This window comes from Coptis chinensis, chromosome 2 (assembly GCF_015680905.1).
Source record: "Coptis chinensis isolate HL-2020 chromosome 2, ASM1568090v1, whole genome shotgun sequence".
Classification (NCBI taxonomy): Eukaryota; Viridiplantae; Streptophyta; class Magnoliopsida; order Ranunculales; family Ranunculaceae; genus Coptis; species Coptis chinensis.
In genome coordinates, this window is record NC_141457.1 from 83238989 (window position 1) to 83311077 (window position 72089).

The 72089-nt window shown below is 37.1% G+C and overlaps 4 protein-coding genes and 2 long non-coding RNA genes across 7 annotated transcripts; 3 read left to right on the forward strand and 3 right to left on the reverse strand.

The window, feature by feature from the left end:
* Positions 1 to 13716: 13716 nt before the first annotated feature.
* On the reverse strand, positions 13717 to 14574 carry LOC147518346 (uncharacterized). Its single transcript, XR_015214045.1, has 3 exons — positions 14528 to 14574; positions 14313 to 14449; positions 13717 to 14032 (listed from the first exon to the last, which is right to left on the reverse strand). It is a non-coding gene; the product is annotated as an uncharacterized LOC147518346 (long non-coding RNA).
* Positions 14575 to 15092: 518 nt separating this feature from the next.
* LOC147518347 (uncharacterized) lies at positions 15093 to 21821 on the reverse strand. The gene is made up of 13 exons (XM_086593892.1): positions 21754 to 21821; positions 20859 to 20967; positions 19680 to 19808; positions 19510 to 19590; positions 17688 to 17787; positions 17524 to 17594; positions 17351 to 17420; positions 17177 to 17229; positions 16819 to 16912; positions 16439 to 16530; positions 15688 to 15750; positions 15450 to 15560; positions 15093 to 15260 (listed from the first exon to the last, which is right to left on the reverse strand). Exons 2-13 carry the CDS (start codon positions 20913 to 20915, stop codon positions 15210 to 15212), a joined length of 972 nt encoding a protein of 323 aa, XP_086450018.1. The 5' UTR covers positions 20916 to 20967; positions 21754 to 21821; the 3' UTR covers positions 15093 to 15209.
* A 19627-nt stretch (positions 21822 to 41448) lies between these two features.
* On the reverse strand, positions 41449 to 42698 carry LOC147518348 (uncharacterized). Of its 2 annotated transcripts, none has more exons than XR_015214046.1 (3): positions 41833 to 42698; positions 41676 to 41738; positions 41449 to 41490 (listed from the first exon to the last, which is right to left on the reverse strand). It is a non-coding gene; the product is annotated as an uncharacterized LOC147518348 (long non-coding RNA). The 2 variants fall into 2 exon arrangements; XR_015214047.1 differs by having other exon boundaries at positions 41456 to 41490; positions 41680 to 41738.
* Positions 42699 to 48239: 5541 nt separating this feature from the next.
* LOC147518349 (chlorophyllase-1, chloroplastic-like) lies at positions 48240 to 51128 on the forward strand. Its single transcript, XM_086594765.1, has 2 exons — positions 48240 to 48508; positions 50248 to 51128. Exons 1-2 carry the CDS (start codon positions 48242 to 48244, stop codon positions 50950 to 50952), a joined length of 972 nt encoding a protein of 323 aa, XP_086450891.1. The 5' UTR covers positions 48240 to 48241; the 3' UTR covers positions 50953 to 51128.
* A 1137-nt stretch (positions 51129 to 52265) lies between these two features.
* LOC147518350 (chlorophyllase-2-like) lies at positions 52266 to 53501 on the forward strand. The gene is made up of 2 exons (XM_086590206.1): positions 52266 to 52574; positions 52665 to 53501. Exons 1-2 carry the CDS (start codon positions 52308 to 52310, stop codon positions 53352 to 53354), a joined length of 957 nt encoding a protein of 318 aa, XP_086446332.1. The 5' UTR covers positions 52266 to 52307; the 3' UTR covers positions 53355 to 53501.
* A 12142-nt stretch (positions 53502 to 65643) lies between these two features.
* On the forward strand, positions 65644 to 67270 carry LOC147518351 (chlorophyllase-1, chloroplastic-like). Its single transcript, XM_086594766.1, has 2 exons — positions 65644 to 66045; positions 66372 to 67270. Exons 1-2 carry the CDS (start codon positions 65779 to 65781, stop codon positions 67059 to 67061), a joined length of 957 nt encoding a protein of 318 aa, XP_086450892.1. The 5' UTR covers positions 65644 to 65778; the 3' UTR covers positions 67062 to 67270.
* The last annotated feature ends 4819 nt before the right edge of the window (positions 67271 to 72089 follow it).

Below are 72089 nucleotides of genomic sequence, written 5' to 3' on the forward strand. Positions count from 1 at the left end.
AGATGCTTTAAAAGATTCAAAATGGAAAAAAGCAATGAATGAATAATTGGAAGCCCTTCAAAAGAATGTAATATGGGAGGTAGTTGATATGCCTGTTGGAATGAAGATTGTTGGATGTCGTTAGGTGTTTACCGTGAAACTTAATGCAGATGGAACTATTAATAGATATAAGGCGAGATTGGTTGCCAATGGATACACACAGCGTTATGGAATTGATTATGAAGAGACTTTCGCACCTGTAACGAAAATCAATACAGTCCGGATTTTAATTTCACTTGCAGCAAATAGAGATTGGCCCTTGCACCAGCTTAATGTGAAGAATGCATTCCTAAATGGGACCTTGGAGGAGGAAGTATACATGGATATGCCTCCAGGTGTGAAGAACCATCCCAAAGATGTTGGGAAGGTGTGTAAATTGAAGAAGGCTTTGTATGGCCTGAAACAGTCTCCAAGAGCTTAGTTTGGAAGACTTACACAGTCAATGAAAGTTTTTGGGTACAAACAGAGCAATTCTGACCATACCTTGTTTATCAAACACAAGGATGGTAAGATTATAGCTCTAATTGTGTATATGGATGACATGGTCGTTACAGGAGATGATCCGAAGGAAATAAATGAATTGCAGAAGTATTTGTCGAAGGAATTTGAAATTAAGGATCTAAGACAACTGAAGTATTTTCTGGGTATTGAAGTTGCAAGGTCTAAAAAGGGGATTTCATTCTCACAAAGGAAGTATGTCCTTGATTTGCTTGCTGAAACCAGGATGTTAGATTGCAAACCGATGGAGACACCCATTGAGATGAATCACAGACTCGCCATTCATTCTAACCAAGTTCCTACTGATAAAAGCAGGTATCAACGTCTTGTAGGAAGGTTAATCTATCTCTCTCATACTAGACCTGATATTGCTTATGCTGTGAGTGTGGTTAGTCAATTTATGCATTGTCCTAGTGAAGAACATATGGATGCAGTCTTTCGTATCCTGAAGTATTTGAAAAAAGCACCTGACAAAGGTTTACTATTTGGAAAGTATGATGCATTGGATATTGTTGGATACACAGATGCAGATTGGGCTGGTGATAAAACTGATAGACGGTCTACATCAGGATATTTCACTTTTGTCGGTGGAAATCTTGTAACTTGGCGTAATAAGAAGCAGAAAGTTGTTGCCAGATCGAGTGCAGAAGCTGAATTTTGAGGTATGGCATAGGGAGTATGTGAATTGTTATGGATCTGTACTGTCTTGATGGAATTGGGCTTCAAGCTTCAAAAGCCTATGGATTTACATTGTGATAATAAAGCCGCCATTCAAATTGCACATAATCCAGTTCAGCATGATAGGACAAAGCATGTGGAGGTTGATCGTCATTTTATTAAAGAAAATCTTGACAGAAAGATTATTCGTTTTCCGTTTGTAACCTCAGAGGAGCAATTAGCTGATGTTCTTACCAAAGGTGCATCCCACAAGGTGTTTGACAACTCAGTTGACAAGTTGGGCATGATTGACATCTATGCACCAACTTGAGGGGGAGTGTAGAAAATTGTATAGGATTTCATGTATAGAGCGCGACCTACGCTCAGATAAGGTACAAATGGAGCGCGACCCGCGCTTGTCTCCAGTAACTTGAGCGCGACCCGCGCTCGTCTCTAGTGTAAACAGGGCGCGACCCGCGCCCCGTGTTTCTCAAACCATTGACTGTTTTGTTTCTATTTGTGGTAACCTCTATATAAACCAAATTGTAATCTCTTAGAATTCAATCAAGTAAATAATAAACTGAATTGAATCTCTGAATCTACATATCAGAAGAATTATAAAAGTTGAGGCATGTTTTGTAGTGCTCAGGAAGTGGTGAGAAACTGCTACTGCATGAAGGCAAGAAAAAGGAACCAACACACAACAGAGAAGGCATTCACACTTATGTCGAGGTATAACAAGGATGTATAAGAGGAAATGATTTAATTCACAGGTTTTTAAAATATCTAAAAGAGAAGTTAGCCACTAAACAAAAATAAGACACCATAAGTAAGTTGTTATTACTAGTTTAAAATAACCTTTATGATCGCATTATTTATGAAACATCATAACTTTATGTTAGTGAAAAACGTTTGTATAATACCGGCTTTTGGGAAAGGTAAAGAGAATTATGCTCCTAGAGCTCCCAAGCATGTTTCAGCCACACATTTTGCTCCTAGAGCATCAAAATGGGGAGGGACACAACTTTCCACCAATTACACCTAAGCTCTTAACCTATAAAAAAAGAAAATTTCAATAAAATAATGTCGCAGAATACAAATGACATATTCGCTATAAGCAAATGTTTTTGTAACTAACATATTTTCAAAAGCCACAATGTTTCTGAACTGCATTGAACATATTTAAAATTCGCAAAAATATAAAGGAATGTACAACTAAAAGAAAGTGTAACTCAAATGAAGCTTAACTCTTTTAAAACACATTGGAGGTCAAAATAAAGAATATAAGTTTCTCATTCATAGTACAATAATATTAAAAGATTTGTGATATGAAAATATAACACAACCACTATTCTTTTTTTTTCAGCAACCAAAATTTTTCTAGAAAAACATATTCTAGATTCATAGTATTGTGTGGCACTATCAATACCTTTTTCTTTAAGAAGAGTTTCCGAAATTGTTGCATCCAGTCGATTTAACCGACTCCCAACCTTGCCCAATCAGCAAGCACAAGTGACACAAAATGTGTTTCCCCATTTATGTGGCTAATGGTGATTTTCGGGATTTTCAACACATCTTCTAGGGTTGTCCTCAATGGAAAAGTATGAAACAAGTTCTCTTGGAGTTATGCTGACAAAACACAACCAAAAGTACTTGCAACTAAGCAACTCATTTTGGGAAAATCAATCTATTCTTCAGTATTCATAAATTGTTATGTACACTATAAATTCCTTTCGATATGTTCAAACACATCGATAAGTTCAACCCCGTCAAAACTGTACAACCCGATGTAGCATCCTCATATTGCAGCAACTCTTTTACCCCTCATTGTCCACCACACTAATTGATCACTAAACCCTATCAATGTAGCCATAGATTTATAGCCAGAATGCCCATTTGTGATAACTTCAACCCCTTCCACAATAAAGTCTTTAATCAAAGGAACTCACTCATGCAAACAATCCTCTCATCTTCTTCTCCAAATGAACGTGAGTTTAAAAGTTTTGGTTTAAAGCTTGAAGGGGGGAAAAAACAATAATACTAAAACAAATGAAAAGTTCAGTCTCTGCTTTCATGACTTTTGCATGAGTTAAATCATTTGATCTACAAATTTATTGACGAACTGAAGTTACCGCAGGTGGGCATTGTGGTTATAGATCTATAGATACATTGCCAGGATACATCGACCAATTTGCATGTAAGATAATGAAAATTTAAGTCGTATGTTGAAAGAGTTGCTCCAATATGAGGATGACTAAATAAGTTTGTACGGTTTTAACATGATTTAATATATCGAAAGGAATTTATAGTGTGCCAACTACCAAGCCTTTCACAATAAATTGGGAAGAATGACTTGATCCTTCCGACATGGATTACTTTTGGGCTTGTTTGTTTTTTTTACTATGTATAAGTGCTTGCAACTTATAAGTTTGTGCAAGTCAGAATTTGCGACTTACACTTTTGTCACTTATAAATACCAAAATAAGAGCCTATGTTAAAAAACAAACACCTAAAAGAAAGTGATCCACCACTTTATAAGTGGCAAACACTTATAAGTACTAAAAACAAACAACCCCATAATTGCAAGTATTTTAAATTCTGTTTTTGTTAGCATCTCCAAGAGAATGTATTTCATACTTTCCATTGAAGACACCTCCAGAAGATATGTCGAAAATACAGAGAATCACAATTCACCACATAAATAGAGGGACACATTTTGTGTCACTTGGGCATGCTGCAAGCTGAGAAACTCTTCTTAAAACAAAGACCGATTTGTTGGCTTTATTGGTGTCACACAATATTATGAACCTAGAATATGCTTATCTGGAATAGTTTTCGTTGTTAAAAAATAAAATAAAGAATAGAGCTTATTTTATATTTTTATTTTTGTAGGAACTCTTGTTTCGTTATCATATACTAGTCTTGAACACGTGCTACGCACGATTTTGTTAGATATGTTTGGCCCTTAAAGAAAAAAAAAACAAAAACGAAAAGAATGGCATTTGATTTGGGTGGGGCAAGAGTGAGAAAATTGAAAAAAAAACAAAAAAAAGTGCGAAGGGTTTTGTGGTTTTAGACAAGGCCCAAAATATCGCCGATATATATCGTTTTTTTTGTACACCGACATAGATATATTCGATATATCTCAACCGAATATTGAATTCTTTTTTTTCCAATATATATCGTAATTTCTGATATAACGATATATTTCGATCAATATATACGATATATCCAATATAAATTGTTGACTTTGACCGATATTGTTGACTTTGACCAAATATTGTTGATTTTGATCGATATATTGACGATATTTTTGATATAATCGGCGATATTTCTGATATAATTGACGATATTTCTGATATATCGATATACAAAACAAAATTTGGACTGATCAACAAAAAATAAAATATTTCCGATATATCGGTTTTTTAGTATATCGAAATATTCACCGAATTCGATATTTTGGGCCTTTGTTTTAAATGGGGTAGGCGAAAAAAGGAGAAAAAGTTGTGCAAACGGATACCAACACAGCTAAACGGCTGGCTCCCCACGCCTCAATATAATTTCGTTACCATATATGACAAAACTTATATTCTCTATTTTGACCTTCAATGTTCAATAAAAGAGTTTATCTTCCTGTTAGTTGATCATTTGTATTTCTTGTATTTAAAATATGTTCAATCCTTTTTGTAAGTTTCCCTCTTTTATTGGTTATGGGGAAAAACATAATGCTAAAACTGTTGGAAAATTGTGCGAGCCCTCATCCATATTTTGACGCAGAGGAGCAAAACGTATGTGGCTGATATATGGTATGGTAGTAAAAGTTTCTCATCTAAGGGAGACCTATGGTGAACTTGTGTCACGACCATAAGTATAGCCGTCACTATTCTAATTTATGTTTAATATCTACTAGTCACATCACATCTACCTATAAAAATTTTTCTTTTTTTTAGCTAGGTAAGTTTAAATATATTAATAAAAAGAAAAATACAAGAGAATGGTTTGAGTATGGAAAACCAAACTCAGCTTTTAACCAAGATGTTATGTGTACTCTAGCAAGTTGGGTACACAACACACAATACTAGTCTATTCTCACAAATTTGCTATAGGGATTTTCCCATCGGATAAGCTATGAAGGCTTTCCTTCAGTGATGATTGAAGCATTTTCTTACAAGCATGCACCTATTTTTGACAAGATATCAGCTGCAATATTGGCCTCTCTCCATGTGTGAGTAAAGGAGAGGGATTGAAGTTTCAACCGACATGCTCTCCATCTTGCTTGTAGTTCCCAAATGATTTCTCTGCTAGTGAAAGAATCCATTGCTGCAGTAGAATCAGACTCTACCCAAATTTTTAACCAACCTCGTGCAATCGCCATTTCCACGTCCAAAACAATAGCATGACACTCTGCTTTGTAACTGGTGCTGACACCTAAGTTCTTATGAAAAGTAATAAGAAAATCACCAGTAAAGTTTTTGAAGGTTACGCCTATACCTGAAGGACCTGGATTGCCAAAAGAGGCACCATTAGAATTCAACTTTACTATATCCGGCTCGAGAGGGATCCAGAAACAGGATTTCAGAGTAGGTGGTGGATTGATTATAAAATTAATGTTCCAAAACATACAAAAATGTCTATCTCTCACGGTGTCGTCCATGTGGGCTTTGGAGAGATGGTCAGTGCATAAGATGTGGGATCTAATTGTTTTTTTTTTACAAATATCCACATTAGGAGTAGAACCTTCAAAAACAATTTTGTTCCGATGCTTCCAAATCGCAACTATGCCTACCAATAATCCTGAGTTCCATGTTTGCTTCAGGTACGGACTCCAGAAAGAAAACAACGGGCATAGACGCTTCATGGAAATTAATAAGGGGTTGTGACATTTGGAAACAACTTGAAAACCAAGACCACAATTGGACAGCAAAAGGACATTGCCATACAATGTGGTGAAGAGATTCAATAGATTGAGAACAAAAACGACAACAAGAAGCTAGTGTGATTCCCATTTTTTGTACTCTCATCAGTAGCCACACATCCATTGATCAACTTCCAAGCAGTAGCAGCAACTCTAGGGTGAGTATGCGAGTTCCAGACAAGGTTTGACCAGGAAACAATGGGTTTTTTTTTCCTTGTATCATCGAATGCTGATTTGGCCGAGAATTTTTCTTTGATGTCTGGGCACCAAACCTTGTAATCGCCGTGTTGAGGATTACAAGAGACGTCTGGTATGATTCCAAAGGACGCAAGCAATTGCATAAAAGGTATGATTCCAACTTAGAGTTGTAACCTTTTAGCTCTTGATCAATGAGATCCAACACATGTTGAAGAGAGAAATTGCCTAGCCAATTACCCCTCCAAAAATCAATTGATTCTCCGTTGCCTATAATCCACTTGTACCTTGTACTGATTTCTTCCAAAGTTTTTTTAATTCCATACCAAATCGAGGAGGGTTTGTGATATTGTGTCAGAGAGCCCTCTCTACTCGTATACTTAAGCTTTATAAACTGTGCAAAATCATCTTCCCTATTGGTTATAAACCATGCCAGTTTCATAAGCATTGCCATGTACACCTCTCTGAGTTTACGAATGCCAAGGCCACCTTCATTTATAGGTTTACAAGTGTTTTCCCATCTCACAGTAGTGGACCATTTAGAAGAAGGATCCCCGGTCCAAAGAAAGTTACGCATAACTCTTTCAGCTTCTTTAATGATACAAGACGGCCATCTGTAGATTGACATATTATATATGGGCATACTACAAAGAGTAGATTTGATTAGAATTGCTCTACCTTGGAAGGAGAGCATATTTCCTTTTCAACTAGTCAGTTTCTTCCTAATTCTATCTAGGACTGGAGAAATAGTAGAACGCTTGACTTTTCCATATACCATAAGTACCCCAAGATACTTCTCTGGCAGAAAATCTTCGGAGAATTGTAGTTCATTAAGGACCCTGTTTTTCCTGAGCATGGTAAAACCTTCAAGGAAGATTCTAGATTTGGCTTTATTAATGTTCTGACCAGATGCCAATTTATATTTATCAAGGAGTTGATTAATACATCTGAGACTTCTGCTGTCACATTTAGAGAAGATAATCATGTCATCTGCGAAGATAAGATGACTTGGAACTGGAAAGCCTTTGACAATAGTAAGAGGTTTTATAAGATTATGATGTCTAAGAGAGTGCATGCCCCTACTAAAAATGTCTTCTGCTATAGTAAAAAGCAATGGAGATAAGGGATCTCCTTGCTTTAACCCCCTACTCTTAGGGAAAAAGCCAATAGGTCCACCATTGAATAGAATAGAAAGATGAGCATAACTCGTAATAACTTTGATCCAATTGATCCAAGTGAGAGAGAAACCCAGTCTACTCATAGCCTGAAAGAGGAAAAACCAACTCATAGAGTCATAAGCTTGTGTAATGTCGATCTTGATGGCAGCATTGCCTCCTCTTCTTTTAGTCTGCATCTCATTAAAGAGTTCAGAAGCTAGCCCAATATTAGATTGAGAAGACCTACCGGGAACAAAACCAGCTTGTTCCTTAGTAATAATTTTTTAACCTAAGCTGTAGTAGTTTGGAAATAATTTTCATGAGAAAATTGCCACAACAGATGGGTCTAAACTTACTAAGTTTCGTTGCATCTTTTTCTTTCGGGATCAGAGATATGAAGTTAGAGTATATGCCATTTGGTAATCTGGACTAGATGAAAAAAGATTGAACAACTTCACATATGTCTAGCTTGATGATGGGCCAACATTTGTGGTAAAAGTGACCTTGGAATCCGTCTGGACTAGGGGAACTGTCCACTTTCATGGAAAAAATCACTTCTTGTATCTCCACATAATCAGGAATAATAGTGAGAGAGTGATTATCTTCATCAGTAACTAACTTAGGAGTGAGTCCTAAGAGTTGATCATCTTGAATCACAGCAGTTTCTGTGAATTTGGCTTCATAAAAACGTACTATATAGTCTTGTATTTCCTTCGGGTCTGAAAAGAGTGTCCTCTTCAGTTACAAGCTCTAAAATTATAGATGCCCCTTGTCTTAACTTACACATGTTGTGAAAGAAAGCAGAGTTCCTGTCGAGTTCTTCATCAAAGTTTAATCTACTTTTTTGCCTCTATAGACTTGCTCTGTTATTTCTTGCTGTGGAAAGTTCATTTTCTTTAAGAACTGCTTCGTTGATGATAAGATTTTTATCATGATTATCTTGGTCTGCAAGAGTTTGAGCTTGAAGAAGTTGTGCCTCTGCCATTCAGATATTATTGTCTAAGTTACCAAAAACTTCATGGTTCCATTTCTTCAGGTCCAGCTTGAGTCTCTGAAGTTTTTTTATCACTCTCACCAAGGGTGGTGCAAATAAAGGCCGACTCTAACTACTTTGAATTAATTCCAAAAAGGATGGATGGGAAATCTAGATTTTATTGAATCGAAAAGGGATATTCTTTGGTTTAGGCACACAAGGTTGCGCACCAAGTAGAGGTGCATGATCAGAAGCATGTCTAGGACCCACTTTGTACCTCCACCCATTGCATTTCAAGCTCCAGGCAACATTAAAGAAGACCCTATCCAACTTAGCAATCACTCTAGAGCCCCCTCTTTGATTATTAGACCAAGTGAAGTTCATACCTTCATAAGGGGATTCAATAAGTTGAGTAGCATTAATAGCATCATGAAAATCTTGCATAGATGATCTGTTAGGAAGGTGAACACCCTTTTTTTCTTCATATCTTAAAAATGCATTGAAGTCACCTAACACTATCCAAGGAAGAGTAGTGCTAGTGAGTTTCAAATCTGACCATAGTCTCATTCTTTGAACAATGTGACAGTTCGCATGTACAAAAGAGAGAACTGCATTATCATATGAAATCAAAATGCACTGATCTGACGTATGAACAACATCCACATTGAGACCAACCTTGTATAAAATCCATAGATTACCCAATCTAGCAGGTAAGTCATTGTGGATAACATCAGAATTAAAGTAGTTTATGCCAATAGACTCAGTATAAAAAATATAAAAAGACGAAGGCTTGATCATAGGTTCTGCAAGGCATAAGATTTCTGGCTTATGTTGTGAAACAATTTCCTTTAATCTATCCACTGCAGATTCCTTTCTTATTCCCCTAACATTCCAGAAGACTATCTTCATTGAGAAGGGTTGGAAGTGGTGACCTTACTGCCATGGGACCTAGTGAAAGGTGGAGTAACCACCATGCCAGTTGCTAGAATGGAGGATGCACCTTTCTTTTTAATCCCTTTCTTATTTTGACCAAATTCAGTTTGCATAGAATTGCCAACTAGATTAGTCCAACTTTCAGTGAAGGCATCTGTGACATTTAAAGCACTATGTTGAACTATAAGAGCCAACTCCTCCTCAGACGAGATTGTAAGTCTGAATAGGAATTGGGGGAGTCGATTGACCCACATGAACTCCAATATTAGAGACAGTATGTTCCGTAGCTAAAAGTGTTGGAGAATCAGAGTCAACAATACGATCAAAATTGGTCGAGACATTTTGTTGCAGAACCACTGGATTGATAGGATGTGGGGTCGATTGACCCAACTGTACGCCAATAAAGGGAGCAACAAGTGCAGGAGGTGGTGGAATAATAAGAGAAACAGAGCCAACTATATGATCAAAGTTGGTTGAGACATTCCGTTCTATATTCATTAGGGGAATAGGAAGCTCCTCAACTCCCACAACAAGCAAAGCATGGCATGAGAGTCATTCTCCATCCTGTCATTGTTAGTAGTACATTGACCCTGAAGAATAGAAATGGATGGGACTAAAGTAGTTGTCACAGCCCGAATTTCTAAACCATTAAAAAAATGAATATTTGAAATATAAATATCTCAAACATCACTTGGTTCAATTGTCTAAAAACCCAGGCTATGACGGGGTGGATACAACACATGTCAAAACCTGAAACCCACATCATAAAGAATCTTAACAACAAAAATCATCTCCAAAATTCTCTTTATTACTTTATAAAAAGTCTATCTTCCGTCCCAATAAAACATCAAACCACTCTAAGAATAACAGGTCTTCAACATCGTATTTTTTGTGTCATATGAAAAGGAAACTACGTTATTACATACTTCCAAAAGATCAGACCTAATAAAATAACCTCCCGGACTGCTCCAGGCAAGAATCCAAATCACACGCCGCGGTTCCACTGCCTTCCACCTGTGTTCCCAAGAACACACCCACGTTACCAAAACAAAGCAAACATGGGTCAGCAAAATGGAATTTGCTGGTATGAGTAGATTAACCACATAAAACCTTTTCAAAACTTTTCTTATCCAACTAACACTTTAACTCTATCATAACCTAATCATTCTCAGCTTGGAAGACAGGTAGTTCCGTCATCTCAACCGGCATAGTTCTTCACAAGCAAAACTTCCATTATCTTAACTTATTTTAATAACTCGTTTTAATATCTAAATACTTGAATTAAAACTTACCGATATCCACTGCTGTATAAGGGTAGGACCGCGTCCCTGCACAAAAATGTTATTAAGTCTTACCCTCCTGCAAAAGAAAGTTAGAACTTCTATATAACATATGTAGATATTATATTAGGTGTTCAAAAGTAAACCCAAACACTCGCATAATCAAAGAATACAACTAATCAATTTCTTTTCTTATACACTCACCATTTAGTGCCTATATACCTTAGGTCATTCCCGTCACATTCAAGGAATACCCAACCCTACATTCCCGTACCCTCAAGGAACACAACTAACCCGCAAGGCGAATACCTTAGTTCCTCTCTAGGGTAGTCCAAACAATCTGGTCATTCATGGCACATTCAATGAATACCGGGTCATTCATGGCACATTCAATGAATACCCATATATAACGGCTAACGGGCCATTTATGGCACATTCAATAAATGCCCACCTAACATATGACATCAACAGTCATAAAACTCAATTCCAAAACTTGAGGCGTGGAGAGTTCTAAAAGAGTGCGGTAAATTTGTTTACGCATTATTGAACTTTATTGTATATATTATTTCAGAGAACGAAGGAATATCTTGTACTGTCACATAGAACTACAAATTGTTTCTGCTTTAGCCTAGTTCTTCGAAGAACCTCTTCATTCATAGCATCTCTTTGCAACACTCAGTGGCTGCAATATACTCAGCTTCTGTAGTGGAGAGAGCAACACACTTTTGCAACTTAGATTGTTAAGAAACTGCTCCCCCTATAAAAGTAACCAGATAACCAGAGATGGACTTCATCGAATCAACATCACCTACCATGTCTGCATCAATGTACTCTTCCAGTAAGAGCTTACTTCTACTAAAACACAAACACGATTTGGAAGTGCTCTTGAGATATCTCAATATCCACATAACACCTTCCCAATGCTTCTTCCCCGGATTTGACAGAAATCGACTTACAACATCCACGACGAAAGTAATATCTGGTCTTGTACACACCATTGCATACATCAAGCTGCCCACTGTGGATGCATAAGGAATCTTTTCCAACTGACTCTACCCATGCTCACTCTTTGGACACATATCTTTGGTCATGCGGAACTGGCCACCAAGCAGACAACTGACTGGCTTTACTTGATCCATGCTGAATCTCTTCAACACCTTCTCAATGTAGCTTTCTTGAGAAAGCCACAGCTTCCCACTCTTTCTGTCACGAGTGATCCACATCCCAAGTATCTGCTTTGATTGATCCAAATCCTTCATCTTAAATGACTTACTTAAGTCTTTCTTCAGCTCGGATATCTTGTTGATGTTCGGGCCAACTATCAACATGTAATCCACATACAACAAAAGCACTATGAAATCCCCATCTAGAAATTTCTGAACAAATACACAATGATCGGAAGCAGACTTCTTGTATCGTTGCTTCTCCATAAATGAATCAAACTTTATGTACCACTACCTCGGTGCTTGTTTCAACCCATACAAACTCTTTATCAGCTTACATACTAGGTGCTCCTTGCCTTTGACCTCAAACCCCTCTGGCTGGTCCATGTAGACATCTTCTTCAAGGTCTCCATGAAGAAAAGATGTCTTGACATCTAGTTGCTCAACCTCTAGGTTCATACTTGCGGTCATACCCAATACCATCCGGATAGAAGTCATCTTCACTACAGGAGAGAAAATCTCATCAAAGTCAATTCCTTTCCTTTGACCAAATCCCTTTACTACAAGGTGAGCTTTGTGCCTTGGGTGTGGATTGTTCTCCTCATGCTTGACTTTGTAAATCCACTTATTCTTTAGAACTTTTCTTCATGTCGGTTTCTCAACTAACTCATAAGTGTGATTCTTATGCAAAGAATCCATCTCGTCATGCATGGCCTTCAACCACTTCTCTTTGTTTGTACCTTCAAGAGCCTCTTGATAGTACATAGGTTCTCCACCATCAGATAGTAAAATATACGCATGTGGTGGATACCTAGTTAAAGCTAGTCTCTCTCTGTCTAACCTCCTTGCCCCATCTGCTGGTGCCTCAGAAGGATTCACTTCTGCTTGCTCTGGTGGTGGTTCATGCATTTTATCTGCATCTTCTATACCAGTAGGTTCTATCCCATCATGAGCAATAAGATTCTCATCATGAGCTTCAAACTCATGGTTCTCTGTATTCTCAATGCCTTCTGCACGTTCCACAGTAGGAACTTCTAGTTCTAAATCAACAAGATCATTAATGAATGTCTGTAGCTTCTCACCCTCCTCAAAGTCTGCTATGATTTGGTCTTCCAAAAACACAACATCTCAACTTCGGATTACCTTTTTGTTAATTGGATCATAGAGTTTGTAACCAAACTTTTCATCTCCATAACCCAGAAAAATGCACTGCTTGGCTTTGTCATCAAGCTTGGATCTCTCATCCTTCGGAATATGCACAAATGCCCTGCACCCAAATACCCTAAAGTATCCATAATCAACATCTCTGCCTGACCATACTCTCTTTGGATAGTCACTATTCAGAGGCTTCGATGGCGATAGGTTGATCACATGCACGGTTGTACGCATTTCTTCTACCCAGTAGGTCACTACCAAAAGAATGACTTTACCCGACTGACTATGGCTGTCGCGAAAGGTATTACCCGACAGACCAAAACTGCCGCAAGACCGTCGGAAAATGCTCGGTCGGCATAGGCTTCTGACAGTTTTTATTGGTCAAAACAGGCCGTCGGGGTTGAGGATCTTTGCCGATGGACATTCCTGCTGTTAAAAACCGTCGGATATGCCAGCTGTCAAAAACCGTCGAATAGTTGCTGCTGTAAAAAACCGTCGGATATTCCTGCTACTAAAATCCGTTGGATATTTCGGCTATTAAAAATCGTTGGATAGTTCTGCTATTATAAACCGTCGGTTAGACCAGCTGTCACCAGCCGTTAGATATGCCAACTGCTAGCCGTCGGGTAGTTTGCTACTAGACAGTTTTTATCCGTCGAGTATTAGTTCTTTATTTTTAAAAAAAATATTTTTTATAATAATTGTTTCAGGTATCCCAACATTACATTCTTGCAAGTTCCCACTCAAATGCTACGAACGCCAATGTATTCATAAAAAAAAAACAAGAATAAGACATGTCGTTCACTAAGTATACATATTACTTCCTTCAGAAACCAAAAATCAGCACCACGTACACCATCTATCTAGCAACCAGTCCTAGTAATCTCTAGTACCATTACTTACAACAAACATACTCAAAAAAACAAAATAGATGAAGTTTGCATATCCCACACAATAGATTACTCATACTACAACCTTGATTCAACCCTTCAACAAAATCACTAAGGTCCAAAGCGTCTCACCAAATTGGTAATCCATTTGCCAAGATCTTGAAGTGAGTTTTGCTGACCAAAAAAATGAAGAAGAAGAAGAAGATCATGAAGTACTCTCTTAGGAACTAGAAATAATTCTAGCTGTTTTATTCTAGCTATAAGTACCTAAAAATACCCAAATAAAAACTCCCAGCCCATGAAAATACCCAAACAAAAACACGTGCTAGAAGAATGTAAGAAACTTGCTAATCAAAATAGAATCAAAAGCCTTGAGTTTGAATGTAAGAAACTTGCTAATCAAAACAGAATAAAAAACACGTGCTGGAAGAATGTTTGAAGTTTGCACACTAACCAAAACAGAATCAAAAGCCTTAAGTTCTATTTGTAAGCCCCTCAAGGCGTCCTTGAACAACTGCATGCCTATCTTGAATTTTGAAGAGCCATCTGTGTTATAATAGCTTGTAGCTTTGTTCCCACTCCTAAGATTGCCTGCAAGCAGTTCAGGGGTGAGATTGAACTTTAGCACTAGTTAGGAAAGGTACTACCATAATACATAAAATTGCTCACAAGTAGAGGAAACACGGCTATCCCCAACAAAGCCTGCCATCCTGGAAATAACAATATGATCCAATGAAAAGACTGCATCTTAAATTGAATTTGAATTGAGAATATAAATAACCAGAAAAATGTTTGATTAAAGGCGTGAGCTCACCAAAGAACACATTCGGAAGCAAAAATACCACAACCGAAGGCCATAGCAAAGGATTTGTTGACATCATGGAGCGATTCTGAAATTAAAATGCATAATTAGAAATCCATTATAAAAAAACCAACACAACTAGAAAAGTTTCGATATAACCACAACCGGTAATGTCATACCTAATTCCAACAACTATCTTGAAATCGTCTTCTAATGACCTTTTGATATATTTTTGAAAGTTAAACTTACTTCGGGGATAAATGAACCTATAAGAATAAAAAGTTAGCACAATACAAAACAAAATGAAGGAATCGGCGATTTGTTGTAGGCAAAAACTCACACTAATGAATCCATGACGATAGCCGGTAGTCGGACTTGCGTCTGATGATCTGAAAAACAAAACTGCCAAAAGAAAGCACCCTAGAAAAAGTCACAGGAAAAAGTCAGCCAATTTCATAGCTAAAACTAGTAGTAGTCTAAAACTTGGTCAAAACATAAGTAATGAGAATCAAACTTAGCATTTCTTTGAAGCCACCAAAACAGTTCACTTTAGTTGATGCCAATTGCAAAACTCATCAAATCAAGTAAAACCAAAGGATTCTAATACACGAAAAGTTCAATTGGTTCAGTTTCAAGTTTTTAATTGGCTAAAAGTCTGCAAGAAATAAATGGCCAGTGGAAAAAAAAAAAAAAAAAAAAAAAAAAAAAATCGTCGTGTGAAAAAGAAAGCATGGAACTAAAAGGATGACAATATGGTCGTCGTTGTAAAATATAGGCAGTAAAGTTTACCGGTGGTATGCCAGCTTGAAGAGAAAGCTCAGCCACTGCTAAAGCTGTTAGGGGCGTAAGTTCAGAGGGTTTGATAATTACTGTACAACCACAAGCTAGAGCAGGAGTGACCTGAAACAACATAAATAGAGAGCTTATGATCTTCAAAAAGGCATAAAGGCATCAAGCAAAAACAAAAAAGGTATCCATATTCAAAATCTCAAACTATATGCAAAATGGGTTAAACTAGAGAGTATACCTTGCAAGTGAACATTGCTAAAGGGAAGTTCCATGGTGTAATCGCTCCAACGACACCAACAGGCTATAGAAGAAGAATGATGCAAGACCTTTAATAAAGTAATAATAGATCCATATAGATAAGCTTCGAATTCAGTTAGAAAGCTTAAAAAATCCAGTTTAAAGGATGCAGGTGTACTGCATTCTTGCCTCCCTCTCTAGAGAATTCAAACTATGAGTGAAAATTAAGATTGTCACCAACAGTTTTTTGCATCTTCAGATCCTTGATTGAATGTCAAATAAGAGAATATCTAGTAAAAGGTATTTGAATACTACTACCTTACTACTAAAATTTCCATAAGAGCTACATTCCATGGTAAAGAGAATTATAGCAACGCAATAGATAAATTATGAACAGTTTATGACTCAGAATATACTCTGTTACTGTATCAAAGCAATATTAATTGTGTACTATGACCAGCAAGCAACATGTCAAGGTGGCTTTCTAGTGTTGATTGATGCATTTAAAACAAATGCCTAGTGCAGGGAAAATGGGAAATACAAAAGAAATAGGATTTCGTAGTACAGAAAAAGGACCAAGACATTCTAAGTATACTTCCGGCTTGCAGTGAATGTTGGGACATTTAGTTCACATGTAGACATAGCTTCAATTTTTACAGATAAAGCAAGGGGTGCTACAGCCATAGAAGGAGCATGGACTTGGACACTAGGTTCTAGTCGTAAAACCTTTCAAAAGATAATATAAGGCAAACCTCAAAATTTTCTAAACAATTAGCTGCTTTGTAAGCCTCCTGAGCTTTTGAAATGGGTGTATTCAGACCTTCAAGAGGACAACGAGGATATTCTGCACATGTGCATTTCAAATATATATATATATATATATATATATATATATATATATATATATATATATAATAATAATAATAATAAGAATCTGAGGTTACGATGTTGCGGCTACAATCCATTGGGGCTAAAGTTCCCATGGTTATCAACCATCGAAATTTGATATGAGAGCGAGAATCATGTTTTTATGGTTAAAATTTGATATGAGGACAGATTAATTATATAGCTAAATGTATGTTGATGACTGGAGCTTGATACAAAAAGAAAAACAAACAAGAGAAAGTCATACCATTCAAAATTAGAAGAGGGTGTGGTGCAATGGCTGGGATTGTGTCAGGTGAATCGAACTTGGATGCTAGACCAGGAGCTATCCTATCCCAAACCTGCTCAAAAGTAGGGCTCGTCATTTTCATCACAGTTACATGGTGAAAAATGACAAAGCTGGAAAATTTTGAGATAGGTTGCACAAGGTACAAAATATAACTGCCCTTCAAGCCATGAAGCATATACCGCATCATAAACGAAATGCCCATCTCCAAAGAGAAATAAGAACTTCTAATGGATAGGAATACCTCAAATGAAGGAGGATGGAATAAAGAGAGGAATGTACTTCTAGATAGCAAATACAGATTTTTAATGCTACTAACCTTTTCCACCACTTCTTTATCCAGGTTGTTCTTCCTAATCTCGACCGCAGCTTCTGCAACCATGCATGCATTCCTGCGGCAAAAGAATTATCATATTCTCCCTTGGTGCAAATACAGAATTATCATGATTTGTTAATATTTTTCTTTCTCTGCTTGTGATACTGGTGAGTTCACCTGTAAAGACAGGCTTTATATTGTCCACTCGAGCGTGCCATTTGTCATTATCTATAGCCCATCTAAATCCCTACAATCATTTGACATATCCGTTAGCTTCTTTTGATACATAGTGCAATTTTTAGCAATCATTTCCTATTCACATGAGACGTCAAAACTATCGCTTGTGGCACCTGAACACCAATTATTGGGACAACCACTGCATACCGAGTATCCACAAAAGCAGCAAACCATGCATGCATTCCTACGGCAAAAGAATTATCATATTCTCCCTTGGTGCAAATTACTGAAACATTGCAAGTTAAATTTCCATTAGTACAAGTCTTATTTAACTGACCTCCAAGGGATTCACCAGTAATCCTGATCTTAGAATGGTCTATATCCTCTCTTTCTGTAAGGTAATCAACCAGTTTTATCAGATCCCATACCTGCCACAACTATTTCTTTAATAGAGAGCTCTTCATAAACCACAATAGCAGAACACTGGCCAATATGATCTGACAGTAATTTGCACCTCCAAAAATGACATAACTACAACAAGTACAGGTAAGGCATCACAAATTTAAACAGGACATGTTGATGGTATGGTCTGGTGGAATTCCTCCCAGTGGAAGTCTAGTTCACGAAAAATAATAAACTAAAAACAATTGATAATGCAACATTAGCTATTCCTTCTTTAGTGCTCAGTTTTTCTCTTCAATTAAGTCATGCAAGTGAACTCATTAAATAAGCTTCTGACTAGTGTCCAACTCTCCACTTCTATGGACTACAAAGTTATGGAAAGGCAGGATTCTCAATTGCTGTTGGAGATCAAGTTGTTCCAAGAGTAAACTCTTCAATATAAAACTAGAGAGCTATCAGTTCAATGAACGAACAAGCTATGAATGCTGGAAAGCATGAAGACATAGGCATATGACGAAAAAGAAGAGGGGAAAACCATGAAAGCCTGAATATCAAGTAGAAACATAAGGTATTGTCTCCCATTGATAAAAGAAAAATGATACTAATTATGTGGTCGCATTTAACAAGTTATCGGAAGAAATAATATGGTAGAAATCAAGAGTCAGTCTGTCAGAGTGTTGATGGAAAGATTATAACATTTTATTTTATGAAGGAGAATTACATCTAAATTCCTATTGGTTTGCACTTGCAAAGGGAAGATGGTATGGGGATAACCGTTTACCCCAGGAACTGGATGGAATCAACATTAGAAAGATCCTCAAAACTGAATGGGCCCTGCCAAACCTCTGCCCTCCTCTTGGGTGATAACTCTTGACCTTAGCATGATTTTCAAAACGGTAAGGTAAAGCTCTCCTTACACCACAAGGAAATATATTGTATTAATTACTAAGAATGAATGACTTGAATTGCTTCTTGGCATCTATTCTGGACACGAACAGTCATAGATTACTTCTCATGTAAGGGTTAGATACAAAAGTTTACACTACGACCAACATGATGGAACTTAAAATCACTATTTACATCTTACTCTATAGAGCATATGAGCTGTATCACTGTATGACTGTCTCTAAACACTCTCGTGAACAACATAATCTCAAAGCAAAGCCGGTCTAGGGATGTGTGATCAAAAGCAATAGGAAATATGGAAACTCAATTTACAACTTCTAAAACATGACGAGATTGGGTCAATCAAAATAACAATTCCACAGAAAGATATATAATTAGCATAAAAAAACAATAATTTACATCCAAAATGAGAAAAATTAAGGACGAATACTAAAAAGAGCCTGTAAAATGGGATTGGGGCGATCACAACATAAATATTCAACAGATAAAATAGAATCTCTAGCTCTAGTACCACATACATACATCACAAACCGTCTGCAAACATTAGAAGTAATTCCAAATATGTATATCCAAAAAAAGGAAGAGGAATTAGACTTGATCAAGTATAAAGTTAACAAAATGCAAAGTGGCCATTTCCATCTCAATAATGGACGTCATCTGAAATTCAGAAACATGTGTCTTTAGTTCAAAAATTAAGCAGACACTCCATTACTCCGTTGGAAAATGCCATTGTACATAAACATCAATAGAAAACATATAATCAGATACATCAGGAAAACATCCAGTACATATTATGCATATAAACAATTTTTTGTCAAAACAGGAAAATGAAAGGATATACGTACATCTCAGTATGTGGTTATATGTGCAGCTCGTTCACCATGATAGCGAGAATCAATTGCAATAGCAATATATCCCCTAGAAGCGTATGCCTTGAAACAATGAGAAAATATCACGATGTTGCACATATGTAGAACGTAAATGACTAGAAGATTTCTAAGGACAAATACAGTGTTACTACCTCGAGCAATGGCCGCAGCCATTCCTTGCATTTGTGTGTGCTATGCAAAAAAACTATAGCTGGCCTCTTTTGTTGCTTGCTTTCTTTCATGCTCAGAGTTAATACTGGGAGGTGTCCTTGCTCACTGGCCTATTTAAGAAAATGGACAATAAATGTTATGACACAGTCCAAAGAATTTGTTACTTGCATAGTTTTAAACAGGAAAAGTTGTTCCTAGTCCGAATATATCATGTACTCAGAGTGTGGGATACTCGACACTACCTGATACCCAAATAATTATTGCAGAAGGTGAAAAAATTTGTTTCTTTTTTCATCTAAATCTCTAAACACTTTCTCTTCCTTCTAATGAGTTATGCTCCACATTTTCCTCCAAATTTATTCAGAACTAAGGTATGCAAATGAATATTTATTTTTCTTTTTCTTTTATATCTTTCTTTACTCAACAAGGACTTGGTTGCCAACCAATTTCGATGAGTAGAGTGACTTAATTGTAGTTGTGAAGGAATCATAAGTAATACATTGGGCACTCCTGTCAAAATAACTCAGCTTAAGACGAACTGAAAACAAGTACATATTCTTTCCAATAGCTTAATGATCTCTACACTCATTAAGACCCTTTCTGAGGCAGGGCCACCCAAGACCTAGATACTCTAATAGAAGACCATCAGTTCCCCAATCAATCCTACCTATTTTATTTGTGAGTAATAACAAGCTAACGATAATCTTATTCTAATACCCTGAACAAGATTTTTACCCGATTAGCTAGTGCCTTATCAAAATAAAGAAAAGGAAAAAACAAAGGTGAAAGTTAGCTTGTGCGTGACTGCCAGAGGGTAGAAAACTTAAAAGCTAAAGTGATGTAAGGAACAATTGTCTTTTCTATTCATCTTCCTGGCAGAAATAGTTGAGAGTTTGATTGCTCAAAAAATAATTTCCAGAAATAAATCGAGCAAATGAGAATGCAATCTATTTTATTATCCCACCTAAAAAAAGAAAAGAAAAATCTGAACCAAGATTTTCCCATCAACTATAAAAAGTTAAAAACCATAAAGGTTACTGTTGGGAAAATGGTGCAGAGGTGTCTTGACGAGTTTTCTCTTTTTCTTAATTTATTTTATTTGTCCATGAGGAGTTAAACTGGGATAGATGGAAAAGGAAAACACATCGACGCAACCTGACCTTTTCATCCAAAAAGTAGAATGCATTATAAGCTGAGAATCTGGTGCAGCTTTTCATCTCAGAATCTCCACATGTGGCAAAAAAATGCAACTTGGCAAGTCCTGCTGCCCTGATGCAAATAATCCACACATAAAATTGAGAAACTACTATTAGTATGTGATTAAGTACAACTTTTATCATAAACAGTTGGAATTTCATCCTAAACTCGTTCAACTTTGAATGCCGCAGTTAACATGTTATCTATGGCATAAAAATAAGAATTCTAAGTTCAACAAAGAATCATATGAGTGTCCTCTCACTAAGTTTTCTTATGAGATAGAGGAAAATTATCTACAAATTATATGAAGAAGGCCCTGCTAGTACACTAGTGAATCCCACATGGGAAAACAACGAGGAAAAACAAAAAACCACAGAAGAAAAAAGAAAAAGGACCTAGGGAGTTAAATACTAACAAGTTCTCATTATTTACAAATTTCATAACCATCATGTTCGAAGGATAGAGACTACAGAATTAAGTTTCAGTTGTATTGTTGAGAGTGAGTCAAGGGTGAGCTCAAAGGTTTAGCATAGATGATTAGGAAAAATTGTAGATAAAGAATTCTTCCTCCTCAACAATTACTGGGTGCTACTATAGAACTCAAATGATCTCGAGGATGAGGGTATCCATTCTGTACATTCAATAGGACTTTGACACCCATTATGTGCATTCGATAGCACTTTGACATACACATTGCAGTCTAAACCTTATTTGTTCTTTTATATTGTCCCGTGCACTGTTTTGGTTCATACAGGTATACTCATTTTTTATTCATACTCTGAGGAAGTAAGACACATTCAAAGTTGGTAGGTCGTCAAGGCCAATTGAAAATGAGGTTGAGCGGTTAGGTCATCTTACCTCAGACTCACTTAGAAGCTTAATTTGGTGCCCTTTTCCAAATGCATTCACCACATTAGTTGATTCCTACAAAAATAATAATCAAAAGCCGAGGTGAGTCCAACTTCGTAATGAATATCACAAACTAAACCACATCTAAACAAAAGTAAAACTTTCAAGAAAAGTAAAACCTTAGAGTAAGTATGACTAAACAACCTAAAAGTAAAACCTTTCGTTGAAAATCCTGTCTAGACCTTACTATGACATTTGCTCAGTTAATTTGCACATAAATAAATATTAAATATTTTATTTTAGCTTCCTATCTACAGATTATAAGATAACAATATACAAGCTGAACGCACTAATACAATATTTTCTTATAACATTTTAATTTAGCAATATACAACCGGTTCTAGGTAGCTTAGAGTGAGCTAGCATGCATCTCATCCTCTCTACAATAGTACGGTTCATTCTCTCTGCTAATTCATTCTGTTGCGGTGTCTTAGGAACGGTATGCTCATGACAAATCCCATGACTCTGGCAATACTCTTCAAATGGCCCAATATACTCACCCCCATTATCTAAGCAAATGCACTTCAACAACTTCCCAGTCTCTCTTTCCACCATGCTGTGGAATTTCTCAAACATGCCAAGTACTTCATCCTTGGTCTTCAGACCATATGCCCATACCTTTCTTGATGCATCATCAATGAAGGTCACAAAGTATAAAGCTCCCCCGTGGGACTTCACTTTTATAGGACCACATAAGTCTATGTGCACTAGTTCAAGGACATTGTCCTTTCTGTGAGACGAAAATCTTTGGAAAGACACCCTGTATTGTTTTCCTACCAAACAGTGAGTACATGTATTTAAATATGTACCTTTGATGTTTGGCAAGACCTTTTGCTTAGCAAGAACTTTCATCCCTTTTACGCCCATATGACACAATCTCTTGTCCCACAGTTTGGAGGAAGCTTATTCTTCTGCCGCATTCACTTCTACTTTACACAAACTAGCCTGTGTTTTGTAAAGAGAGCAAGTTTTTTTCCCTCTGGCTGCTGCAATGGAACCTCTGCTCAGTTTCCATACCCCGTTATCAAATGAGTTTACAAAGCCACGTCATCTAACTTCCCTGCCGAAATTAGGCTTAGCCGAATGTCAGGGACATGTGTTACATCCTTAAGTGTCAAGGTGTAGCCGACATTGGTTTCTATATGAATATCACCAATGCCTATAATCTTTGAGACTCCACTGTTACCCATCTTCACTTCACCATATTCACCACAGCTGTAGGTAGTGAAGAATCCCCTGTGCGGTGTGACGTGATAGGATGCTCTTGTATTTATCACCCACTCTGTATCATGGCCTGATGTACTAAGACAACATACACCATAATCTGACACAATTCCCACTAGATCATCGACTAGTGCGGTAGTATCTCTGCCTGTGTTTCCGTTCCTCTACACCATGTCTTCATGTACACAGTTATTCTTCTCATCCCTCTTCAGTGTTCTGCACTCATACCTGAAGTGACCCTTGGTGGCACAATAGTAACATTGCCTCTATGCCTTAGGAGTTGTAGCTTCACCCCTAGATTTACTTCTGTCATCACCTCTAAAACGAGATGGTTTTCTGTTTCTACCTCTTCCCCGTTTCTCTGTGACAAAGATCTCTATAACACCCCGTGTTTTACTTTTACTTTTCATAGTACCATAATAGTAATAATAATAATAATATATAAAACAAAAATAGGATAGATATTAGTAAGGATAGAAAACCGAGTATGGTTAAGAGATAAACCTTCCTTCCTTGTTTTTAGGGGGGTTTGAAAAAAAACAAAAAAGAGTTAGCACGGAGTTTTTAAAAAAGGACAGAAAAGTGATACACAGAGAGAAAAAAAAAAAAAAAAGAGTTTTACTGAGAGAGGAAAAAAAGGGTTTTTTGATAGATAGTTAATAGTTGGAGCTAATCACGGGTGAGTAGTTATATATATTTCTTTTAAATCTAATTCACCGAAACAAAGAAAAAGACTTTACTCTCGGAGTTTTCTGCTCCATTTTTGTTCTGCTTATTCTTCTCGCGCTAGTTTTTCTTGTCCTGCCTATTGTTAAACTAGTTAAATGTTATATATGGTTTTCTTAAATAATGAAATTTATTGGACTGTTGAAACTCTGTTATGTGCATTAATGTCTGTGCAAGCCTAGAGAACAAAGAATTGTCGTGCATATGATTTGAACTTGTATAATAGGTATAATGTTATTGTTTTGAGTTGTTGGTTGATGTCGGAGAATTAAGGCGTTGTTATGTTGGTTGATTGGTTGATTGGGTGGGTGTTGTGATGGAAGGAGGCGTTAATGGCGTCGAACGCCATTGGTGAGCAGTGAGGGTTTTGGGGTTTTGAGTATACCCTATAGTTTTGGTTGTTGATGGGGATCAATACCCAACAGTTTGGTGGTGATTGTAGCTGGACAGTGGTGCGGAGGAAGCTTCGACAGGTGTTAATGGTGGCACGATTGAGTTTTGGAGCAGCGAGGGTTTTGAGTTTTGATGGTATCAAATTGTTGGTTTTTTCGTCATGATAAAAACCGCTGGGATGAATGGGGAGGAGGAGGAGAATTGGTGGTCGGAATTCGGGTTGGAACGTGGTGGAGGAGAGCTGGTGAGGAAGGAAGACGAACCTGGTTCAGTTTCTAATTTGGTTGGGCCTTGGGCTGAAGTTGGTTAGTTTAGTTGTTGGGCCGATTTTCTTTTATTTTGTGGGATTGGTCTTTTTAGTTATGTGGATCTGGTTAACATTATTTGAATATTTTGTTTGAGTCATGGGCTTGGCTAGTTAGGTCTGAACTATGACCTTAGTCATGAGCCCATGAGCCATACACATTTACCTTAGCCATGACATGAACTATGACCTTAGCCATGAACCCTGGCTAGGACCATAAACCTGTTGAACATGGAAATGACATGTTGACTTTGACCTTGACCTTGACCATTGACCGTTGATCATTGACGGTGGAATGTTAACTTTTTCCATATTTTCACATATTTAATTTTATGGACAAATGTAATAGTAAAATGTTGTTGAAAATTGTATAACCTTGTTTGTCATTATCTAATTAAGATTTGACGTGAGTAGTGTGTAAAACATATAAATATTGGCACGTAACAAGAGGAGAATTCTTATAAGACTTAGATATATACATTTTTTATGAGAATTAAACTACATATGGACTTAGATTCATGGACTTTAGTATTGGGCTTTTGATGGTTGATCAGTTTGACTTGACTTGTGATTTGGACTCGAATAATTATGCATGATATTTGGAAATGAGATTTTATGACTGATGATGTCATATGCTAGGTGGGCATTTATTGAATGTGCCATAAATGGCCTGTTAGCGTTATAAAGGGGTATTCATTGACTGTGCCATGAATGACCTGGGTATTCATTAAATGTGCATGAATGACCAGATTGTTTGGACTGCCCTAGAGAGGAACTAAGGTATTCGCCTTGCGGGTTAGTTGTATTCCTTGAGTGTACGAGAATGTAGGGTTGGGTATTCCTTGAATGTGACAGGAATGACCCAGGGCATTCATTGAATGTGCCATTAATGACCTGACTTTTATGCCATAAGAGGCTTGGTTTTATGAGCATTAAAAATCCATAGATGGCTGTGACTCACAAGTACGAGTTTACAAGAGGGATATATGATGTTTTATGCGAGACAAATAAGATTAAGAGCTACGTAAGGCTTGATTCCAATCTTGAAAGATTTGGATATGTAGGCAGCTTTGAGCAAAAGTGCAGCCACCATATTACATATTACATATTAGTTTAGTGATAACTATGTGGTATCAATTAGACTTCAATGTCTTAAATGAGGTTTTGATTATGAATGGAAATTTGACTAGTTGAGCTAAATCCTTTTATTGTGATGTCTAACTCTGTTTTGCAGAGGGGTAGGATCCGTTAATCTTGTATGCAGGGACGTAAATATCCTACCCTAAGACGACGTGATGGCTTAAAGGTAAAGTGTATAAAACTCATATTTAAATAAGTTATTATATGTGTATTTAATGAATGGAATGTAAGTGGTTTTTATACTGTGAGTTAATTTTGGAAAAATAGGTTATTAGGGTTTCGTTTCATCTTGAGTTTTCAGATGATTGAATAGGGTGACGATTGAGATATTTATATCCTGGAAAATTCCCTATTTTAGATTTTCTGGAAATTTGGGGTGTGGCAATCTCTGAGTGAGAGGAGCTACCTTTTGAACTCCTTCTAGTCTCCTCATTCAACAAAGATGCGGTAGCCATCTCCATGGAAACGATTCCATCCTTGGCTGCTCCGTGTAGAAAGACTACTAACGTCTCCCAACTTTCGGGTAGAGATCCTAATAGAAACAAAGCCTCAAATTCGTCTCCCAAATTAATCTTCATCAAATACATCTGATTGATGGTATTCTATACTTCGTTAAGATGCTCAGACATTGAAGAACCTTCTTGGTACTTCGTGTTGGCAAACTTCTTAACAACCAGCACTTTGTTTCTGCCCGACTTCCTCTCATAGAGGTCTTCGAGTTTCTTCTACAAGCCAAAAGTTGTAGTCTCTTGGGATACATGGTGAAAGACACGTCGTCAATCCACTGTCGAATGTATCCAATTGCTTTTCTATCAAGCTTGCTCCACTCAGCCACAGCGACCGATTCCGATCTTTCTCCTCCATTCTCAATGGGTTGTGCCAAGTCCTTGCAATAAAGGAAGTCTTCCATCTTGGCTTTCCAAATGGTGTAGTTCTTCCTATTTAGACTCATCATGCGAGTGTTTACGGAATTGTCCATGTCTACAAGTTATTTAAACTCAAATCTTCTCTCAGGAGTTTTGTCAAACACCTTACGACCAAGATTTGGATAACACCTTAGGCTAATCGAACCAAAGCTCTGATTTCACTTGTTGGGGTTTAACACCGATACCAATCGATTCCCCACTACACAGATAACTTGAATTTGAACAATAACAACTCCAATCAACAATATAAATATTCCCTACAACCAAACTAACATGCCCAACTCGCTAAACAATTATTAACAACAAATAATAATGTAAAGCAGTAAAAGCAAAACACAACACAAATATATACCGTGGTTCGGCCAATGGTGCCTAGTTCCACAAGAGTTAGTTCTTATATAAAGTGGTAAGGAATATTATAATCACTCCTTTGCAGTCTCTCACTTTACTAGATCACTCCTCTCTCTTTACAGGCTTGTCTCTTTGTAAAAGTTATCTGTCAATCTTGATTGCTTTCAAGATTGGGTTTCTCTCTTTGTTCTTTTGTATTTTCGTGTCTCTTCTGAGTGTTAGGTTTTGCCAAAAACCCCAACCTATATTGTAAACTTGCGGTTCACCAAAAAATAAAATCCTGCCGAAAATAGGCATGGGTGCGGGGCGCGCCTTGGGCAAGGCCAAGTCGAGCGCACGGCGCCCTCAACGAGCTGGAGGTCGACCAAGGTATGGGCGCGGGGTGGGCCTTGGGCAAGGCCAAGTCGAGCGCGTGGAGCCCTCAAAGAACTAGAGGTCGACCAAGGCATGAGCGCGGGTTGCACCTTGAGCAAGACTGATAGGAGAGCGCACGCGCTCAGGCTTCTCCATGCAGCCTGTACTCTTTTTTCTCCTCATATAAGGGATAACTCCAACAGTCAAAAGTAATGTCCAATGCAGTATAGGTTTTGCACTGCAATTTTTGTTGGGGTTAATACCGAGACCAATCGATCTCCACTCCACATATAACTTGTAATATGATCAATAACAACTCCAGACTACGATCTAAACTTTCACTACAACCTGCCTAACATGCCCAACTCTCTAAACAACTATCAACAACAAATAATAATGCAAGAGAGTAAAACGCATACTACAACACAAGATGTAACGTGGTTTGGCCAATGATGCCTACTTCCACAAGAGCTAATCTTTTTATAAAGTGGGAATGATGATTACAATCACTCCTTTCAGTCTCTCACCTTACTAGATCACTCCTCTCTCTTTACAGGCTTTTCTTTGCAAAGGTTATCTCTCTCAATCTTGATTGCTCTCAAAATTGGGTTTCAATTTCATGACTTGTGTTGGCTTGGTCGTCGGCTTAGGTTTTCCAAAACCTTGATTTGTTTTTATACCAAAAACAAATTTCGCGATTACTGTAGCAAACTGCGAAAATAGACATTGGCACGGGCGAGCTTTAAGCAAGGCCAATTCGAAAGCATCGCGCTACCAGTGCTGTTCCATTTTCGGTAACATGAAGGGCGGACGCGTGCTTAGGCCACTCGAGCAGCATCGATCTTCTTCATGCAAACAAAACTTGATTTCTTATTCCTCATTCTCATGTGAGGGATAACTCCAACAATCTCCCCCTCCTGAACAGTGAGGAGGGATACCTCCATGCAATTTCCAAATCAACAGGAGGAGTGTGTTACCATTCCGGCGTTAGCACAGCAAACATCAAACTTACCTTTCGGTAAGACCTTGGTTATCATATCCAACCCGTTCTTGTTGGCATGAATCTTCTCAATGCACAAATGATTGTCTTTGAGTACTTCTCTAATCCAATGATAACACACGTGTATGTGCTTGGATCTAGAATGAAAACTCGGATTCTTGCTCAAATGGATAACGCTCTGACTGTCACATAGAACTACAAACTGTTTCTGCTTTATCCCTAGTTCATCGAAAAACCTCTTCATCCATAGCATCTCTTTGCAACCCTCAGTGCCTACAATATACTTTCGGCTTTTGTAGTGGAGAGGGCAACTGTCACACCCCGAATTTTGACAGAATTCGGAAAAAACATTATTTGTTCCCGACTCTTCGATCTCCGAGGTGTTAGGCACTCTCAACTTCCAAAAACCCATAAACAGTTTTAAATATGCGGATAATTAAAAACCAATAAAAATTTCAATTAAACAAATGTCCTCTTCATTACAAAAATTTACAAAAGAAAATACAAATAACTTTGTCTCAACAGAAACTCTATATCACCTCAAAGGAAAACAAAGCCTATCTTGAAATGCGACGCTAACGCAAACCACGAGCAGCAACCAATCTTCTTCAATACTAAACCTGTCAAGACTTATCAACTGTGTTCATTTAATGAACACACCCGATAAGCAAACATGCAAATCGGGTCAGCATTATAAACAATGCTGGTGTGAGTAGCCCTAAAATACAACATATACTTATACTAATATATACACAAACCATACGGCAGTTAGTTCCTCCACCGAGGCGCCTTAACTTTCCACGACTAATACAACATCTTTAAGTTCAATAACTAAGGCAGGTAGTTCCTCCCCTGAGGCGCCTTAACTTCCAACAACTAATACAACATACCATACGCATAATAAAAAGCATTTAGTTCCTCCACGAGGCGCCTTAGGTTCTAACTAAACTACTAACCAGCCAAACATATACAATCATCTATCTAGAGATATATCATTTACCAACATATTACCATAATTATATTAGTTTAGACTTTCTTTGCGTGTCCCTAAAATTCACGTCGTATCTATGTCTTACTTAGTTTCCCTGGCTACCACAATCGCTACCCAACGCCGAATATGTACATCCACATGCCTCCCCTTATATAATGTATCACTCGTATGCGTAACCACCCCGGGCGGGATCTTTGCGACACCGTAAATCCTCACACGGAAGCCATTATATAAGTAATGCCCCTATTCGGCATAAAATATCACGCATCTCGTTCTATTTTGCGAACGGAATAATCAAGCCACTATTCGGCTACGATTGCCCAACACATGGGTCAATCAACATCTCATATATATACAACATCTTATATATCAACATCTTATATATCAAGCCACTATTATTCGCGACGATTGCCCAACACATGGGTCAATCAACATCTCATATATATACAACATCTTATATATCAACATCTTATATATCAAGCCACTATTCGGCTACGATTGCCCAACACATGGGTCAATCAACATCTCATATATATACAACATCTTATATATCAAATCGCACACAGGCGGATCACATGAGTTGTGGTAGTCAGGTTCTAGGATTTTCGTTACGTAATTTATTCAGGTGTCATACATTTATGACTCATAAACATTCCACTATATCACGTGCAGGTCAATTACCTTATTGCACTAAGCCACAATATTTAGAAATATCTCGATTCTATCTAATAACCAATTTCATTCTTTCACGTGCCAATATATTATTGTACTACGCCACAAACCCGTGGGAAAATATCTACACATATTATACTACGTCATAGTAGCATCTTACATATAAAATAATAAAGCTTTTATACATCTATGTCTCCAAAACTATTGCATTCAATATATATATCCCAACATATTACATAGTGTCACAATATCAACGTCAAATCTTAATTAGATAATGACAACCAAATTTATATCAGCTTCCACAGCATTTCAACATTTGATTTGTCCATACAATTTACGACATAAAATGTAGCACAATTAAACAGTCTACAGTCCACAATCAAAGCCCAATATATATATATATATATATATGTTTTACACACTACTCACGTCAAATCATAATTAGATAATGACAAACAACGTTATATAATGTTCGACAACATTTTATTATTACAATAGTCCATAAAATCAAATATGAGAAAAACTGAAAAAAGTCAACAGTCAATGGTCAAAGTCAACACATCATGGTCAACATGTCATGGTCAAAGTCAACATGCCATGGTCAAAGGTCAAAGTCAACCATCAATGGTCAAAGTCAACACGTCATGGTCAACATGTCATGGTCAAAGTCAACATGCCATGGTCAAAGGTCAAAGTCAACCGTCAATGGTCAACGGTCAAAGTCAAAGTCAAACTATTGTTTCTATGTTCAACAGGTTCATAGTCATAGCCATGGTTCATGGCTAAGGTCAAAGGTGCATGGCTCATGGGCTCATGACCAAGGTAATGGTTCGGACCCAACTGGCCAAGCCCAAACCTTAGAACCCAAAAGTCTCAAACCGACTTATTTATTCTACCTGACCCAATTGGGGACATAAGGACCAGCCCACCTAAATTAGAAACCGGCCCAAAGAAACTAATTAAACTGGTCCACAAACTAATTGGGTTCGACCCAAGCTAACAGAAAATAAAACTTAGACTGGCCCAAAACCTTAAATTGAACTGGTCCACAAATTTAAAACAAAACCGGGCCCAACATCAACTGAACTGGCCCATAGGCTAAGCCAAATTAGTCTGGCCCCAAACAAAACAAGCTAGGGCCCAAGAACTTAAAACAAAACCGGCCCAACAACTAAACAAACTAGAATCGGCCTAAACAAAACCAACCCACTTGGTCTTGACCCAAGCCCAACCCGAAATTTACTGTTCATCATCTTCTCACCACCAACAGCCACCAAAATCGACCACCACCAAGCTCTAATCGACCACCCACTTTGACCACACGGTTTCACTCCCCATAACAATCCCTACAACTTTAACAAACACCCATTTCTCAAATCATTCCATCCTAACTTCATCAAATCTAGATCTAAAAACCTTACTGCCGCCATTAATGGCTTCCACCACCATTCAACAGCCCCCATCCACATTCCAACATACCAACATACATCAACCACCCACCAAAACAAACAAAACAGTTCAAACGATTTTAAAAATGCATAAGAACCCAAGTCCCAGTATCACAGTAATGGCAGTAACGCCATTAACGCCTCCCTCAACGCTTCACTGCCCCGACATCAAGCACCACACAACCCAACTTCAACCCATTATCAACAATCATACAAACCACTACAAACGCGGCGGCACTTTCTCCATCGAAGGCGTCGACCGACGGCGTCTTGAGGCTTGAGCATTTCGTCCAATCACCGACGACCAAACCTCCAAAGACTCACTCAACCCCCTCCCCCGAATCTACAACCCTCATCAAACAATACAACAACCAACAATGACAGTCCACACAAAAAGTTTACTGGCGAGTTCTCCGCCGCCTCCATTAATGTCAGCCGAAGCTTCAAGCTTCCAAAGCTTTAACAGTTCAATAAAATTTCGATATTGAACAAAGTTTATTAAATACGACACGTACGACGTCGAATAAAACAGGATAATGAACAGTATAAAAACAGAAATAGTAGACAGTATACCGACATACGAAAACTACAAATCTGGTGAAATAGCAAAATAGCTACTCACGTTTATGAACAGCTCCTACGAATTCCTCCGAGTCCGAGCCGTCGCGCTCCACCGCTTGAGCAAAGGAGCTTCAAGCTTTGCCTCCATTTTCATTATTCTATTATCTTAAAAACCCTATTCTCTAGAACAATGTGTTTATATACTTAGGTCCGAAACCCAAGCCCAACACAGACTCGGGCCCAAAACCAGGCCCACGTATCCCGAGTCCAATCCGACGAATTTTGAAAATAAATAAATTAAATTAAATTAATTAATTAAATAGATAAAAACGTATTTTAAAATACGGGCGTTACAGCAACACACTTTTGCAACTTAGAATCCCAAGAAACTGCTCCCCCTGCAAAAGTAACCAGATAACCGAATGTGGACTTCATCGAGTCAACATCGCCTGCCATGTCTGCATCAATGTAGCCTTCAAGTAAGGGCTTACTTCAACCAAAACACAAACACGCTTTGGAAGTGCCCTTGAGATATCTCAATACCCACTTAACACCTTCCTAATGCTCCTTCCCCGGATTTGACAGAAATCGGCTTACAACACCAACGATGAAAGCAATATCCGGTATTGTACACACCATTACATATATTAAGCTGCCCACTGCGGATGCTTAAGGAATCTTTTCCATCTGACTCTGCTCATGCTCACCCTTTGGATACATCACTTTGGTCATGCGAATCGCCACCAAGCGGATTAACCGACCGGCTTCGCTTTTGATCCATGTTGAATCTCTTCAACACCTTCTCAATGTAGCTTTCTTAAGAAAGCCACAACTTCTCACCCTTTCTGTCACGAGTGATCTGCATCCCAAGTATCTGCTTTGCTTGACCCAAATCCTTCATCTCAAAGGACTTACGAAAGCCACAACTTCTCACCCTTTCTGTCACGAGTGATCTGCATCCCAAGTATCTGCTTTGCTTGACCCAAATCCTTCATCTCAAAGGACTTACTCAAGTCTTTCTTCAGCTTGGATATCTTGTTGATGTTCGGGCCAACTATCAACATATCATCCACATACAACAAAAGCACTATGAAATCCCCATCTAAAAATTTCTAAACAAACACACAATGATCGAAAGCAGACTTCTTGTATCCATGCTTCACCATAAAGGAATCAAACTTTATATACCACTGCCTCAGTGCCTGCTTCACCATACAAGCTCTTTATCAGCTTGCATACTAGGTGCTCCTTTCCTTTGACCTCAAACCCCTCTGGCTGGTCCATGTAGACATCTTCTTCAAGGTCTCCATGAATAAATGTTATCTTGACATCTAGCTGCTCAACCTCTAGGTTCATACTTGCAGTCATACCCAATTCCACCCGGATAGAAGTCATCTTGACTACAGGAGAGCAAATTTCATATAAGTCAATACATTTCCTTTGACCAAATCCCTTCACAACAAGGCAAGCTTTTTTCCTTGGGTGTGGATTATTCTCCACATGCTTGACTTTGTAGATCCACTTATTCTTGAGAATTTTTTTTCCTTTCGGTTTCTCAACTAACTCATAAGTGTGATTCTTATGCAAAGAATCTATCTCATCATGCATAGCCTTCAACCACTACTCTTTGTCTGTACCTTCAACTGCCTCTTGATAGTACATAGGTTTTCTACCATCCGATAGTAGAACATAGGTATGTGGTGGATACCTGGTTGAAGCTTGTCTCTATCTTTCTGACCTCCTTACCCCATCTGCTTGCTCAGGTGGTGGTTCATGCACTTCATCTGCATCTTCTATATCAATAAGTTTTATCCCATCATGAGCAATAGGATCATCATCATGAGCTTCAAACCCATGGTTTTTTGCATTCTCAATGCCTTCTGCACGTTCCACAGTAAGAACTTCTGGTTCTGAATCAACAAGATCATTAATGAAGCTTGTAGCTTCTCACCCTCCTCGAAATCTGCTATGGTTTGATCTTCCAGTAATATCACATCTCGACTTCGGATTACCTTCTTGTTAATCGGATCATAGAGTTTGTAGCCAAACTTCCCATCCCCATAACCAAGAAAAATGCACTGTTTGGCTTTGTCATCAAGCTTGGATCTCTCATCCTTCGGAATATGCACAAATACCCTGCACCCAAATACCCTCAAATATCCATAATCAACAGCTCTGCATGACCATACTCTCTCTGGATAATCACTATTCAGAGGCTTCGACGGCAATAGGTTGATCATATGTACGGCTGTGCGCATTGCTTCTACCCAGTAGCTTCTAAGTAACTTAGAGTGAGACAGCATGCATCTCATCCTCTCTATAATTGTACGATTCATCCTCTCGGCTATACCATTTTGCTGCGGAGTTTTGGGAATGGTTTGTTCATGACGAATCCCATGACTCTCGCAATACTCTTCCAACGGCCCCATGTACTCACCCCTATTATCTGAGCGAATACACTCCAAAGGCTTCCATGTCTCTCTTTCCACCATGCTATGAAAATTCTTAAACACGCCAAGTACTTCATCCTTGGTCTTCAGACTATATGCCCATACCTTTCTCGACGCATCATCAATGAAGGTCACGGAGTATAAAGCTCCCCCGTGGGACTTTACTTTTATAGGACCACATAAATCTATGTGCACTAGTTCAAGGACATTGTCCTTTCTGTGAGACGGGAATCTTTGGAAAGACACCATATGTTACTTTCCTACCAAACAGTGAGTACATATATTTAAATGTGTACCTTAATTTGATATATGGCAAGGCCTTTTGCTTGTCAAGAACTTCCATGCCTTTTTCACCCATATGACATAGTCTCTTATGCCATAGCTCGGAGGAAGCTTCTTCTTCTGCCGCATTTACTTCTACTTTATACAAACTAGCATGTGTCTTGTAAAGAGAGCAAGTTTTCTTCCCTTTGGCTACTACAATGGAACCTCTACTCAGTTTCTATACCCCGTTACCAAACGAGTTTAGAAAGCCATCATCATCGAACTTTTCAGCGAAAATTAGACTTAGCCGAATGTCAGGGACATGTCTTACATCCTTGAGTGTCAAGGTGTAGCCGACATTGGTTTCTACATGAACATCCCCAATGCCTGCAATCTTCGAGACTCCACTGTTGCCCATCTTCACTTCACCATATTCACCACAGCTGTATGTAGTAAAGAATCCCCTGTGCGGTGTGCCGTGATAAGATGCTCATGTATCTATCACCCACTATGTATCCTGGCATGAGGTACTAAGACAGCACTCGATCACCACAATCTGACACAATTCCCACTAGACCATCATTGACTAGTGTGGTAGTATCTCTGCCTGAGTTTCTGTTCCTCTTTACCATGTCTTCATGTACACAGTTATTCTTCTCATCCCTCTGTAGTGTTCTGCACTCATACCTGAAGTGACCCTTGGTGGCACAGTAGTAACATCGCCTATTTGCCTTAGGAGTTCTAGCTTCACCCATAGATTTGCTTCTGTCATCACCTCTAGAATGAGATAGTTTTCTGCTCCTTCCTTTCCCCCGTTTCTCTGTGACAAGGATCTCTGAGTGAGAGGAGTTGTTTCTTGAACTCCTTCTAGTCTCCTTATTCAACAAAGACGCAGTAGCCATCTCCATGGAAATGATTCCATCCTTAGCTGATCCGTGTAGAGAAACTGTTAACGTCTCTCAACTTTCGAGTAGAAAGTTTAATAGAAACAAAGCCTCAACTTCGTCTCCTATATTAATCTTCATCAAATGCATCTAATTGTTGGTATTCTGTACTTCATTAAGATACTCAGAGATTGAAGAACCTTCTTGGTACTTCGTGTTGGCAAACTTCTTAACGAGCAGCTCTTTGTTTCCGCCCGACTTCCTATCATAGAAGTCTTTGAGTTTCTTCCACAAGCCAAAAGTTGTAGTCTCTTGGGATACATGGTGAAAGACACTGTCGTCAATCCACTGTCGAATATACCCAATTGCTTTTCTGTCAAGCTTGTTCCATTCAGCTGCAGCAATCAATTCCGGTTTTTCTCCTCCATTTTCAATAGGTTGTGCCAAGTCCTTGCAATATAGCAAGTTTTCTATCTTGGTTTTCCAAATAGTGTAGTTCTTTCTATTCAGACTAGTCATGCAAGTGTTCATAGAATGGTCCATCTCTACATGTTATTTTCAACTCAAACCTCCTTTCAGGAATTTGATCAAACACCTTCTCGGCTAGATTTGGATAACACCCTGCTAGGTTACACTACACCAAAACAGCTTTTTTGTGACGCCAAAATGGCGTCACAAATAATTTTAGTGATACCATTTTGACGTCACAAATATGGTGTCACAATCTGGCGTCAATTATTTTTGTGACGCCATTTTGACGTCACTAATTTGTGACATCAAAATGGTGTCACAAAATTTTGTGACGCCAAAATAGCGTTACAAAATATAGTGACGCCAAAATGGCGTCACAAATATTTGGAACGTCAAAATGGTGTCACAAATTTTGTGACATCGTTTTGGCGTCACAAAATATATTTTAGGAAAAAAAAAATTATTGGTTGTTATACATCCACCTTACAGTCTTGCACCCTGTAAAAGAACTCATTTAAAACACCGTCCACTCTATAGAATACAAAATTACACCATCAATCCCTTTCAAGAATATATAGTATTCATTCCATTCATTTCAAAATTATGAAGTCACTTGCAGAATAAATACTTATATTTTCCAAGCGAAAGTACTATGCTACATTACATTGTGTTTACAACTAGCTACATAAAAAGAAAGTCTTATTAGAAAGTGTCCAAGTTGTTGCAATATAAACCATCTCCATTCTTCAAGGTGAGACAAACCAATGCCACATGTTTTGCCTATTTCATTTAACAGAGTTTAGATAGACTGATCTATTTAAATTATAACAAGAGATAGTTTAGTTCCAACATATTTTTACACTAAAGATAGTTAGAACATACTAAACATAAAACTTCTAGGTTTGAAAACGCAACAAAAACCGGTGTCGAAGGCAATGTCATAACGTTTCACAATTTATTTATACTGGTGAATGCATTGAAGTATTGGTAAGCACAATAAACCACAAGTTACACGAGAAAAAGAAACAAAGATTTTTCAAACCTGAACTTAAAATATATAAAATAATCCACCCCTTATCTCCACATCTTCATGGCCTTGCACATTAACTCTGTAGTTCCCCATCCTTAGAGTCTCAATTATCACCTATGAAGTAAACATACATATATAACATTAGTAGGACAAAAACTTATCGACTTTAAGAAACCCATATTATGAGAATTTGTACACATGCGCACCATCTAGACATTAACATAGATGTTGCGTATAATTAGCCAAGATACTTTGCTTTTAATATGGGTATGAGGCATAAATTTTCAGGTTTAATCATAATAACACACAAGCAACTGTGTTTTTAGTTAAATAACACAAGCTCGACTGTGTTTTAGTGAAGTAAGAGTTCATCTAATCTTATATCTTGTGCAAATGGCAAAGACACATAAGTAGTCAGTCCAGCGCAAAGGTTCTACCTATTCGATCTTAACACTTTTTAAGTTCATATATAACAAACTCGGGTTCTTGACAATCAATTGTAATGACTATAAATACCATTCAAAGCTATAAGCATTACTAAAAGAAAATCATAAGATGATGAGTAAAATAAACTCACCTTCATCTCAAGGTCCTTCAATGCTAATACATATAGCTTGAGTGAAAGGAATATAAACCAAACTGCTCATCAGCAAATTCAAACCTTCATCTTCACAACAAATTGTTACTATTAAACCGTAATTTAAGTTAATAGTACTGATTGTTTCAAAGAATTATCAATTGAACGAAAAAGTTTCTTATTCAGATGTCAAGTAATTCAACATGCTCAAAAAAATAACTCAATGATCAGATGGCAATATATTCAAAAGTGCAACATATCATATATCAGACGTCAGGCTCGAGTCCCATTTGCCTAACAAAAAGAGTAATGACTAAAAAAGACAACAATAAAAGTTTTTTTCAACCATTACCACAAAGGAACAATGAGATACTTTTTGGGATGTCTAGAAGCACCTTTGTGAATTACACTTACAAGAAGTTATGCTCGCTTGGGCTTTCACACCTGTCTTTCCTTTCGCTTTGGACGAGGATTCTTTCCATCCAGCCACCTAGGCGAGGAAGCCTATCCAGCCTCAAATTCGTCTCATAAGTCTAAGACTATAGAACTTACTTGATACCTAGATATCTAGCTACTAGGAACAGCCTAGCTAGTCAGATTCAAAGGAAAGAGCAGATAAAACAACATATAAGTAGAAACGGAAACCTATTATACTAGATATGCATTGCTGCTCTTGGAGTCTAAGACTTCTAACTCTTTTGCCTCATTGGACTCAAGGACATATCAAATATTAACTCAATGATCGGGGCCACATAGTGCGAAACGCACTTTGGTGAACCTTATAGCCTTCCCTTCCGTTCGTCATCGACTTAGAAAGAATCCCCTCCTAGGATTCAAAGAAAACTAGAGCAACGATTTTAACTCGGCAAAGAAAAAGGTTTTTGTTCATTCCAGGCACAAGAACTGGACTCAATTCGAGTTTAGCTACAATGCATACTAGCTAAGCTAACTAAAAGAGCAGTTACCGAATGCTAGAATAATAACATTTGTATGCAAAGTGGGTAAATTCCATCATCGAGAGCATTAAAAAGAGGGAAAGACAAGCCCAAACTTTAGTGTGTGTGTGTGTGTGTGTGTTTAATAGTTTGTAGCAGAAACTGTATTTAATAAAAAACAACATATGAAAATAGGTAAATAACATCATATGAATGTTCCTCGTACTTTGTCATACACTGCCCAGTTTATCTCATATGAGAACAGCTCCTCCTTTGTCTTAGGAATCATGTCAATCAATTGCTTTGCATCCAAAAGTTTTTTGTTATCTTGTGTCTTAACACGTTCACTCTCCCTGTCACGGTCAGTTATATTCTCCTTGTAGTCATCCGTCGGACGATGTCTGGCCTCATCATTGTGATCCCACTCATGCTGGCTCGACCTGTCACCAGCTTGTCTACTTCTATCCCTTTCAGCTTCATTTCGTTCTTTTGGGTTAACATTTGAAATGCGCTTGGCATACTCCGCTGCCGCAGCCAAATTAGGTGGTGGTGTCCTAGAACTGGGAGTTTGGACATCTTGCAGTTCCTCCGTTGAGTAATCAATAGGAACCAAGGGCCTCATTTTCTTGTCTTTATCCCCATCATCTTCATTTTCTTCATGGAATATAGAAGGTACAGCCGTTCGTTTACCTGAACCCACCAGACCAAATCCCAGTTTCTTAGTAGGAGGCTAGGAGCATTACTACTCTGCCTAGTATATGGTAAAGGAACTGGCAAGACAGTTGAATCATCCCCAACGCTATTTTTCATTATCACATCATCTGTGAAAAGTAAAGTTGAGATTATAAAACAGATAAGAAAAACAAAAGAGCAAGGAACATAGAGCAAATAAAATAATTAAGGTACAGTAAACTAACTTGAATGATTCGTAACTCGAAAGACGCTCTCATAAGACTGTTCAACAACAACACTGGATCTAAAATCAGCAATAGCTTCTTCTAGCAATGCTGATTTTTCATTTCCGTTACACTGTTCTACACACATTTACTACAACATATTATACATATTCCACTCCCTTCTCAAAGTTTGACAGGTTATCAATTGGAACTCATGCATGACATAACAAAGAAAAATCAGAACAAAACTATGAAAGACCAACAATACAGTTGAAATAAAAGTCCCCCTACTTATTCAAATAAATGAGTCAAGCCAAACTACGATTCTTGGAGACTGAATGAGAGAAGTTCTAACCTTAGAAGTATTCAGCCTTCCAAAATCAGTTTCAATTCTTAAACTAGAAGGCTTATTAGAGCTACAACTAGGCGCCTGATTGTCAGTTGGAAATGCAGCCCCATCATGAGCATTGAGAATTACACAATAGCATTGATCTGTTTCTGTCATGACCTGCAACAAGATAGTGATTTTATTCATGCACATTCAATACCTTGGTGGTAGAGCTGCCTCCAACAGATCTTTAGCAACCTATGAACAATGACACGATTAAAACCAATTTCGTGGTCAAGAAAATATTTGAAGCCTCTAAGAACCCTACAAAACTTCATCCATTAAACAAGTACTCCTCTTCAATTACCAAAGAAGTCGGACATTCCTAAAGGAACTGCTCCATTTTTCAGAACCACCCAATTCCCTCTTTACCATACCCAATAAAAATTTAACCAATCTCAACTCCAACTCATTAATCAATATTTAGCAATCAAAGTCGGATACCTACAATATTCACATATAACAAAGATCAGGTTGATGAGAAATAATCACTATGTAAAACTCATGTCACCCAATTTGTGTAAAACAAAATGAAATTTTGATCGATAATAGAAAAAGCAAATTAAGGCTAGAAAACACACCAAAGGATCTAGCTGATTGTAACAGGATATGGCAACACCCCACCTGTATAGTTTTCCTACCAAATAAAAATGAATAAGATAGCGAAGGTTACGATCAAATGATTATGCCTTAATAAAAGTAATATCTTTCTTTTGGAAGCATAATGCGGACGTCAATAACAATTAACAACCGAATAGAGATGCACTTTAACAAATGCGCTTGAGAAAAGCTTCTCGCAAAGAGCGAGAAAGATGTTAAAGTCTACGATAAATGAATAGGTTCGGATCTTTAATAGAGACAGAAAGATCGAGGTAACTTGTATTAGTTGCATGAACTTATTGACGATGTGATCTTTGGTTTGTAAAAGCATTTATGTAGTCTGTCTACCTAAACCTTGCCTTATTTACCAATAACTAAATAAAATTAAAAGAATGCATCTTTGGATTTGGACACTCAACGGCGGCTTGACTCGCTTCAAGCCATTTGATTAAAGTCATAGTATTAGTAAATTAAAAGAGCTACACCCTACAAATTGCAATGAGACCAATAAAACCACGAGATAGAATTGTGGAACCCAACCATATCATATATACTTCGGATCAAAAGAAATTGTTATATCTAGTTATCTCCCATACAATTTTGGCATTTGCATATGCTTTTGGAGTAATATATAATACATATAGAAAGACTGAACTATAGACTCACCGTTAACGGTAACGTTTATCTATATTAGTTACACCATGATATTTCTCTGGCAATGGTAGCAAAGATTTTGTGAGATTGCAAATGACCTTACACAAACAGAAAGCACCCCAAAAAGAGAATAACAAAAGTAATTTCAATCCAAAGATTGTGCAACGAAAGAGCAACATGTGTAATCGACATGGTCATTCAGAATACAAATCTATAAGAAACACTTCATGAAATTCATGCTCAAAAACCAAACAAGAATATGTATAGTGGTTGCTTCTAAAAAGCTACCAGGAACCACCAATAACTACAAAATAACACAAACACTAATTAGCACACCTTTATAACTACTTTGAAATATACTCCAATTAGCATAAGCTAAAACTCTTAAACAATGATGTTTCATATAGAAATACCTCGTGCTACAACATCGTCTCTCCGGTTTAGTTCCTAAATGCCATTTAAAAAATGTAACCAACAGATTAATTTTTAACTAAAGGCAAAGACAATCACAAAAAATGAAAAGTTAATACTCTTCTATGTATGGCATCAACTACCTAGTCTAATGTAGCACACAGATATCCAATGTAGACATGCACATGCTTATACACATCTAAAGCAAAAGCAGAAGATACCTACTCCCTTTTCTTCAATTCAGCCTCCTTGAATTAGAGTTCCTTCCCCTTCTTTTTGATATCCTAATTCAAAACAAAGTATCGTATGATGAGTTCAGATTAAAGCTTAAATAAGGCATCCTAATAAGGTAATTTGTTGTCCTGAAATTTATCTCACCTTTGAAGAATCAAGAGGAATATCAACTGTTGCACCACATTCAGGAGGGAGAGGTGAAAGCCCTGAGTTTGCGACAGGAGTAACACTTCCAGGATTCTAACAATCAAACCAAAATGTTAGCTTGATACAGCATAATACATCAAATGAATCTCAGAAGCAAACAAAAGGATAAAAACCCAAAAACTCCAAGTCATAGTAACATATATAACTAACAATTTCAGAAATTAGACATTACCTTCAAACAAAGCAAAACCCCATGGCACCATCTACTCGAATTGGATCAAAACAAACAGATCTAAAATTCCGGTGAACTAGATACCTAGTCAGTAAAACCCCACGAAGATCAGATGCTCGATCTAGTGGAGAAGAGAAGCTCGAGAACACCTAGGTTGATCTAATTAAGACAACCATTGCGGATGAGTTTCCCAAACCCTAGAATTGGTTTGTGCCTACCGAAAAGTTTCTTTTCTTTCTTTTCCGGTAAAGCAATGAAATAACACAAGAATTCTTATATCTAAACGGAATATTCTTATATTGCAAAAAATGTAAGTGATATTATACATACTTAACTACTTAGATGGGTTGGAACTTTGTGATATAAAAGGTTGGATATAACATATCAGTTATTATGTAAACGACATGACAAAATAGCAACCGATATGAAAAAATATAAACCGATATGAGAAATCTTGGTAGAGAATATTATATCGGTTTTATTAAGAACCGATATAGAGGTATTCTTGTAACCGATATAAAATATGCTTTTTTAGTAGTGATTCTTACCTTTGGCTCGATTCCTTGTTGTCTTACCTTTTGGAACAAGTTCAAGTATTTCACTTGGATCCTACCTTCTCTTATATAACCTAAGGTCCATGGCAAAGAATAAAGAAGATTGCACCCGGCAAAGAACACCAAGAAGATGGGCAAAGCAGCGGGCACCGGAGCCCGATGCGCACCGGTGGCAACAACACCAAGAAGCGAAGACGAAATTCACTTCTATTAAGTGAAAGAGTTTTACAGGAATTGTCTTGATCGTCGGATATCCTGAAGAAGAAGAAGTGTTATAGAACGATTTTCTGCAATTCTTACCAGTATGGAATGAGTAAATAATCAAGCTACAAGTCTCGATCTATATGAAGCGGGTTTCTTTTTTCAGCTATCCTTACCTAAAGGCACCAGCCCGATGGGGTGTCTAACCTATACTAGGAGTCTCGGACATACTTATGAAAGCCGGCGAATATAGCAAAGATCATCGGGGAAGCACTAACTACTAGTTAGCGGCTATTCATGGAGACTCAGACATGTAGCAAGCTAACTAGGACTAGTACGACTTCAATACCTAGTCTTTGGTTCTCAAGTTCCAGCTGTTGGGCCTTACTTAAAAAATAGACAAGGAAAAATTCCAAGACAAGGAAGCAAGGAAAGAAAATCTACCCTACAACTAAGAACTCCCCCATTTACAAAAAAAATACAACTAACATCAGCTGCCATCCTCCCCTGATCAGGTCCCTTCCACGTCATCCTCGACCTAAATCGGATGTGATCATCCTCCTCACTGTCCACATCATTTCATGATTCCAAGCCACAAATGTAACTTTTATTTTTGATCCATCAATCTAAATATATTGAGATAATTCAGAGATTACATCAACACCTAGAATCAGGAAAAAAAAAATACTAAATCAAAAAGTTAATACTAAAACCAGAACTCCAGACCCAACTCCCTCACCACACACACACAATACACCCAACTAATTAACACCCAAAGCAGATAAGCAAGCTAAATAAAACAAAGCAAAAGGCAAAAAAGAAAAATAGACACAACTACATAAAAGACACAAAGCCAAATGTACAACAATAAGAATTTAATTCACGCCTCTTAATCAACTAGAGAAGTATCTAGAACATTTTAGAATAACCAAAATAAAAGTGCCTAGCGCAGAACAAACGTGAAGATACCAACCGTGCCATTTGTCGACGCAGAAACTAAACTAGTGGTCATCCATGTGCCAATGGATAAGGCCGTCACTTCTCCATCGTGTTTTCCAACAAATTGGACACCATCAATCAGCTTGTTAATAGGAAACTTTATTGCTTCCTCTGTAGAAAATACTTCCTTTTTTTCAACTTGAATTGTATCAATTTTCAGCATATTTTCCGATCCCAACTACCAAATATTCCTATAAATGGTCAAGAGCGATAAAAATGGGGTTTGAAGATATGAGAAAGAGAGGAGAGGATGTGGTTAGATGATTTGTTTTGATCAAGAGAGTAGAGAAAGAGAGTGGGGTTCTCACACAGATGGTTCTCGTTTATGAATCTGATGCAAATTGGGTGGAGAAACTGCGAAATGGAGAAAACTCCATAGGAACAAGATTATAAACCCTAGAAAACGAAATCACGTTAGAAACCCCAAAACAAAAATCAAGACAAACAAAACTTATCTTCATCGACTGTAACCTTAAAAGATCGAAAAGTGAGTACCTTTGTTTAAAGATGGAGATGTTGGGATAAACAAAGCTGTCACCTTCAATTCACCGTCGTCGAAATTAGGGGAAGGAGGTGGAATATGAAGAAGTGGGGAGGAAGAACATATTTAGGGCAAGGGGTTTCACTCTTTCAGAGAGTTGAGATCGAGAAGAAACCCGATGTCTTTCGAGTTTGACGCTTAATGCGAGAACGCGTCTTGATTTCAACTGTTTTTTAGCTAAAATCTCACGCCTGTATGCCGTCACTAATTTTTTCCAGAATTTTCTTAAAAAAATAAAATAACCTTTTGATTTATTGTAACGCCTAAAAATGAATACTGACGCCTAATTGCCGTCACAAAGCCTCAAAACCCTCTATCACAAAAATGCAGTTATGTAGTGTTATTCTAACCTTGGCTTTGATACCACTTGTTGGGGTTAATACCGACACTAATCGATCCCCACTACACAGATAACTTGTACTATGATCAATAACAACTCCAGACAAAGATCTAAACTTTCACTACAACCTACCTAGCATGCCCAACTCTCTAAACAACTATCAACAACAAATAATAATACAAGAAAGTAAAACGCATACCACAACACAAGATGTAACGTGGTTCGGCCAATGATGCCTACTTCCACAAGAGCTAATCTTTTTATAAAGTGGGAATGACGATTACAATCACTCCTTTCAGTCTCTCATCTTACTAGATCACTCTTCTCTCTTTACAGGCTTTTCTCTGCAAATGTTATCTCTCTCAATCTTGATTGCTCTCAAAATTGGGTTTCAATTTCGTGACTTGTGTTGGCTTGGTCGTCGGCTTAGGTTTTCCAAAACCTTGATTTGTTTTTATACCAAAAACAAATTTCAAGGTTCTTGTAAGCAAAAAGCAAAATAGACATGAAATTTGTGGCGCCTCAAGAAGGCCAATTCGAGCACGCCCTCAAGTGCATGTTCAGTTTTCCAGTAACATGGGCGCGGGCGAGCCTTGTGCTTAGGCCAATCTGAACGCGCGCACACTCAACCTTTTTCACGCAAATAGAACTTGATTTCTTCTTCCTCATTCTCATGTGAAATTGTGAAGGATAACTCTAACAATTTTTTCTTGATGAAGTTTTACTTTCACTACAAATTGCATTATGCTTTTAAAATCACTATAAATTCTACTAAAGATTTTGCATTTGCCTTGAAATTTTCAATTGAAAACCCGTTTTGTGCTGAAAATGGCAAATTTCAAATTTTCAAAACGAAATCAATTTTGCAACAAAGATTCACAATTCAGTATCCACTGTATAGTTTATGCTAAAAATTCTCAGACTCACCGATTCCAATGACGTGGAAGTACACCTTCAGAGTTGGTTAACTCACAGTAAAGTGGCCCCTCACATCCTCCAAATGGACAAGCCCCTTCTATTCTCACAACTCTGCACACACAAGGATGCCATTGAACAACAGAAAGACCATAGGGACTAAATCCATAAAACTAGTCAGCCTTGTCGTTTACATTGAAACGATTTAAAATAGCACTGTTATGCCCGACTTACAAAAATTCCACTTCTAAGACACATTCAATTTGAGGCAGGAGGAATGTTCTGATGTCGAAGGCATGCCATTATGCTGTGCCTGAGGTACAAAATTTTATGAAGGCATGCTATTAAGTAACAAGTGTGAAAAGTGCGTAAACAAGTGACAGAGGGAAACTGGACACTTGTCTGATTCATGAGTATGCATGTGGAGCAAATTATATTCAACATTTGAATTTATGGAAAATAACATTGGCACATGTGGTTGGTAGATACCAAGTATGTTTAGGAATATTACAAGCATATCCTAATATCAAACACAACTGTAATTGCATCAGAAATAATAAAACCCTAAACTACACAGAATAAAAAGTTGAGCATAACAATAAGTAAAAGTAACAAACACCTAATTAAGGAGCGTAAAAAATTACTTACATCCCTTTGATTCGTTCCCGTTCCCAATTAGAAAAGCCAAAAATGTTTCTTGAACAAGCAAAAATCTCTCTCTCTCTCTAGAGTGAGTTAGAGTTTTGAGATAAGCGCAGGATCTACGCGGGAAAAAACACAGTGGTACTGGGCCGGGTTTAACACAGTGGAAATGAACTTGGACCGGGCCAAACCTAAAACCCAATTTAAATATTGCAAAAAATCAGTCTTAAGTGGGTGTTTGGATCTTATTTTTAAAAAAAATCAGGTTTTCTCAAAAAGTATTTTTCTAAAAAAATATTTATTCTAAAAACAATTTTTAAATAAACATATTTGGTTGAGATTTTTTCTTAAGAGCATTCCCAATGCAAATCAATATGAAGGGGAATTGAGAATTTTCACACCCAAAATGCTAAAAAACCCTTGCTCAATGCAAGGGTGACTATGGGGGTGACTTATTCACTAAGTTAAAACGAGAGTGAAACTTGCTACCGAGATAATAGCTGAGTTGTGAGCTTCGAACAAAATGTTTTATTTCGTCTCGTGTTTTTTTTTAAAAAAAATATCGGTTTTTTTTTTTGACGGAATGTTTCATTCTGTCTCACGTGTGTTTTTCGATTTTTTTTTGTTTTTTTTTAACTTCAGACAGGATGTTTCATATTCAAACATCCTGTCCGAAATTCATAGTCACTTTTGCATTGGGCAACCTCACTTTGCTTTTCACCAAAACAGTGGAAAATAAGGAAAATTGAGCCTACGTGGAGGTGAATATGAGTGACTTGTATTGGGAATGCTCTAAAAACTATTTTATCAAACTAGTAAATTTCATGATATTTTTCGAAATATCTAAGTATATATCGGCATTTTTCACTAATGGGCAATTCATATGCCTTTGGAGCTGAATGAGAAAGGGAGAAGAAAAAATTGTGTTTTAACCTGAAAAATAAATTTTTGCTATTTATCATAAAATATGTTTTTTGGACTAATAAATGTTTTTTAGGTGAAAACCCAATTTCTACATAAATAGAAACCAAACATATTTATTTTAAAAAAAAAACATTTTTTCACTGATAAATATTTATTAATAATAAATAAATAGGATCCAAACACCCCAAACATATTTCCCTCGTTTGCCTCATAATAAATACAACTGTTAAACGCTTACCTACTTAGCCAAGCTATTGATGACTTATATATGAATTCTTTGTCACATGCAATCCTCGTTTAAGTCATTTTCTAGTATGCTGGGTAACATGCCATCCTCGTTTAAGTTATTTCCTAGTAAGGTCCAAAATATCGATATCGATGAATATATCGGTGTACCTAAAAATCGATATATATCAGATATATTGGATATATCTATTTTTTTTTGTGACCAGTCCGAACTATTTAAAATATCAAAAATATCGGATATATCAGAAATATAATATCATAAATAAAATATCATAAATATCGGATATATATCGATTATATCAGCGATATAAAATTTTATATCGGAAATTCTTATATATATCGAGAAAAAAAAGGGTTTTATATTCGGTAGATATATGTTGAAAATATCGATATTGGTGTACCAAAATACCAATATATATCAGCAATATATCGGATATATCGGCGATATTTTGGTCCTTGTTTCCTAGTATGCCGGGTAACGCCATCAACTATGAAGTAATTCAAAACAGTGAAGCTTTAATATGATGGTCCCTGCATTTCATTCAGAATTATCCAAACACGGTCCTCGGAAATTAAAATGAGAAAGCAATGGATTGCAATTTTAGTGTGGGTATTCCTCAGTCCTCACCTACTCTCAAAAAACAAAAAAGAATATTCCTCACCTAATGAAGTAATTCAAAACAGTGAAGCTTTAATACAAATTGAAACTTCAATGCTTGGCCTACTCAAATTTGTATACTTCGTACCCCTTGCTGGCTATTATAAATATTGCCAACGGATTCCTCTAACTTTTAGGCATTAGAACAAGAACAATGGCAACAATTTTGGCCAATAAACCCACTGTTGAGCTCACTTCAAAAACCTCAGTGTTTGAAGTAGGGATATTTGACTTAGCTCAACAGCAAGTTGAGACATCGCAACCCTCGTCCCCTCCAAAACAGTTGTTAATCATTGCACCAACCGCACAAGGCGAGTATCCTGTTATTGTCTTTTTACATGGCACGTCTTTAAGCACATCCTTCTATAGCCAACTCCTCCAGCACATTGCCTCCCATGGTTACATAGTTGTTGCTCCACAGGTTTTATTTTCTCTTCACTCAATAGCCATTATAAAGCGCTCGTGCATGTTTCCTACAACAATTTTTGCTGGGGCGACCCTATAGTGCTTTTTTTGGGGGTCAAAGTACTATATCAAAAATCAAAATTTCCTGAGGGCTCGTTACTCTAAATTTCAGAAATTTATAGTTAAAAAAATTCATAGAGAAGTCCTAATACATATATTGTAATTGTCTTTATAACTAGCTAGGTAGATATTAACGTTATGAAAGCAAAATACTATTTATTTTTGGACAATTGAAAGCAGAATACTGACTATATGTCTATATTAGCAAGTGCATGCGCGTTCTTTTATTTGGTTATGATATTTTAATTTTTAAGTTCTTCAATTTAGCGAACGTTGAAGACTGAACTCCAGTGAAACAGTGAAGGAGTTATCTGTTATTACTTATTAGTAAGACAAGTTCCGTAAGGACTAAATATCTTCCAATCAGGGCTGGCTCGACCCAACTTGAGGCCCTAAGGCGGAAGCTCAAAATGTGGCCTTCCTTTAGGAGGCATATTTGTTAGGAACTAGTATATAAACTGTTTGTTAGGAGGCATATGTTTGTTTATATAAACATATTTGTTTGGAACTGTTTCAAATTAGGCCCAAAAAAACCCCAACGAACGGAATGATAAAAGCCTAGTCTATAAAGCAACCATTGTTGACCAAATCAATAATGATCAAGTACTCTTTCAAATTAACATTTTAAACTGTATATATCTTATAAGACTTTGGATATGCCATGCCATAACTTGTGACAAACATTTGTAGCCACCGGATGGGGCCTTAGGGACCCCATACCAAGCCTTTTTATTAGATAGATATACTAGCTATAAGCCAAATATTTAGAAATAGTTCATAAGATTATGTTCACTTGAGAGTCATATCTTTGGTAATTTCTTTAGGTTCATAATATGAGTAAATTGAGACCTATTTTTAAGGAAGTTTTTAGAGATTTTGTAAATTATAAGAGATTACAAGGCCTTCCTTAAAGCGAGGCCTTAGGTGGCTATCTTTTTGGCCTTAAGGATGAGTTGGCACTGCTTCGAATGTCAAGACATCACAACTATGGAAGTGAACGAAAACAACCATCTACTACAAATTTAAATAGCCAATCAATATAACAAAACAAGGCTTCTAGATGAACCATGGCTGGGGATTTTATCCAACGGTGGTGCATTCATGAGTGGTTAGATTTCTCTCTAATCCCTTGATAAGTGTGTTAATCTACAATAATTTTGACAAATAATTAATAATATGTTATGTTATGAATATTAATAGATACAACCGACAGTAGGGACGGAGTCAAGAATTTGGGTGGGGGGAGGGGGCAATAGTGCACTATCCCAAAAAAATTTGGAGGGGCAAAACCTTATATATTTAGGATGTTGGATGTGTGATCCAATGGTCCGAAAATCAAAAACAAACTTACATTTTCTCTCTTTCTTTTTATTTTTGATTTTCGGACCGTTGGATCACACATCCAACTGTCTAGGACCCTCATCCCCCTCATTCATATGAGGATATTCTCGTGGTAGCCCAGGCCTATCTCTAATTGATATAAAAATCTTTTGTACAAAATTTGAACCGAAAATATTGGATTAATTTACTAAAAGCAAAAGTCCGAAATTCTAGATTGTGTTGCGTGGTTGCCCGTGGCGCCCAGCGTTTACTCTTTCAGATTTCTTTCTAACTACAAATGTGTTCTTAATGTAGCTATACCCAGTGTTCCCTCCCTCGTGTTGCTCTTGCTACAAAGAAATGAAATTTACAGCAGAAGTCACAGACTGGTTGCCTAAAGGCCTCCAATCAGTACTACATGAAAATGTTAAAGCAAACCTACTCAAGCTCGTCCTAATTGGGCATAGTCGAGGTGGAATGACCGCGTTTTCTCTTGCACTAGACCGTGGTGGAACTTGGCGCAAATTCTCAGTTTTAATTGGATTAGACCCCGTAGCAGGAAATGAACTGATAGGTCAGATTAAACCTGAGATTCTCAACAAATGTCCTAGTTCTCTTAATTTTGGTATTCCAGTTATGGTCATCGGAACAGGTCTTGGAGAAGTAAAATTCGGTGGATTGGGACCTGCATGTGCCCCAGTTGGACTGAACCATAAAGAGTTTTACTATGAATCCCAGCCTCCTTGTTACCATTTTGTCACTAAGGATTATGGGCATATGGATATGTTAGATGACAAGCTCAACTGCAGCGGGAAGTTGGCTGCTTGTCTTTGTAAAGCAGGGAAAGGTACAAAAGACACAATGAGAAAATGTGTAGGTGGACTTGTAGTAGCTTTTCTGGAAAATTATTTGGATGGCAAGACTGGAGATCTTGAAGCAATACTACAGAACCCTGATATTGCACCAACTACACTCTCTCCAGTTGAGTATATAAGTGAGGTGCTAAAGTCGTCGACTTAGCTTAGGTAATGCTATTTATGTCATTGTAAGTAATAGTAAAAAAAACTACAATGCGCTACCTCGTGATTTAATTAACTGGATGTTACAAATAATTGGTGGTGGTTGTTGCTGTGGTAATTGCCACTTTCACAATGTGGCGTATCGTGGTATTGTAACATGAATTTTCTAGAATTGAGACATAGATAACTTAATCTATTCGTCCGGCCGGCCTCTTTCATGCACATTTATCATTCGTCAATATATGTAACCCCTTGGTAAAGAATAGTAAATTTGCGGTGTCCTAGTCTCGTAGCAGTAGTCTGATCGGTGCTTTCAGCAGTAATCTGATACTCTAATCGGTGCCTTCAGTAGTCTATTTCCGTTTCTCTGTGAGTGACTTCACTTGCTCTGTGTGTCTTTTACTAACTTAACCACGTTTCCCTCATTTGCTTAGGAAAATTCCCAAAATCTAACACAAGCATATTGACCAATGACCAAATACCAAATACCGCATACATATCTTCTACATCAACGAATGAAAACATAATAATGCAACGTGGTGGTTGACCACACTGAAAGAGAACTCCTCATGGAACTCTCTAAAAGCTGGAGAATCCGCAAGTGCACAATCAGGCAGACAATTGATGACTAGCTGAATTCTTATCACACTAATATGCTTCCAAGCGTAGATTCTTATTGAATTTTCGAAATTCAGACGAGTAAAAAAACCTGAAAGTTTACCAAAATTTTGGTATTTTTCGTGACACGGAGGAAATCTCCAATAAAACTTTCATGCTGAATATTTGGAAACTGAAATTTTCCGTCATAATTTTGGACGTTTTGACGGAATTATTGTCTATGCTTTCAACAACTAATATGAAAGCAAACACAATATATAACACATGCTCTCTCATTTTTTTGTCAATTTTGCAACTTCAGGGCCATTGGTTTATCATTCATTTTATTTTATGGTGTTCATGAAAACATAAGAGATCGGCAATACTATATTTTCAAAAGTGAAAATGGAACAACGTATAGAAATTAAACTAGAGGTGGAGCAGGCATCAAATTTTCATATATTGGAGGAGAAAGTTAAACTCCATTAGTTATAGTACGAATTCCTAGCTGAGTTGGTCAAAGCGCACATTGCTTAAATTACAAACAAAACGTCAAAATTACATTGTTCGTATTACTTTCCGGTCCATGGCATTTTCTGCTGTCAATTCTCAATTCTCCTTACGAAAAAAATTCAATTTTCAACCCAAACTTCAACACAAAATCGAACTTCAAATGCCTAGCCTACTCAAATTGTACACTTCCACTGCTACTATAAGTATTGCTAGAATGATTCTAAATTTAAGCAGAAAAACAAAGCAATGGCAACAATTTTAGCCAATAAGTTTAATATTAAGCTCACATCAAATGACTCTGTGTTTGAAGCAGGGCCATTTAACATTGCTAAGCAGAAAGTGGAGACATCCGACCTCTCGTCTCCTCCAAAAGAGTTGTTAGTTATTACACCAACAGAGAAAGGGGAGTATCCTGTTATCGTCTTCTTGCATGGTTTCGCTTTAAGCACGTCTTTCTACACTGAGCTCCTCAAGCGTATCGCTTCCCATGGCTATATAGTTATTGCTCCACAGGTCTTTTTTTTTTTCGTCTCTATCACTCTTACATTATTATAACGCGCTCTTGCACATTTACTGAAGTCATTTGTTTCGTTTTTCTTTTAGCTATATTTTTTGGTACCAAATTCGCTACCTAGCGATGGCTACGAAGAAATGAAATCAACAGCAGAAGTCACTGACTGGTTATCAGAGGGCCTAAAATCAATACTACCTGAACATGTGCAAGCGAACCTGCTCAAGCTCGCCCTTATTGGTCATAGTCGAGGTGGCAAGACCGCTTTCTCTCTTGCATTAGATCGTGGTGAAACATGGCGCAAATTCTCTGTTTTAATTGGAATAGACCCTGTAGCAGGAACAGGACTATTAGGTCAAGTTAAACCTGACATCCTCACTAATGTCCCTCGTTCTCTTAACTTTGGAGTTCCAGTTATGATCATTGGCACTGGTCTTGGAGATGTGAAACTCGATGGATTGGCACCTGCATGTGCCCCGGTTGGAATGAACCACAATGAATTTTATTATGAATCTCAACCACCTTGTTACCATTTGGTCACCAAGGATTATGGTCATATGGATATGTTAGATGATAATCTCGACCTCTTGGGGAAGTTAGAAGTTTGTGTTTGTACGTCTGGAAAAGGTACAAAGGACCCCATGAGAAGAAGTGTAGGTGGACTTGTAGTAGCCTTTCTGGAAAATTACTTGGATGGTATGAGTGTAGATCTTGAAGCAATACTCCAAAACCCTGATATTGCACCAGCTACACTTTCTCCAGTTGAATATGTCAAGTCCTGAAGACTGAAGTCATCAAGTTAACTAGTTAAGTAAAAGTAATTATGTCAATGTAATAATTGTGAGTTTAGACGGTACTACCTGGAGATTTAATTTAATGTTAGAAAACACTTGGTGTTGGTTTTGTGGTTAATTGCCACTTTCACGATATGTATGGTGTCTCTTCGTGTTTTTAGATTGAATTACTTAATCACATTCATCACAATGTAATATCCGTACCAGAATTGGCGCCTTCAGCTCTAGTCTGATGGCATATGTGATCACATCATTGATCTGTGATCTGTGATCTGTGATCTGTTTTGACAAAAGATACTCTTAGGGTTCTGTTTGAAGGCGAAAACTTGCAGCCCTTATTTTATATTTTTATATGGACATTGGTACCAATATCGACAACATTTACATGGTATACGGAGTTCCTCCGCCAATCACAATACACCCTTTCCGAGTTTCTGGCAGGGGATTCTAGTGATTAACACCGTACCAAGCTTATGTTTATCAAAATCCATGTATACAGTAGAGTACATATGTGCTGTGGTTCTACACAAACTTCCTGAACTAAAATGGTTTGAATTTTCTTGATTGTTTTTCGATTCTGGTGTAGTAACTAGTAAGTGGTGGTATGCTTCCTAACTGATCTGAAAGCAAGCATGCACTTGTTCATCTCCTATTCCGTCATTTATTTGTTTAACGGGCATGGAACACAGATGAAACTACAAATTCATGATCATTAACTAAGCCCAAACCTTTGGTTTGCTAAATAAAAAATTAGTGATACTAAAAGACATAACATAATTGGTGATTGTATAGTACTTATGAAGGTGGACGGGGTTTCATGAACACTGTATAAACAGTTTGGATCGATCCTTGATGTCTTCGCAACCTTTTTCTAGCAACATTGTATTCATCTCCGGTATTTAGTTGCTTGAGACCGACCAATATACACAAGAGCATCTGTATTCTTGTCCTTGCATACTTTCTATCCTTGTCCTTGGACTCCTTGCATACCTTTTAGTCGGAGTTACCAAAATATCAAAATTAAATCCCCTCCTAGGAACAATGCGGTACATATGTAGCCATGTAGCCATTTTAAATATTTAGTGTGGGGGAGAAACAGGAAGCATACATCGTTATTAATAAGGACACTCAAGTTGAAAATCTATCGAATTCCCCTTGACCAACGACAATCGTATTCATAGTTTTCCTATTTTTTCTTTTTTCAAAGATACATTTTATTTGATACCCAAAATAGATCATACAAAAGATTTAGAGGTCAAACGTGCTACAAATTGGGCGTGAGCCTCTTTTAAAATAGCAAATCAATTCCCCTAAGCACATACTTTCTACAATCTTGTAAGCAGCTCAACATCTTCCGACGCCAAAAAAATGTATCAAGCGCAAATAAGATGAAGTAGAGTTGGCTAGCTACATATGCTCCTTCCTCCATGTTTCTCCACCTTCGTTGCAGCTGCAGTATTAGTTGCATTTCCTACCCCAAATAATCCATTACCAAATCATACCACTAGAGTCTGGAGATACTCCTATAAGGTTATATGCTTTCCTTCCTACCAATTATAAACAATGACATCTATCGGTCGAAGCGTTGATCTACCTTTGCTAGGGTTAGTAAGAAAGTTGATAGGAGCTATTGGAATATAATTTCTGCAACAAGAGTAAACAGTGAATATAAAGAAGGCTGGCTGAGGCATGGATCGATACGCTCTCTTTAAGGTTGTTTCATGTCTGTTCCTATTTATGCAGACAGACCACGTCAACCCCTAGGAAACAACAGCCAGTTATTACTTTCCTTTGTTTACTGCAGATAAACCAAATAAGAAAAGGAAGAACCACAATACTGATCTTATGATTGCCCAAAACGTAGTTTAGAAAGTAGTTTTTATCGCAGATACTATAGGCTGCTGATAGAGGAGTTTTTATAGAGGAAAAATGCGTAGAGCACTTAGTAGATCCGAATTGTAGAGAACTGCTTCAGTTTCCCAATAAGGATTGGATTCTACAAGTCCATCACGTTTCTGTTTCCCAATTCATATCCAATTCTGTTTCCAAACTTATCCGGAAACAGTTTACCAAAAAGAAGATAAGGGATCAAAGAGAGCCCAATCCCATGCCCGGCCTGGTTCGGTTCGGCACGCGCACGCGCACGCGAGCAGTTTTGTGTGAGTCCTCCCTCCTAACCCAAAAGCCTTTGTACCCTAAAGGCATGCCCTTAGTATAAGACTTTCACTTATAAACACTATTCACTAGTGTTTCCTCTCCAACGTGGGACTAAAGTTCTCTACTTAAACAACTATTCCACAAAGAGGTCAAGGGATCAAACCACCACAAAGTCACTCCAAACTTCACCACTTGTTTTATTGAAAATAACACAACAATACAATCCCCCACTTATTTTTTATAAAAACAAAATATAAAATAAACTTAAGAGCAATCAATATCAGTATCAACATGTTATGCATAGATGAAGGTGTCCAAGGCTTAAACATTTACGTAGTGAAAATTACTCAAAGTATAAGAGCCATAAGTGACTAAGTCTTAAACTTAGGTCTCGAGTATACAATAAGTTAGAATCACGCATAACATCTCCAGTGTTCTCCTTTCTTGTTCTGCACATTAAAGGCCCTGTGCTCTCTTCCTGGATTCGTGAATGATCTAGAGAATCAACCCTTATTCTCATATAAAATGGCATGTACTTTCACATTCACTAGGTGAGTATATCAAGAGTGCTCCTGTAGCTATGCACTCCGCCCATAAGGACCATAGAACTTCATTAGGAGTTTTTCCCAGAAAACCTCAACCTTTATTTATCGCTTCAGGATTTCATACATTTTTCTATCCAACTACGGGACAGATAAGTAACAATGCATGTCTTACAACCAACATTCTATGACTTATTCTTTCCTTTAAACCTAGTTCTTGGGATCTCCAGTCCCTAGGTTGGGTTACCATCATAGATGTTCATCTTTCAATTGGCTTCAGTCCCATGCTTCTGGCAGTAGTCCACAATTTTTCTTTGGCCAAAGCTTTGGTAAATGGATCTACTAGATTATCATCAGATCTCACAAAATCAATAGTCACTACACCTTTAGATATAAAATCCCTGACAGTACTATGTTTACGACGAATCTTTCGTGATTTACCATTATAAAACTTACTGTGGACTCGCCCAATAGCAGCAATGCTATCACAATGTATCAAAGTGGGTGGTACCGGTTTATGCCAAACCGGAATATGAGTGAGAAGATCTCGTAAACAACCAGCATCCTCACTTACACTAGCCAAAGCAATCAGTTAAGACTTCATGGTAGACTGTGTTATAATGGTCTGCTTCTTGGACTTCCAAGATACAGCACCTCCACAAATGCTAAACACATAGCCACTGGTGGCCTTAGAGTCTTTTGAGAGAGTGTTCCAGTCAGCATATGTATACCCCTCAAGAACAGCAGGATATCTCTGATTATGAATACCCAAATCAATGGTTCTCTTTAGGTATCTCATTAACCTACCAATTGCTCGCCAATGCTCAGGGCCAGGATTACTAGTATATCTGCAAAGAACACCTACTGCATAGGCAATGTCATGTCTAGTACAATCTGTAGCATATCTCAAACTACCAATGATACTTGCATATTCTTTCTGATTTACAGGTTCACCATTATTCGCAAATAATTTAATACAGGAATCAAAAGGATTACTAACAACCACACAGTCGAAGTAGTTATACTTCTTCAACATTTTCTCAATGTAGTGTGACTGATCCAGCTATATGCCATCAGACAATCTTGTAATTTTGATTCCCAACATTACATCAGCCTCACCTAAGTCCTTCATATCAAAGTTAGAAGACAACAGGTTCTTCGTCTCTTTCACAACATGTAAATTGGAACCAAAGATTAGTAGATCATCAACATATAAGCATATAATAACACATATCCCATCAGAGTACTTATAATAAATGCACTTGTCACTTTTATTTATCTTGAACCCACTGGTAATAATAAAGTTATCAAATTTCTCATGCCACTGTTTAGGTGCTTGTTTCAACCCATAAAGTGACTTAAGTAATTTGCATACCTTTTTACCCTTACATGGTTCCATGAAACCTGTTGGCTACTCCATGTAAATCTCCTCTTCTAAATCCCCATTTAGAAAGGTTGTCTTAATATCCATCTGATGAATAATAAGATTATGAACAGCAACAACAGAAAATAATATAGGAACCGTTATTTCAGAATGACTATTTCTACAAACCGCGAACACCACGCACAACGGAATTAATGAGTGTCCACGATTTGTGATTGGAAAACATACCTTTGATAATCGGTTTAGATAACTCTGAGAATCCAAGCTTTATGAAATCCGAAATCAACCTCTTGATCTTCTGTTGTATTCCTTTGGAATAGATTGGACGTTGTGTGGACAACGATCTACCAACCCCCTTCTTTCTCTCAAGATCATAAACGAATTTAGATCTACTTTTCTTGCCTCTTTTTCAAAACAATAAATAGTGAATTTAGGCCAGAGAGAAAGAGTATTCTATTTATAGGCTACAACAGAGACCATGAGGAGAAATTAGGGATGGGCCTCCTGACGGGCTTGGGCTTCCCATGTTCACCCCAAACACACCGCCCAAGTCCGTCAACAAATGGCTTATTCCACTAAAAGTCATTGTTGCACTACCGCCCTAATCCCAAATTACGTGTCAGTGTTTATGGGCTACATATTATATGCTCGTTGATCTCCCCGTGTTTAAGATATCGAATGTCCATTGATTAAGTCAAGTTACTGACAACTACATTAATCAACTTCTTATGTCTTTGAATAGTACCACTCAACCTCATTGTCATGTCGAAATAAATCCACCTGCAGGGTTTACATGACAATCTTTTTGAGCTCCTCAAGAGGACATCATCAACCTGACTTCTTGTGGGACACAAATTCCTTCTATAATTAACAACACACGTTACATACAACATCATTACCCAATCCATCGAGTTTGTTGATTCACCAATGAATCTCACTCATTGATAATTTAATGTAATGTACAATGCACGTAAGTGCCCGTTATTATATCTGGATTAGAAGGACAAACATCCATAATAACAGAGGCGTTTGTTCTCTTATATAGTCAGTATAAGGAGAAACAACCTCACTTGGTCCTGTTCAATACACACAAAGTGTACTAGTGTAATCCTATAGTCAAGATAAACTAATACCAGATTATACTACAACCGTACTAATGGTTTGTCCAAATCTATTTAGGTTGTGAACGATTACTTATACTTTATAAGGTACTGATGATATGATCTTCTGTGTGTTCACACCAAATTATCTACAACATAAAGTATTAGACACATGCATATAACTAATAACATATATAATATGCATAACATTTGCTCATATGATTCTCAATCAAAATATAAAGAATTAGAGTTAATACAAAAGTAATACTTTTAGTATATAACCCTATCAAATAATACTCTAATGAATGTTATCCTCGTAACATGTGAATATGTGTCAAAGAAATCAAAGTTCTCTCTCTGTCGAAAACCTTTGATAACAAGCCTTGCTTTAAACTTGTCCACTGAACCATCAATTTTAAACTTCTTTCTTAAAACCCATTTGTTTCCTATAGTCTTGCAGCCAGGAGGCAAATCAACAAGCTCCCAAGTTTTATTATCCATGAGAGAATCAAGCTTACTCTGTATGGCTTCTCTCCAAAACTCAGAGTCAGAAGATGCGAGAGCTTCTTCAATGGAGGAGGGATCTCCTTCCAAAGCAAAAGTGACAAAATCGGGTCCCAGTTTCTTAGCAACCCTTGCTCTCTTACCTCTTCTTGGTTTAGATTCTGTAACAGTGTCTCTGTCATGTAATCTAGGTATATAAGTGTCAGAAACATCATAAGTAGGTACCTTGGAGGAAGACGCACCCCCCCCACTATTTCTAGATAGGTATGAAAACTTGTCTTCAAGAAATTCGGAATCAAATGATTCAAACAAGACATTAGTCTTCATATCTAGAAACTTGTAGGCCTTACTGTTCATAGCATAGCCTAGAAAGACACACTCATAAACTTTGCTCTCAAGCTTTGAGATCTTGGGATCATGCTTCCTTACAAAAGCCAGACATCCCCATGTTCTGAAGTAACTCAAATTAGGCTTCATGTTCTTCCATAGCTCATAAGGTGTAACCTTTGTCTTAAAATTAGCAATTTTATTCAGCACATAGCATACAGTCAAAATAGCTTCACCCCATAAATTTGAGGGTGCTCCATAACTAAGTAACATAGCAACAGTTAATTCCTTAAGAGTTTTGTTCTTACGTTCAGCTACTCCATTCATTTCAGGTGAATAAAGAGTTGTCTTCTCATGGATTATACCATGTGATTGCAAGAAAAGGTTAAAATCAGCACAACCATATTCAGTACCTCTATCACTTCGAATTACTTTAATGTTCCTGTCATACTGATTTTGAACCTCAAGTATATAAACTTTAAAAGCATCAAACGCATCACTTTTATTCTTCAGCAAATAAACATATGTAAACTTCGAGCAATCATCAATAAAAATAATAAAATATCTTTTACCACCTCTAGTCAGAACTCCTTCAAGCTCACATATATCAGTATGTACCAAGTCTAGCAGATTTGTACTTCTCTCAACTGATTTGTGAGGCTTCTTTATGATTTTCGCCTTAGTGCAAGATTCACAGTGTGCAAAATCATCATTCAAGTTAGGAATTAAAACAAGTATGCTCATGTTATTAACATACTTTCTATTAATATGACATAATCTACCATGCCAAACATTAACAAAACAAGAGATCATGTAAGCAAAAGTAGAAGTTTTATTCAGATCAGCAACATTCAACTTAAACATCCCATTACATGCATAGCCCTTACCAATAAAAACCCCAGACTTAGTGATCACATACTGATCACTACCTATGACTTGTTGAAAACTAGTCTTGTTAAAAATAAACCCAGAAACCAAATTCTTCCTAATCTCAGGAGTATGAAGCACATCCTTTAACAGCAGTTTCTTCCCATAAGTGAACTGCAGCTCAACATCACCAATACCGAGAACCTTGGTCGTATGATTATCACCAAGTAGAACTTCCTGATTTGTAGTTGTGGTATAACTCTTGAACCAGTTCCTATTATAGAAAACGTGCCTAGAAGCACCAATATCAGCCTACCACCCTTCACAGACATTAACAAAATTGACCTCAGTTATCATAGCAACAAAAGATTCCTCAGTAACATTAGCCTCATTGACTTTACGAAACTTACAGTTCCTAGCATAATGCCCCTTCTTTTTGCAAGTATAACAGACAACTTCTGACATGTCAATGGGTGGTTTCTGATTCATATGCACCTAATTCTGGTTCTGATTTGGTGGAGCTTTCTTGTTAACAGGTTTGTTCTTCATGGCTTTCTTATTAGGTTTCAAACTAGATTTAGTCTTACTGGTTTGTTAGTTTACCACATTAACCTTAGCCTTAGCATTAAGGTCTTGTTTTCGTGATTCTTCTTCTATACGGAGTCTCATAATAAGACTCTCCATCGAAAACTCCTTAGACTTATGCCTAAGTATGTTCATGAAATCCTTCCAAGAGGGAGGAAGCTTATCAATGACGACAGCAACCTGAAATTGTCCGTCAATTTTCATCCCTTCTGAAAGTATCTCATGAACAATAATTTGTAGGTCATGGCATTGAGACACAATAGATTTGTTATCTACCATCTGAAACTTAAGATAACAACTTACAACGTATTTTTTGGAGCCAGCTTCCTCAATATCATACTTCTTTTGCAGGGCTTCCCAAACATCAGAAGCAGATGGAAGTTTAGAGTATAAGTCGTATAGATCATCAGCAAGCGAGTTCAGGATGTAATTCTTACACTTGAAATCCGCAGTGATCCACTTATCAACAACAACAGATAGAGAAGGTTCCAGCAGGACATCTTCATCAGGAATCGGTTCACTTAGAACAGTTTCCACTTTCACCAAGGTCAGATAGAACATCATTTTCGCCTTCCACCACTTGAAGTGCTTACGAGCAAACTTGAACGATCGATTATGGCTATTGTCGTTGTGGGACCTGGACGTGTTACCTTCTTCATGTTCCATTGTCAAACAACTTTAAAATTATTGGAATATAATTTCTACAACAAGAACAAACAATGAATATAAAGAAAGCTGGCTGAGGCATGGATCGGTACACTCTCTTTAAGGTTGTTTCGCGTCTGTTCCTCTTTATGCAAGCAGACCACGTCAACCCTCAGGATACAACAGCGAGTTATTACTCTCCTTTGTTTAGTATAGATAAACCAAAGGAAAAAAAAAAAAAAACGATATTGATCTTATGATTGCCCAAAATGTAGTTTAGAAAGTAGTTTTTTTTCGCAGATACTATAGGCTGCTAATAGAGGAGTTTTTATAGAGGAAAAACGTGGAGCACTTAGTAGATCCGAATTGTAGGGAACTGCTTCAGTTTCCCGATAAGGATTGGATTCTACAAGTCCATCACGTTTCTGTTTCCCAATCCATATCCAATTCTATTTCCAAACTTATCTGGAAACAGTTTACCAAAAAGAAGATAAGGGATCAAAGAGATCCTGAGCCCCAAGGCCGAGCCCGAGCCAGGCCCGATTCGGCGCACGCGCGTGTGTTGCTTTGTGTGAGTCCTCCCTCCTAACCCAAAATCCTTTATATCCTAAGGGCACGCCTTTAGTATGGGACTTTCACTTCTAAACATTATTCACTAGTGTTTCTTCTCCAATGTGGGACTAAAGTTCTCTACTTAAACAACTATCCCACAAAGAGGTCAAGGGATCAAACCACCACAAAGTCACTCCAAACTTCACCACTTATTTTATTGAAAATAACACAACAATACAAGAGCCTCCTTCTTTACCTGTATACCAATCCATCAAACCACATTGCACAAAACATCTCGCATGTGGTCATGCGTGTATTTATTTGAACTCGGAAAAGTGCTCCCATTGTGTTGCGTGGTCCCTAAAGGAATCAAGGCAACTCTTCTTTCACACGGGCTCCATCTGTATACTAAATGATCATGGGGTAGTAATGGAGGATGACACGATACTCATCAATCGGTAGCATGCGCTGTCCAAGACCTTCCATATAGATAGCAATAAGGAGAAAGTCTTTGGTATATGTTCATGCCTCAATCAATTAACAATAGCTTTCTGATAAGTTAACAACTTAAATTCCTTTTCAAAACATGTGATAATCTTGTCATAGCTAGTAAGCTTCCACCAAAACATGATGTAGTTTATGGGGGCGACAACGTTCGAGGCTAGAGTACTAAGGTCAAAATCAGGAAGACAGAGTTGTAGTTCAACGTATAATGACATTATCAAAGGAAATACCTAATCGTTGTAGCTTCCAACAATACCATATCATTGGAGCTACAAATACAAAACTGATGAGATCGATCTATTGCATAGTAGATGTCGAGGACACCATGACGTAACGGAAGTGTAGACTTACACCATTGGAGATCACCAACTCCTATGTCATTAGAGACTATAATGCTTTGAATGAAGAATTTTTTTTTCTTTTTCGATAATGGAGTGAAGAGCTGAGTTAAAATCATGAAAAAAAAAAAAAAAAAAAAAAAAAAACTATCTTTTGATGTAACTGGAGCCTCTCCATTGGTAGGGCTTGGGAATGGAGTCTTTGAGGTGGGAGAAGCAGCTAAGAGAGCAGCAATAGGAAAGATGGAGAAGCATGAGGAAGCTTGCATGGCTAACCAGCATTGTTTCATTCCGTTTAGTTTCGACACTTTCGATTTCTTGGAACAACAGTCTGTTGAGCTTCTCAAGAGACTTCAGAAAGTTATGGACAGTAACGTTATGACAGTTGGTTCTAACGAGTTTGTTTTTTAAAAAATATGATTTGCTATTCAGAAAGAACTTGCAGCGCAACTTGTTGCACGTTTGTCCTAATTATTTGTAAAATTCCTTATGAGTATCAATAAAATTTCCACTTAAAAAAAAAAAAAGTTAGTTGTTCAAACCGTGGGTCCAAAGCTCAGCTAACAACAATTTTGAAAGTCTTCTCAACTCAATCACTTACGAACAAGACCTATGATGAATTATGTGTTGGTACTGACTACCCCTCCAAGCAACTTAACTCTTAGTTGAGGACGATATATATTAGGTGGAAGCATTGCCAACGGGTGTAGCAACAATTTTAACCCATCAACGATGCATTTGTGACACTGGCCACCTTCGCCAACGACTTTTCTAACAACCATAATTACCACGAAAGCCTTTTAGTGACAACTTTTAGCCATCAAGTTATCTCAAATTTCTTGTGGTGGGATCTAGTGATGGCCAAAAGATATTTGTCTTAGCCACATTAAAGATTAGTCCTAGTGACGACCTTTTTCTTGAATAATACGTAAAATCGATTTCTGCTTATTGTCACGTACTAATCAAAGTCACATCGTCTAAGCACGAGGCATGGAGCTCTAACTGACATTCAGACCGGATACTCAACACAAGTAGATGTAAAACTAACGCAAAAAGGAGTGTGCCTAATGGGTCCATAGTACAAAATATCAGGATATGGGTGTTTATCGATACTCAATTTCTTGATATGTATTGTAAATATACCCTCTTTGGAGATATTTTGCATTATTTGATATGCAAATATCGTGGATATATCTAAAATATCGACAAATATTGTGGATATCGTAGATATTTCTTAATATATCACGATATATCATTTATATTTATTTGAAATATAATGGTAAATATTAAATAAAATTGTTATCTAAACAAAATATCGCTAAATATCTCCAAATATCGCAATATATCTTAAAATATCATAAATATCGTCGAATATCACCGATATTTACAGTCGTATATATATCTAAACTTATCGCGATATTTATATATCTTTTGCTGAAATCTTGATATTTATCGCGATATTTTGTACTTGGTCACCCCTCTGGATTCATGCTGCTAACCATATGTAATCATGCCCTAAGTACACAATCACATATTGGCTGACAAAAATTAGGAGGTCTTGGAATTATCGACTGAATAATCGAATATCGATCATAAAATATATGCTTACTTTTGAAATTATGGGAGTTCAAATTCGACTTTGTAGCGCCTTTGTCATTAGACATAAGTGCTTTTTTTTACAACAATCAAAATGGAAATCTCAAGACTAAAAGCAAGACAACCATAACGAGCTAAAAACTTTCATTTTATTTTAAAATTATTTGTGAACTTTTCATATAAAATCTAAAAAGGGTGGTTATATGAACTCTACCTTATAGTGACTCCAAAGTTATTCCACTCTTAAAAATGAACTTATTATAAAATGAATTGAGGACTAATTTTTTGTGGTTGTATACATCTCATAATGGAGAACACCCCCACAAAAAAATCAGCTTAATTGAATATGTCTAACATTGTCAAAAATTACATCGAAATTAAAAAAAATTGGACCGCTAGATAATTTTATAACTTTCTAAATAATTTTTGATGAGTTTGTACATCTTCAAATGAGCTTATTTTGTGTGAAGATGATCTCTATTGTGTGAAGAACATCTCCACAAAAAATCAGTTTCTAATTCATTGAGTTAAATAGTGGAGTTCATTTGGAGTTCGTTTGAGTGGAATTCATGTAACCATCTCCAAATCTAAAATATAATATACAACTAATTAGAGATTGTGTAATGGTTGCCATGAACACTATGAACAATTTTTGGATCCATCTTCAATGTATTTGCACACTTGCACCCTTATACTTGCAACCATAGTTTGGGATTTCATAATTTTTGAAATTCCGACAAATCCAAAAACTGAAATTCATCAAATTTCGACCCTATCATATTTGAAATTTCGATTGATTTTGAAATAATCAATATTTCGACTCTATATTTGGAATTCTAGTTTTTTAAAAAACCGAAATATTGGACGGAATTCCAAGATTTCTTTCGGAATCACGAACACTGCTTGCAACATAGTACTTATCCCCATTTCTTGAGATTCGCCGGCCAGTATTCAGTGGAGCATCTACATCTTTTTCCTTGCAGATAATGAAGTGCATAGCCATTTTATTGGAGGTAGGTGCACGACGCTGACATCCTCGTTATTAACATCGCTAAAAAAATGTAGAAAATCTATGAAGTTCCCCTTGGCCCACGACAATAGTACTCTTTTTGTCCAGTAAGGCTCAATGCCTCAATTGTTTTCTTTAACATTCTCAACAGCTGGTAACTTGGCAAGTGACAACCCTTACCTAATGAAGTACCTGACCTTCTTCACATGTTTAAATTTCAGTGCTTAGCCTATACTAATTGAGCACATCCACCCCTAGTGGGCTAAAGCATTGTTGTAACGTTTAAGCAGAAAGACAAAGTGATGGCAACAACTTTGGCTGATGAGACTAGTTTTATGCTCGCTTCGAATACCTTTGTGTTCGAAACAGGGCCATTCAACGTATCTCAGCAAACAATTGACACATCCCACCCCTCATCTCCTCCAAAACAGTTGTTGATCATTGCACCAACAGCAAAAGGCGAGTATCCTGTTATCGTCTTTTTACATGGCTTCACCTTGAGCACCTCGTTTTACAGTCAGCTCCTTGCGCATATTGCCTCCCACGGTTACATAGCTGTCGCTCCACAGGTTTTCTTTTCCTCATTTCTTATTGAATCCTCTTGCATATTACTATATAGAATTGTATGGTTTGACGTTGTTGTATAGAATAATATGGCTCTGATACTTTAAGTACTGAAACTAGAAAAACAATGACAAAACGTACTTCTCCAAGACTAAGGCTTGCATACAAAACCTCATCACCGGCATTGAGACAACGTTCAAGAAGTTCAATTCTACATTTTAATTTCTTAAAATTTTAGAACCGCTTGTGATTTGTTAAGAACCATTTCAATATAATTTAGTTCAAATTAATCTATATCTTTCTAACTATAAAATGTGTGATATCCTTTTAGCTATACTTCATGGTACCTCAATTTCTACCTACCTCTGGCTACGAGGAAATGAAATCGGCAGCTGCAGTTACTGACTGGTTATCCGAAGGCCTCCAATCAGTACTACCCAAAAAGGTTAATGCAAACCTGCTCAAGCTCGCCCTAACTGGTCATAGTCGAGGTGGCAATACTGCTTTCTCTCTTGCATTAGGCCTCGGTGGAACTTTGTGCAAATTCTCGGCTTTAATCGGCATAGACCCTGCGGCAGGAATAACTACAGGAACTCAAGTTAAACCCAACATTCTCACCAAAGTCCCTCGTTCTTTTAACGTTGGAATTCCAGTTTTGATTGTCGGAACCGGTCTGGGAAATGTAAAACGCGGTGGATGCTTAATACTTCCATGTGCCCCTGATGGAGTGAACCACAAAGAGTTCTACAATGAATCCCAAGCCCCCTGTTACCATTTTGTTACCAAGGATTATGGTCATATGGATATGTTAGATGATGAACTCAACATCTTTACCAAGCTAGCAGCATGTGTTTGTAAGGCTGGACAAGGTTCAAAGGACCCCATGAGAAGATGTGTAGGTGGACTTGTAGTAGCCTTCTTGGAATATTACTTGTATGGTATGAGTGGAGATTTTGAAGCTATACTCCACGACCCAAACATTGCACCAATTACACTTTCTCCAGTTGAGTATATCATCTAACTTCTTTAAAGAAAACGGTGGGAGGAACAGTGAAATTCATCACGCCATTAATTGTTTTTTCCAATTTTGCCCCTTTCCAAACACGAATATTACAACTCATGCCATTTGTTTGTTTTATTTTTTTTATTTTGTTTTTTGCATGGGTAAAATAGTAGTTTCATGTCCATAAAGTAATTAAAAATAAAATAAAATCAGAGATTGTTCCATCACGCCATTTTTTTTTTCTGATTTTGCCCCTTGCCAAACCCGAATATTACAGATCATGCCATTTTTAATGTTTACGTGGCAGAGACACGTACAAAGAGACTAGTGTCCTAATTAAAACCTGTATTCAGTTGTTATTAAACACCACATAATTAAGGCTATATTCTTGATTTCCAGAAGCTACGAATTTTTATTTTCTTTTATGTTTTTTTAGAGTGTTAAGGCATACCCACTGCCCACACCACACCGACTACATTGAAGGAACAGGCCTAACCCGAAGGCTTAAGGCTCATCAACCCCAAAGGAACCTAGCCCGAAGGCTCTCGCCAATCTGCAATTTTCAGTAGACCCAACCGCCTCCACCTTGTCTATAAATACCGCCTCCACCTTGTCTATAAATACTTGCTTTTGCGGCTTGCTCCACATATCATAGTAGCACCAGTCTCTAACCCAAAGATTCGCGTGATCACCCCAAAGGCCATACATAATTACATAAGAAATAAATATCAACTAATACTTGGTGGGATTCGAACTTGCAACCTCTCCCATGAAGAGTACACAACCAATTGAGATAGAAGCTATGCAATTTGTCATCAAACACCTCTTGAAAGTAAAATGATTTGGTAAAATGCGAGTTATAATAGTGTAAAAAGACGACATAGAGACATCCAGAAAAATATATTAATATATTTATATGAACTCAAAAGTCAGTTTTGAGATATATAGTACAAGCAAGTTCAGCAGCAAAAACGTTCCATGGTCAGTCATCAAGCACCTCTTTGTTATGGGCTCATGGCTAGGGGGTAAAGAAGGCCACCGGCCCGGCCTGGCCCATGGGCCAAAAAACACCCTCAAATTTAAGCCCTCATGTAATTTGAGGGTCGGCCAGGCTTGCATGTTTTGAGGAAGGGGTAAAGGCCTAGATATGGAAGTATGAATGTGGCCCTCAGCCCAACCCTCTAAGGAACTTCTTTATATATATATATATATATATATATATATATATATATTCCTTATCTTAAAAGTAGCTACTTAAGTTAATTTTAAAATAAGTATGTAAGTAAAATTTCACCTACAAAATGAATTTAAACCTTTTTTTTTTGTGGATATGATATACTCAATATTAAGATCATCTCTATAAAATTTCAGCTCATTTGGAAACCTCTAACATTGGCAAAAAACAATTACAAAAATTCAACATTTCTAGACCGTTAGATTTCTTTTGAAAGATGACAACAATTTTTATCTATGTTAGAGGTTTCCAAATGAGCTGAAATTTTGGGAAGATAATCATTATGGTGAGTGCTTCATAACCACAAAAAATTAGATTTTAATTCATTTTGTAGGTAAAATTTTACGTACGTACTCATTTTAAGTTAACTTAAGTAGCTACTTTTTAGAGAATTACTGTATTTTTTTTTGTTAAAAAATAATTTTATAAATAGCAAAATGAAAATACGTTTTACATAAGTTAATGCCTTGTATAGGCTCTTCCAACATTACATGAAAAATCTAGTTCAAAAGAACAAATTATTCCATTGCCAAGATATGAATCCGGGTCACTTATTTATGTATAAGCTAGAATAAAATATAAATCAGAGTGATACAATTTGATCCTCAGTATATATTAGGGGGTGGGAGTTTGGCCCTAACGACCCTAACCCGGCCCTGACCGACCCGACCCTAAGCCCTATAAAGCCCTCACAACTAAAGCCCTCACAGAGTTTAGGGCCGGCCCGCCCTGACCCTGCCTAATGCCTTCTAGGGGTGGGGATAAGATTCTAAAACATAGGCCTGACCTTAACCAAGCCCTAACCGACCTTGTTTCACACTTTCACTATAAATACACATACCATAATTGTCCAACTATTTGTTAAATATTTTCAATTAAAATAACATTGTCCTTTGTAATTTATCACTTACACCCAAGTGTACTTCCAATAACTTGTCTTATATAACAAAAACTTGTCAACTTAATGTACCCATGAAGAACAATGAGCACTAGCCTAATAAAAAAATAAGACTTTATTCCTTTGATCATCAAGTCAAAGTCCATAACTTATTATTCTCAATTTCTTTTTCACTTATTTCTTATAAATTATATTTTTATTCACATCCAAGCCAAGTCTAAAACTAAAGATTTCCTTCCACACCATTAAAGCAAAATCTGAGCGGACATTTGTAACATAGAAACCAAAAACAACCTTTGTCAGAAAAATGACATTTGTAATCTCAAACCTTTCTCCATCACTTGTTCAAAAGCCAATATTTTCATTTCCATATACAAAGCTTGAATCACTTTTAAATTAGAAGAAAGGTAATATTATATTTGTTTGAATCTATTATAGAAATAATTTATGATATTACAAATAGTTTAACAACTTTCATGACCCTTAACCAAAACTATTATGTTTCTTCTTTACATCTATTACTTCTTCCTTTAAAATGATAATATAATTATTTGTCTATGTATTTCAATTTAAAATGTAATTTTAGTGAGTTTTGAGTACAAGGAAGAACAAATTCCGAACTCTCGATGTACTTCAGTTCATTAGATTGTGGATGTGCATTTTAAATTTTTGGACTTATACAAGATTATTACTAGATTGGTTGGACTTTGAGTTTGTAGATTATTGTACATTTTTGTAATATAAATGAGTTTTAAACCGATGTAGTAAAAAAAAAAAAAATATATATATATATATATATATATATATATATATATATATATATATATATATATATATATATATAGGTCCGGCCCTAAAGCCTTTAAAGAGGGCTTAGGGTAGGGTAAGGGCTTGAGGTTTAGACTTGTGACCCGGCCCGACCTGGCCCTATGTTGACTTTAGGGCCGGGCCGACCCGGCCCTAATATTTGAAGGGCTTTAAATGTTTAGGGCCGGGCTAGCCCACCCCTAGTATATATATGGTAATGAAGTTTTTAATCAACTTCAACTAATTAAACACAAACCATTATACAACCTACAACGTCACCATATTATATTTGGTCTCATATACACTTCTTATTGATTCATGGAATACATTGGCACATAGCCTAATTAAGAACCATACGTGGAAACTTTTGAATTTTATTATCTTACAAATTTTAACCTAATTATTAACTACCTACATTGACCAAAGTCAAGAGTGACAAAATCTATTAGTTAATATTGATAATTAATTTATCACGTATCAATTTAGCAAGATTACACTGTAAATAAAGAGTTTAAGAGAGTAATCAAACCCAACCCTTAATTCTCTAAAGAGGGCTGAGGTGAGGGTTACGGCTTCGCAATTTAGTATTGGCCCTCATAGGCCCGGCCCTCATTATGTCGGCCCGACCCATTTTACACCCCTATATGGCACACACTGGGGGATTGTATATAGTGTGCTTTGGTGCAGCCATGAACACGTAAAACTAGCCAGATGTGTTATTTTAGAGTTTTCTAGCTTTACACTTAGATGACTTGGATAATTATAATCACGGCACATCCAAGGCATTCATATTTTCACCACTGTAACATCAACGTTGCAATATGCCATGTCATTGTGTATTGACTGTGTTATTTTTTCTGTGTTAGTATAGTATTACTCTGGCCAAAAATCTCTTTTCTCTCTCTTAAAACACTTATTCTATTTCCAATATCATCTTTCTATTCTCTTCTTTCCATTCTCATCTTTTCTTCATAACAAACCAATCATTCTATTGATTTTTCATGGTGCAGCATTGATGTTGCATCGGTTTTCATGATGCAACATTAACGTTGCAATTGTATTTCTCGGTGCAATATTAATGTTGTAGTGGTTTTCATGGTGCCACATTGATGTTGCAGTAGTATTTCTCGAGGCAACATTGATGTTGCAGTGGTTTTCATAGTGTAACATTGATGTTGCAGTGTTATTTCTCGGTGCAATATTGATGTTGCAGTGGTAGTTTTCCATAGTGCAACATTGATGTTGCAATGCCACGACATTGTGTCGATCAACTGTGTCAGTTTTTCTGTGTCAATGTAGAATTATTGTATAATCCAAGGCATCTTTTTATTTTAGTGCAATCACGGCACAATCACATCTTTTTATTTTAGATGTGTTATCTATGGCACATCCAAGGAATAATTACAAAAATACCCCATGACTTTGACAAAGACTAAATTGGAATTCAAACCATCTAGGACATGTGTCATGATCTCTATACAACGGCTACAACAAATTTTTATGAAATGACATCCACACCCTTCACACATGAAATTACATAACTACCCTCAATGTGGCATCTTCTTCTTCAAGCCATACACCACTACCACTACGACCACCACAGTACAACTCTATGTCTCCACCATTATCATCTTCAAAAATATATAGCAAAATCCAAGTAAGCCTCAATTGGGTTAAATTTCCATTTTTTAACCAAATCAATCGAGCTAAAACCTCAAATCAAGAAACATAAATTAAAGAAAAATCTTTAACCACCCACCAAGTGTATTCTCCTTCACCAAACTAGTTATTGAAAGCCAAATTGGGAAGTGAGAGTGTTTGAAGCTTTTCTGATACAAAATTTGAAAAGACAATCATCTTCTAGAAACCCAAAAATATGAAAGTTTTTTTTTTTTGGGGGTTGTCAAGTTTAATTAATAATTTGTGTGGAGTCTATTAATTTTTATCTAACTGTTGGATAGACTTGAGAAGATGATGACATGTGTCTTAGATGAATTTGAATCTAAGTTGGTGTTTAGGGAGTCATTGGGTACTTATGTAATTATGCATGCAAAAGGGCAATAAAGTATTTTTATCTACCATGACCACTTAAACTGGTTATTTTATT

What these genes read in the sequence shown, in the direction of transcription:
- LOC147518347 (XM_086593892.1), bottom strand. Translation starts at nt 20,915, where the DNA reads ATGAAAAGCTGCACCAGATTCTCAGCTTATAATGCATTCTACTTTTTG. An exon ending in GGCTGCGGCCATTGCTCGAG is followed by an intron (nt 19,591 to 19,679) that starts GTAGTAACACTG and finishes CATTGTTTCAAG; the next exon opens with GCATACGCTTCTAGGGGATA. An exon ending in TACTGGTGAATCCCTTGGAG is followed by an intron (nt 17,595 to 17,687) that starts GTCAGTTAAATA and finishes CTTTTGCCGTAG; the next exon opens with GAATGCATGCATGGTTTGCT.
- LOC147518349 (XM_086594765.1), top strand. Translation starts at nt 48,242, where the DNA reads ATGGCAACAATTTTGGCCAATAAACCCACTGTTGAGCTCACTTCAAAA. An exon ending in ACATAGTTGTTGCTCCACAG is followed by an intron (nt 48,509 to 50,247) that starts GTTTTATTTTCT and finishes TTCTTAATGTAG; the next exon opens with CTATACCCAGTGTTCCCTCC.
- LOC147518350 (XM_086590206.1), top strand. Translation starts at nt 52,308, where the DNA reads ATGGCAACAATTTTAGCCAATAAGTTTAATATTAAGCTCACATCAAAT. An exon ending in ATATAGTTATTGCTCCACAG is followed by an intron (nt 52,575 to 52,664) that starts GTCTTTTTTTTT and finishes TTTTTCTTTTAG; the next exon opens with CTATATTTTTTGGTACCAAA.
- LOC147518351 (XM_086594766.1), top strand. Translation starts at nt 65,779, where the DNA reads ATGGCAACAACTTTGGCTGATGAGACTAGTTTTATGCTCGCTTCGAAT. An exon ending in ACATAGCTGTCGCTCCACAG is followed by an intron (nt 66,046 to 66,371) that starts GTTTTCTTTTCC and finishes ATATCCTTTTAG; the next exon opens with CTATACTTCATGGTACCTCA.